Genomic DNA, 72,089 nt, shown 5'->3' with positions numbered 1-72,089 from the left:
AAAAGCAAACACTATATACATATTTGTATAATTTTAGGATTGTTTTAATACTGTGTATAATTTCACAAGTAATTTATGTCTACTCAGTATGTTAGCCGAAAACAAATAAGTGTAAACTACTTTGAACAGGTTGTTGATATGGATTTTATAGAACTTTTAAAATAGCAGCTGTTTAGAATAATTGTCAAGTATTTAATGATCATTTAATAACTGGGGAAAAGAAAACCATGCAGAACAATCTCTCTTCTTTATCTTCATTAGAATCACACTCAGATGGCTGATGTTTTAGTTCAGAAAAACAGTATTTTTTCAGTATTCTCTGCAACTTTTGTAGAAGTCCAGAATTATTTGCTTCCAGTCTTTCCACCCCTCAAACAGAATAGAAAGAAGCATTGCAACAAGGCACATGCAGAGTCAATAGGAGACCTCACTTGCTTGGAAAGGCATAAATCTACAGGTGTCACTCCCATTCTGCTGCACATCATTTAAGCCTTTTATGTACCAGCTCTTGATTTTGTTTTTTGGCTAGCAGGGAAATTTGAAGATTGGGCTTCTTTCATGTATCTCTTTTGGTTCCTCTTGTCTTCTCATACAAGAATTCTTATAGGTCTGACAGTCTCTTTGTATAAGCAGCCTGGCACTAAGTGAATTTAACATCCACTGTAATTTAATTCCAGCTTTGCAGATTCTTCATTTTGGATCTTAAGAACTGAGTACTAGAGACTGAACCTGAGACTTCAGTCATGTGCTGTAGTATGTGAGATTGGAGCATGTATCAAAGTATTTTACTTAGGAAAAGGTATTTGGTAAGGGAAAAGAAAAGATGCTGTAGGGAATAATAGAGTTTTGTGAAAAGAACAGACTAAAGTATTGCCTAGGTTTTCCTTTCACACATTGCTAAAACAATGTGAATACTGAATAACATGAATTCTACTCTCTAGTCTATTTTTTTAATAAACAAGATGATTTAAAAAAAAAGACTAACTGAAAAGGACAGGTATGTGTCACCATAAGGGCACTCTGTGTCACAAAGCAAGTATGCCTTAGTTCCAGCCAAAACAACCACCCACTCAGGGTACTGAAGGGTAGGCATGCTGTTATGACCCAGATTCAAATGGTGAAAGTAGGAGTGAGAAAATGAAAGTGTTAATAATATTTCAAGCACAGAACTAATGAGACAAGAATTTCTGGGATTCCCCTTACATTCCTATTCTCTCTCAAAAGGAAACTGTGGAATTCCCTCAAAAAAATAAGAAAAAAATAAAAAAGTCTCTTTGGCTTATCACCAAATGTTGAATATTTTGACTGAGTAATATGTGGCAGAACTGTGCACCTGTCCTGACTGGAAATATATGTGTGAATACTGAAGAGGAATAGATGAATTGAGAAGCATAAAATATTGGAGGACTTGAAACTTTGACTAGTGCTGAAACATTTTTTGTAAATGGGAAAAGATTTGTCATTTAACATACTGACATACTTCTTTGTTTTGCTGCAGCTGACATAAGTTTGAAAGACAATAAATCTGTTGCAGACATCAACACAAAACCAGCAGCCTACCCCACCAAATAACTTGCACAATGGCATTTTGGAAGGGATGGAACATATGTTTACCATATTGCTGCAAAAACTTCTTTTTCTTACTCCTTGTTGTGCCTAATTCAGTTCATTCTTATTAGAACAAGCATTTTTATGTTGCTGAATTTATGTTGCATATTTTATGTTTTATGGAAATATTAGGAAGCTGTCCAACTCAGATAGGCTTGGTATGATATTAGCACTGAATGTGATTACAGAAGAGTTAACATGAGCAAATTCAATTGTTTTACAGTACTTGCTTTTTTAGATTTAGTTAAGTTTAATAATTGAGAAATCAAAGCTTCATCAGACTCTATCAGCTCCTATGTTGAACAACATTCATAGATACAAGTTACTTGATTTATTGCAAGTGTATTGTAGGGTAGATTCTCTATAATGGAAATAAGGATTGCAGCATCAAGCTTTCTGAAAATTTCTGCTCCTATGGAAGTCCTGTATTCAACCTATTTTCACATAGTAAGTGTAGGACAGTATCCGATAGTCCTCCTTCCTTTAACTTGTTCAAACATAAGTGGGTTATAGGGCTGCCACTCCTTTTTTTCTGTTAATATTTTCTTCCTTTGATGTAGGCAGCTTTTGGGTTGGAAAGAATGAGAATCATTAAGTCATAGAATTAGTTAGGTTGGAAAAGATCATGAAGTTCAACTGCCAACCCAGCACTGCCAAGTCCACCATTAAACCACATCCCCAAGTGCCACATCTGCACATCTTTTAAATACCCCCAGGGATGACAACTCCACCATTTCCTGGGCAGCCTGTTTCAGTGCTTGGGAAACCTTTCAGTAGAGAAATTTTTCCTAATGTCCAATCTAAACTCCCCTGTCACAACTTGAGGACATTTCCTCTTGTTCTATCACTTGCCACCTGGGAGAAGACACTGACCCCCACCCAGCTACACCCTCCTTTCAGGCAGCTGTAGAGAGCAATAAGGCCCTGAGCCTCCTTTCCTCTGGCCTGACCACCCCCAGCTCCCTCAGCTACTCCTCACAGGACTTGTCCTTCAGAACCAGCTTTGTTACCCTTCTCTGGATGCACTCCAGCCCCTCAATATCTTTCTTGTAGTGAGGGGCCCAAAATTGAACACAGGATTTGAGGTGTGGCCTTACCACTAGTACAGGAGGACTAGTGGTAAGGCCACACTCATTGCCATGGTCCTGCTGGCCACACTCCTTCTGATACAAGCCAGGATGTCATTGGCCTTCTTGGCCACCTGGACACACACTGGCTCATGTTCAGCTGGATGTCAAGCAGCATCTCCAGATCCTTTCCCATCAGGCAGGTTTCCAGCTGCTCTTTCCTAAGCCTGCAGTGTTCAGTGGGGTTGTTGTCACCCAGGTGCAGGACCCAGCACTTCACCTTGTTGAACCTCACACAACTGGCCTTTTCCCATCATTCCAGCCTGCCCAGATCCCTCTCTAGAGCTTCCTTTCCCTCCAGCAGATCAGCACTTCTGCCCCACTTAGTGTCATCTGCAAACTGACTGAGGGTGCACTCAATCCCCTCATCCAGATAATTGATTAAGATACTAAACAAGACTGGCCCCAACACTGATCCCTGGGGAACACCACTTATGACCTGCTGCCAACTGGATGCAACTCCATCCACCATCTTGGCCTGGCCATCCAGACAGTTTTCTTTCCCAGCAAAGCATGCACCTGTCCAAGCCACGAGCAGCCAGTTTCTCCAGGAGAATGCTGTGGTAAACAGTGTCAAAGGCATTTCTGAAGTCCAGGTAGACAACATCCTGGACAACAGCTTTTTACTCAGCCATTAGATGGGTCACCATGTCACAGAAAGAGATCAGGTTGGCTAAGCAGGACCTGCCTTTCATAAATGCATCCTGATTGGACCTGATCTCCTGGTTATCCTATACATATGATGGCCGTGTCATGAACCAATGACATTTCCTGTATTTCCCATCACCAAGGTCAGGCTGACAGGCCTGTAGTTCCCCATATCCCTCATCCAGAACATCTTGTAGATGGGCCTTGCATTTGTTAAGGCCCAGTCAATCAGGACCTCCCTGGTTAGCCAGAACTCCTGGGAAATGAGTGGCTTGATGAGCATTTCCATGAGCTCCCTTAGTTTCCTTGGGTGTATCCAATCTAGCCCCATAATTTGTATTTGTCTAAGTAGTGTAGCAGGTCACTAACCATTTCCCATTGGATTATGGGAGTTTCATTCTGCTCCCCATCCCCATCTTCCAGCTCAGAGTACCAAGGGAATAGCTGGTCTTTACTATTAAAAACTGAGACAAAGAAGACATTAAGTACATCAATCTTTTCCTCATCCTTTGTCACTACATTTCCCCCCACATCCAGTGAAGAATGGAGGTTCTCGTTAGTCCTCCTTTTCTTGCTGACATGTTTTTGGAAATATTTTTATGTCCCTTGTGGCAGTAGCTGGACCAAGTTCTAGTTAGGCTTTGGCCCTTCTGATTTTTTCCCTGCATAACATACTTGCAGTCCTCCTGAGTTGTCTGCTCCTTCTTCCAAAGGTCATAAGTTCTCCTTTTTTTCCCCTTATTACCAGCCCTTTGTTCAGCCAGGCCAGTCTTCTCCCCTGCTGGCTCATCTTTTGGCACAGGGGAACAGCCTCCTCCAGCACTTTGAGGATTTACTTCATGAAGAATGTCCAGCTTTCCTGGACTCCTTTGTCCTTCAGGACTGCCTCCTTAGGGGCTCTGTAAACCAGGCTCCTAAACAGGCCACAGTCTGCTCTCTGGAATTCCAAATTAGCAGTTTTGCTGACCCCTTCCTAACTTCTCAGAGAATTTAAACCCACCATTTTGTGATCTCTATGCTCAAGCCAGCCTTCAGCCATCATGTCACCTACAAGTCCTTCTCTGTTCACAAAACAAGAAAAGTCAGTATGTGGTTGGTTGTTTACAATATTTAGAATTACTTCAGTAAATACGACTTTTGTGAAAAAACAGATGATTTATTTACATTCTCAGTAGTGCTTGCAGAGACACTCCCTTAAGATAGAGCATAAATTAATTAGAAGTGGGGCTCAGGGGTGACTCGTTAGCCTGTTTTCCTCTGAAGCTTTTCGGTGTTTGCAGGAGAGGGTGATGGAAGGTTGAGGAGGAGGAGGAGGAGCAAATTATCTCCTTTTGTGATGCCTCTTGTGAAGGCTTTTTCTCCCACTGACTGAGCACAGATATTGAAAGTCTGTTCTATCTCCCAAAAGTCTGATGTCAACATCAGATGTCATCCACAGCAACAGCAGCAGCAGCCGCTGTGACAGCAAAAGGCAAACAGTGCAAGATGTAGCCAAAATGTTAAAGTCCCTGCTTCCCTCCTCAGGGCTAACAAGACACACAGAGACCTATATTCTGAACTTGGGACACAGCTGTTAAAAGCACTTTAGTTTTCCAACCTGTGTTTCTGGAAAACTTTGTGATTGCAAGTGGTTTGGACAAGTCTGGCTTTTGAAGCAAAGCAAAAACTGAATTCTATAAGTTTGAACGTGTAACAACTGAGTAAGAATGGCAGAATTTCACACCTCTTAGTTCAGATTTTCAAAAGAGGCAAAGTAGTGTTCCTGGTATTTTAACTCAGCTTTGTAAAAAATAAAATAAAATTAAAAAAAATACTATATGGATGGAATTAAATGAACCCTATAACACATCCCAGAAACCATTAAAAAATTGCAGCTGCATAGAAATTTTCATTTGAAGGGACAGTTTGAAAATGGTTCAGTTCATGTAAAGGCTATTTATTAGTCTCATCACACTTCCTGGTACAATGGAACTGTTAGTAATATATAGCAGTATTGGAAAACACTTTGAAATGACCCTTATCCAAGGACTGGAGTGAGTTGCCTTACAGTAGGTTGTCATGCTGTTTCTTTTTCTTCTTTTTTTTCAGCTGCCATCTGTGCTCCAGAATTTAGGTTTTCATTAAAGCAAAAATCAGCTGTAAAGGTTTCAGTCTCATTCACATTAAAACCCCTTGGAACAACTGAGAACTCGATCATATAATTACAAAGAAAAACTTAGTAATTCCATTCCCTTCTTTTCCAGTTTATATGTGACCCTCATCAGTTTAAAATCTATCAGTGCTGGAACTGTATAAACCAAATACCAAGCATTGTAATGAAGCTGTTTTGCCCTTCTGCAAGCTTGCAGTTGTATCTCTGAGAAATAGAAATGCCCCATTAATCTCATTGCAGTATCAGCCTGGAGATCTAATGCCATTAACTTGTCAACTTCATTAACCATTTCATTGTTTATTGAAGTGTATGGCATTAGGTGTATAGAGAATGGCACAGGTTGCTTTATGCAGTAAACATGAGTAACTGGAGAGATAAATTACCATCAGTCTGAATTGCTAATTAAGGAAAAATCTAAAATTTCCTGTAATAACTCTAAAAATGTGTTTATTTTAAATTGGTTTGGTTTGTGGGTGGGCTTTTAGGAACATTACTGCATTTTTCCTATCCTTGTGTTTGTATCATTTTGAATTGTTAAAAATTCAAGTGCAAAAAACTCCCAAAACCTTACTAGTAATAATATTACACTGATACCATTATTCAAAATGTTGGGGAAACTTGTTAGTGGGTCAGGTGTTGGTATTGTAATTCACATCAAAGAGGCCACCTGGCTGTGCTGGTATCAGTGTATCTCCAACTTGTTATTGGTGCTCAGAAAGAGATGCCATTGTGAATTGTTACAAGAACAACTGTATCTTGAAAAACAATCCCTGAATTTTCCTCTCAATGTTGGCATGTTTGGGGGGGATGGAGGCGGGGTTTAACCCATTTTAAGCTAAGTTGTTTGCATGCTGTTTGTTGATATTGGTTTCCCATTCAAAACCACAGTCTTCTTACTGTTCCAAAAAGATTTTTTAAATGGCATTGGCAAAACCAGGCTCAGTATAACTCCATGAAAATTAAAGTCTTTTTATTATTCCAAAAGTTTGCATTCTGAAATTGTTTATTCTTTTCTGGATAGCACTCAATTGGATCTCTCAGATATTTCCTTTCCGAGTTTCTGGGATTTGGGGAGGCAGGAGGGAAGGGGTCTATTCAAAATACTAACCAGGAATGACCTGATTTAAATTGTAAAAACTGACACTTACAAAGCTCAACTCATGTTTGCACAGCCCTTGGAAGCAGTATAATTGCTGAGTGAAACATAATTGTTAATTGTTTGGCTTCAGGCAAGATAAAAATAGCAGTGTGCTCACACTCTTCATTGGTAGGAGACACCAGGAATCACAAGATTTTTAAAATACTGTACTGTATAGGCCAGTTAACCAAAAAAAAAAAAAAAAGGTGTGGGGGAGAAATCCTGGGATTCTGAAACATGACTCTGCTAAAGCAGTGTTTTATGGAAAATTTGTGTGATAGTTTAAGGTAAAATGCTCATCAGTAAGCTTCATATTGGCTTGCAAATGGGCAATAGCAGTCCTGCTGGCATTAAAGATTGCAAGGGAGGTTGATGGGTAGGAAACCATTCAGAAGATTGTTTTTCCTTTACTAATACAACACAGAATGATGCAACCAACACTGGTAAAAGGAAAAAACAGCTTTGAGAGCAGAAGCATCAGTCAAAGAGGTGGTGCAGGTCATTCAGTTTCCAAGTAAATCCCTTAGAAACTGGTGAAATTGGTGAATAATATTTTACTGAAATGGTCTCTTTAGAGTTGTCAGTGGAACAAGGTGGGAAATTGTGGTGCCAGCCGCATGCTGCAGGTGCAGTTCTTCCTGAGGCTGTCTAACTTCTTGCCAAATGGAGACTAGAGAAGTAAAAGAGGCTTAAAGCTCCTGAATCTCCTTGCTAACCTGCGACAGATGTTCTGGGGTGAAATGCTGATTCAGTTAAGTCTGTGCCAAAGCTCCAGCTGCCTTCAATGGGAACTGGGTTTCATCCATATTTTTTGCCCTTAGTAAAGGAGACACCATGAGTGCACTTGGGCATCTCTGTGGGAATCACACTTAGTTGTAGCTGGGCAATATCTGATCAACATGGAGCTGTGCTGTTTACCTGGCATCAACACCCATCTTGTGTCAGCTCCATGTGTTGTCTTTCATTTTCCCTGCTCTGCAGCTGTAACAGAGCTCACCTGTCCTGAGAAAGTCAGAGTTTGCTCTCCCGTGGTCTCCTGTGTGGATTCTGATCCACAGAGATGGAAGGGGTTTGTGGATCATACTCACCACTGTGCCACAGAAAATTATTACAGGTTCTGTTTGCTGTGGACGTGGACAGACCTGGAGTTTTGCTACCATAGTTGCTCTGGTCTCCAAAGGGATTTTTAACTTTCAGCCCATGAGTATCTGCAGGGCAGGAAGAGATGATATGAAATGATACCCAGAAAAGATTTAGTTCCTCATCTACACACTCCAGTGCAAAATGAAATAGTGAAGAAAAGCAATTTTCATATAGCTGTTGTAATTGAGAGAGGATATCATTTCACACTATCAAATCCCTATGGAATTGTCAGGCCTTATATTAATTTGGTTTTTATCACACAGAACACTGTGCACCAGTATCAAATAAACAACCTGGTACTTTGAAAGGAATGGTACGTATGACTTATTTGTGGGTTTCATGTTGGAGATATTTTTTTTTTATATTGGAGGTAGTTTCATATGCAAAACTTCACCTGCATCAAATGACTCAGACCTAATACAGCAACCCCAGTGAGAAAGCTGCTTGGTAAATGATGACCTGCCAGAGACATATTGATTCAAAGCAGTTTGAGTACATCTTATGTGACTCATGATTTCAGTCACTGTCTCTCTGCTGAGTCTAGCATGTGTGCAATATAAAAGCATTATTTTGCAAAGCCTTTATAGATCTGAGAGATATTTAGCAGCACAAATTACAAATCTGGTGGAAATCTGGTGGAAATCTCTTAATCTAGTTACTTTTGTTATCATGTAGCTTGTCAAAGATTAACACAAATCCAACACAATGCATGTGTTCAGTTGCTAACATGTAATTTTTTATGGCTGGCCAATATTATACCTTTTGTGGAAGCTTCATGGGGATCTTTCTCTTGGGCACAGTAATTCTAGCTGCTCTCAATTGGTTTCTGTCACAGCCTTGCAGATTACTGCATTTGTCAAAGGAACAAAGGGAAAAGTAGCTAGAACACTGCGTTGCTGATGGGTTTACTGAAGAGGGATATTCAGGGGAGCTTTTGATATTTTTCCTCTCTTTTTCTAATGTACAGTGGGACTCAAAATATTTAACTGTTACTGTAGAGATAGTTATAGTCCAAAAAAACTCCCTCAAATTTAGTTGTCTTTTATATGCAAAAATGTATGTGGATGCTTAAATGTAGGTGGAGTCATAGATTAATCAGATCAAATAGCTATAGACCTTTAAATAGTGCTGAAGTCAAATATGGCCTATATGCCACCTACTAGCCAAGACAGATCAGTAGACATGAAACAAAAATGACTGATTGACCCATTGGATGCAATGTTAAAGGAATTAGAATTTAAGTGATGACTTAACAAGGAAACAAACAAAAATAAACTGAGCTTTAATTGTCCTGATACAGAAAGGCTGTGGAGAATTTTTTGAGAGAAAGATGATTAAGAGCTGCAAGAATAGACATTATTTGAAATTCCTTTGAGAAGTATAAAAAGCAGAGATAATCAAACTCATATCACAGATTTGGAACATACTATCAATTCCAGATGATATTTTGCATCATTTTCAGAGACAAGGGTTTCTAATGTAATGATTAGAAAATTCTATAGGTTCACTCTAGGTTTAGGTGGAAGAACTAATTCCCCAAGTCGATAAATGTATCAGCCAGATAAATACAGCAATGACAATGGGTATTTTAAATGCTAGGAAGAAAAAATGGCTATCTGTATGAAAGGCAAAATGTGTTAAAATAATTTAAAATAGTAGAACCATTCAAAAGTCTTATTTAAACCATGAAGTGTAAGTACTTTTCTATATAATCAAGTATATAGCTATAGAAGTAGACTCCAGTGGGTATGTCTGTTCAGTTATTACCTAAAACATGAAGTTTAAGTGAGTTATTGTGGAAGAAACAGAAGTCCTGCTTCTATGTTGACTCTTTTTACTTCATTCCTTCTGAATTCCCTTGGGATGTGATAGATATAATCTCAGCCACCAGGAAGCAATACCAGCAATAGCACAGTTCTAAGATGACTGAATTATAAGCCAAGAAAAAAAGAAATTCCAGCTGGCCAAATACAGAAAGTATAATTCTGTCAGGTTTTTAGTCTTTATGTCTCTGTTACAAATGAAAGTAGTATAAAGAAAGTCTGTTGTTTCTAGCTCCTGACTATACTAAAATATTGCTCCCATATGAAAATGTTGAAAAGCCTCTCTGCTATATTGGTGGTATTTTCATTTAATTTTGTTCATATTCCACGTGCAGATTCATAGTTCTGTGTTCCAGCTTTGATCACAAAGTATGCCCATCTAGCAGTTAGTTGTCCAGGCCATGTTGCCTTACCTGATTTACAAGAATGTTGCAGAAAATAGTGGCAGAACATAAGTGACATTTAATTATGGCACAGGTACTGCTTCTATCTTTGTCTGTGCTTGTGATAGATGGAAATTAGATTTGTCTGACCTGATTTAATCTTAACAAATGTATCATAGCTGTTGTTTTTCTCTTTATTGGAGCCTGGATTTGTATGTGATTATTAATTGTGCTGAATTAGGCTGGCCAGCTTCTAGGTATGATTGTGTGGTTGTGTTTCCAAAATGAACTTGGGCTGTCTTGTTTTCCTCCTTCAACATTATTTGCTTCTTTTTTTCTTGCATGGCATTGGTGTCTACACAGCCACATGCTAAGTAAAATTAAGGATTTGTTCCCGCAGAACTAATGTAGCTTTGAGGAGTGGAATAAAGAGGGAATGGGAGGAATTTTCAGTTTCAGACAAACTGGTTCCTTGACTTGGCTTACCACACTGCTGAAAATAGTAAAAATAACAGTGCTAACACTAGGGAGGTGGACAGATATGTGGGACAAAGTATTACTGTCCTGTCCGTTGACTGCATACACATATACTGGGTTAAAATGATTATCAGCTCTTCTTTCTGCCTGTACAAGCCAGCATGCTGGTTACTTATTTCCAGACTTTTGGCACCCCTTTTATCCTGAAGGTTGTAAAAAATAATTTCTAATGGGCTTAAATTACTTTATCCAGTTCCCTATGATCTCTAGGCCATAGTGAATTTCACCAGGTATATGTAATTTAGTAACCTCCAATTTATCAAAGTAACCTCTGGCTTGTTCTCTTCCTTCCCTAGCCCGAGTTCTTGCTTTACATCACTGCATCAGCCCTCTGGTCATTGCTAATCCTCTGAGGCTGCAGCTTCATGTTTGTTGGCTAAATAGTATTCCTGTCCCAGTTGCTCTGGCCTTTGTCATAGGACATCACCCTCTGAGTTGTCCTGGTGCAAGTGGCTGTGAGTCAGTTTTGTGCATGAAATCAGGGAGTTGATCCAAGTTGTAAAAGTCATGCTTTATTAATTGTTTTCTTTCAACCCAAATCCCCGAGGGGAGAACATGCCAATGAAAACAAGCCAGGGGTTGGGAATACCTTAAGCCACTGACCACTTTCTATTGTAAAACAAGACCCTGCAAAGACTTCAGCAAAACAGCTTTAGACTTACATGATTACAGCTGAGATTAAAATCTGGCCTTGCTGTATCCAACCATCTGTTTCCATCACAAGAAAAGAGACTCAGCAGGAATATTTGCAGTTTTGAGGACAGGATTCTGGTTTCATTCCTGTAGTTACATATCACAAATAACTCTATTGCTGGTGTTACAGTTATTTTCTTGTTTATTCCAGTGTATATTATTTGGGAACCTACTCTCCAGAAAATTAAAGAATGAAAGTGCTTTGGACAGACCTCAATTTTAGTTTCTCCAGGTTTACACCAATATAACTTCAGTGGACAGCTTTGGATTCGTACAAATCTACCTCAGAATACGGTGTTTTTTAAAGTCGTATGAAATGTATATAATTTTGTCTCAACAGCTTTGGAGGAGTGTACTTTACTGCTATCTTCATAGTCCTAATTAAATGTGACATTTTTTCACTCCTTGAATTTTGCTCATCTCTGAAGTGACCTGAATAGGTAATGTATTAAATCTATGAAGGAAAAAACACACAGATGCTGATACTTTTCTTTTCTTCAAATCCATGTAAAAACATATAAAATAGAATTGAAAATGCATACAGTGAGATTAATTTCAACCAAATTTATCAACCCTCGGAGATATCATCTTGCTGACCATTGTTTGTTAGCAGTTACAGAAAAAGTTTTATTCTCAAAAACATGGATAAGAATTTTGACTAAGTTTCTACATTTTCTGCTATTCCTTTTTATCTGCTCCTACTACTTATGTCTGGTGCACAGTGTCACCCACAGATTAATGTCACCACCAGTATGATGAAGTACACACTTCAGCTTCTTGATAAGAATTAAAATAGCTGGGGACCAGTGTTTATAACACATGATGGAGGAAAATGTTACTTATCTCTTGATTTAATAGCTAAAAGAATATAGCAAAAGATCAATGATAAAATTCCCTATTCCTTTTTATACATCTGTGGGCTCATGTTTACATTAAAGGTGATGTACAATTTGGAATGGCTTGGCAAAGTTTTGTCTTTTTGTCTGATTTGCATACCTCTTTGAACTTGCTAACTATCCTATATATAGGATATATTTATTCAGTATATGTTTGTTTTAATAGTGTCATCTTTTTCACCACGTCATTCCTCCTCACCTCATACCACAGTTCTGATTTTGCCTCCATTTTCATTTTGTATCTTCCTCCTGCTGTTGAGTAGATTTGCATATAAAATAATTCATAAATACATCAGAGAAAGAATATCAGTTTTTTGCCAGTCTCTGCTCTGGAAGCCAAATATTGGGAATATTTACAGATGTTCCTCTCTCTCTTTACATGTTCTCCTCCTTCATCATCAACCATTCTCACTACCTTCTTCTGACCACACAGGAACCATCTGTCTTCCTTGCAGGCTTAGCTTCAGTCTCTCTGCTTCTGCAACTTCAGCATCCTTCTCAAGGCCTGATTCTCTTTTCCTAAAATTTCCCAGAAGGCACCATCAGCAGAGCTGGCTTCTTCCTTCTTTATAGACCAAGGCAGATTCTACACTGAATCTCTGCATGCCTCTCAAAGAGTGATACTGCCTAGATCTCATTCTGAAGGAGAATGCTAATTTCACGTGGATGCACATATAACATGACAGAGTGCTGAAAGAAGATACCACTTATTAGACTGTTAATCCACAGACAATTTGTGTGGTTATTTTTTTTCTCTAATACATCCTAATACCTTCTAAAGCACTGCTGTTTTCAGGATCTTTTTTTTTTTTTCAGAATTTGTTGTGGGTCATGATTGTAATTGGTGCAGGTCATCACTGTAATCCAAAGAATGTAAAAACTATAAGTATTGTATTTGGTATTCATCAGAATGTATGATCTGTACAAATTTTTCCCATGTGCTATAGTTCTTTTTTTAATAGCTCCAGGGAAATTCCCAGTAGATGTGTGTGGGTTAATGGGAAGATTTTGGTATTTAGGTTATGAGTGTCTGAGTGGTTGTGTATAGAAATGTTGATACAGCATTCGGATCCTTAACCATGAGTCAACAGTGTCCTGCTTAAGGCTAGCTCCATACTGCATTAGTAAAACAGGGCAGCAGGCTGAGGGAAATGACTGTCCCCCACTACTTGGTACCTTCAAAATCCCTTGTGCCAGCTGGTTTCCATTCTGAGGCACTGGGTACAAGAAAAATATGGACATATTGGGGGTCTATACTTTGTTATAGTATTCATGTTATCCATGTATATGGGGAATCTTGCCAATGCGTACAAAAACCTGAAAGGAAGGTGCAGAGAAAACAGAGCCAGGCTCTTTCCAGTGGTACTCTGTGACAGCACAATTGGGGCAATGGATTCCCACAGAAACACAGGAAGGTTCCTTTGAACATAAAGAATAATTTTTTCACTGAGAGGGGGACTGAGCATTGACATTGGCATCTGCTTCTCAGAGAAGTCGTGGTGTCTCCATCCTTGAAGATATTAAAAAGTTATCTGGACACAGCCTTGGGCAACTAACTCTAGGTGGCTTTGCTTGAGCAGTGGACAAAGTGGCTTTTAGATGTCACTTCCTAACTCAGCCATGCTGTGATTCTATGACATGCAGGAGCAAATCTATTGAAGAGTCAGCAAGACGATTAGAGAAGCCTCTGTTGTAGAAGGCTGTTGAAAATAACATAGTGAGGAGGAAGGAACAGTGGAAATAGGACTCAGACCAATCATGGAATCTCCATCCTTGGTGACATTCAGAACATGATTCATCAAAGGCCGGAGCAACTTGGTCTAACTTCCAAGTCAGGTCTCAGTGTTGATCTTTTAGGCAACCTTTAGGTTGGCCCTTCAGAAACTTAAATTATTCTGATTCTGATTGATTTTGTGTAAAATTTAAGCAAGACTTCCAGCTCTTTGCAGGAAGGTCTTAATGAATGCAAAGATATTTAAAGCAAGACACAATATAAAACCCAAGCTGCTGGCAAAGATTAGTAGTATGAATATATTTTGAGATCTCTGCTATTATTATTAGTTTGCATGGCATTTGTGGAGCAAGAACCACAGCTGTTGAATGTACTACATTGGCATATATGATATGAACAATATCCATTGTTGTTTCACAGAGGAGTCCTCTGGAGATGTGACTACAGGAAGCTGAGCTATAGGATATGCTGTACAACACGCTGTTTTGGTTAAGTGTTAACACTTCAGACTTTAAAGACATGACATGAACACAATTTTCAGGAGAAGACTTGGACACTTCTGCAAAAAAAAGATTATGGTAGAGCCACCCCCTCCTGCCATTTCAGCTGCTCTTTTCTACTCTGGCTTATATCCACACTTTAATAATACATGTGGAGGCAGCAAGCTCCCCTGTAAAAGAATTAGCTTTGGTGGACAGAAATGTCTTTGCACTGCTTCTACTCATAAGCCTTGGCACTAAAAACTCAAGGCAGGATTGATTGAATCAATACTTTCTCATTAGCCTGTGTTAACTCTGGTAGCTAACTATCTACAAGCCAAGGAGGGGAAAAGTAGGTGCTGAGAAAGCAGTTAGTGAAAGTTTGCTCAGGATAAGATCTGGAGACAAGTAGTCATGTTGAATTTGCAACATCCAGTAAACTCAGGACACCTTGATTCTGCTGAATTGATACAAGGCTACTTGAACATGCTGGCACTAACAGTGGGCTGTATAACTTGGACCACGTCCTGGGAGACAGTGGCAGCTGGATGAAAAGAATACAGGATTGTATGCCCACCTCAGGAAACAGAAGGACTCTCTGAAGGACTCCCTGAATTACTACCTGGAAGCCATTGATGCTTCAGCATGGTCCTTAGCTTCCAAGTGTACAGTGGGATTGTTGTCCCTACTATTGCTCTGACTGGTAACTGTGAGTGAAAGCATGAGTAGTGAATGTGTAACATAAATAGCTACCTGCTGTCAATAGTAGCAACTTAATGATCAAAGAAATATTGTGCATCTCCCCCACTCAAACCCCTATCAGAGAAAAGGGAATTTACAACACTTCTACAACAAATTAGAAATATAATGAGACAGGGAAGGGTTCAATGCTGCTGGTTTCCTTGCTTTTTATTTACAGTTTAAAATAGGTGGTGCCTTAATTTCAGATGGGATGGAGTTAATTTTCTTCCTGGTAGCTGGTACAATGTTGTGGTTTTGATTTAGTATGAGAATAATGTTGATATCACACTGATGTTTTAGTTGTTGCTAAGTAATGTTTACCTTAATTCAAGGGCTTTTCAGTTTACCATCCTCTGTCAGCAATGATCTGCGCAACAAATAGGGAAGGACAATACCCAGGACAGCTGACCTGCACTGGACAAAGGGATATTCTATAATACCAGTATTCCATACCCAGTATATAAACTGTGAGGAAATGGCCAGGAGGTGCCAGTTTCTGCTTAGGGACAAGCTGGGGATTGATCAGTGGATGGTGAGCAATTGTAGTGTGCAGAAGTTATCTTGTGGTTTATTCCTCTTTTTTCCCCCTTTCTTCATTATTATTATTGTTGTAGTTGCTATTATATTTTACTTTATGTTCTTATTAAACTTTTCTTAACCTGTGGGTTTTTCCACTTCGGTGGGGCTTGTGAGTGAGCAGCTGCATAGCACTTAGTTGCCAGGTGGGTTTGAAACCACAACAGTGGAAACAGATCAAGCAGCAAAGTTTTGAAATAAAGTAATTCAACTGATAGCTTTAATGTCAATATGGACTATATACAATACTAATCATTTTTATTTGAGTAATTACTCATAGTAGTGTCCAGAGTAAATCAGATCTAAAGTGTATCATCCCAGCTTGAGCAGTAGCTAGTACTAGATATGTCACAGAAACTGCAGGAGGTCTGGCAGTATATTGCCAGAGAGTTGGGTGACTGTGTAGAAGGGTGTGCTTCCAAAAGCTGTAATTGCTGGCTGTTGAAATTATCTGTTGTGTAATATTTAACATTATAATTATAATTATATATAATTTTGCTTTGTGTGAAAGATTTTCCTATTGCTGCTCTGAAATTGCCACTAAATTTCCATTTCAGTGGATGCTCCCTTGTACTGAGAACGTGTTATTTGTTATTGTGATTCTTTTTGTGTGCTCCCACTTAATTGCCTTCTGTCTAAGGCAAACATAGGAGAGTCTGTCAGTGTCTTTTTACTATTTTTTTATCTCAGTTAATTCTTCTGTCACCTTTTTGATAGGGGTAATTAAAATTGTGCAGTGTTCCGGATGACAAGAGATTTCTTAGTTAACTAAATTGCAATACGTAGACATACATAATTTTATTTCTGTTCTATTGCCATTGTATTTTATGCATAGCCCACTAACTGCTTGATTTTTCCACTACTGTTTCTTCATGAATAATCGTCTTCTTTGATCTAGTACAGTGTTTGTTGAGTCTTTTTCTGAGGTACAGTCAGTTCAGAACCCAGTAAAGTGAGCAGTTCGAGTGATTTCCTTTAAAGTGTTCCAACGAGACTTGCCAGCATTTGGTTTCATCTGCCATCATGTTTTATATTCACTCTACTTGCTTAAGACATTCAAAGTTTTTCACAGTTTCTCTGGTCTGCATCTACTTGAATAGTTTTGGAATGTCAGCAGAACACTTTCCAGATAGTTGATAAACAACAGATGCCCTGGGATGGAACCTTGTGGCACAACCACAGATAACCTCACGCCACAGCAACCATCTTTCTTTTTCTTTCTTATTACTTCACCATTTTTGATCTGTGCAACTACTTTGTCTCCTCTGCCTTCTCCACTTTGCCCACTTAGCTTCTGTAGCTAAGGACCAAAGGACCAGAGAACTTCATAATTTATGTCAGTCCTCTCTTTTACCTGCTAAACTACTGACTCGTTTAAATAAATTTTACAAATTAGCTCCTTTGTAGAACTCACAATCTATAGATTTCATTTTGTATTAAGTATCTTAAAGGTACCAATGGAAATAATTTACCAGTTATTGAAAGGAAACTATTGGTCTGGAAGTGACTGGATAACTGCTCACTCTTTCTTGTAACTGCTTGTGCAACACTGACCGTCCCTCAAGTATGGCAGTCAATCCTGCTCTCCCACTCAGTAAAAATTGTGTGTATAAATGTCCTGTCTTTCAGTACTGAATGTTAGCATAAGCACATGGTACTATCACATTTCATGCAATGAACACAACTGACCACTGAGACACCGGGTTATGCTGGTGTGATTGCATGTGTTAGCACTCACCTTTTACTCTCTTGATTTGAATCTCACAGTTTACTCCCTTTCTTCCCATATTATCTTCATAACAACTTTATGCTTTTCTGAACTACCTGTACAAATGGTAACATGTCTTAAGTTACGACAGGCAGGAATTTACACACACCGATTTGCAGCTGGGTCCAATACATTCAGCCCTTTTCTTTCCCAAAATTCTTAATCCCGACAAATCTATCTGTGATTCGCTTCCTACTCTCTTCTCTTTCTGAAGGCCTGTTGCCAGCTTGTCTCTTGCAGCTTGTCAGTGTTTGCTTCTCTAGTGCAGATAACGTAATGTCCAGTCTCTCCTGAGTACGGGGACGGGGACTAATCTGTCTGTAAGGGAGCCTTATGTACTGTATACCAACCAGGCTGTATTGACTTCATTGCTTTTAGATTAGTCTATAGCACCAGATGGCCTTCTGTCTTTTTGGCACTCTCACAAAATGGCCAGTCTTACTCTGCTGCTCCTGGGATGGTGAGTATTTGCACGTGGGGGATGATGGCTGCATTCAGAAGTCTTCCCTCCTCTGCTAGATTGTTTTGGATTTAGAGCAGAGACTCCTGGATGCTCAGGTAGCATATCCTGACCCAGTCTGCCCCTTTTAGATAAAACAAATATGCTTCTTATTGCAGTGGAAAACTAACTTGACATCTGGAAACAAGCGCATCGAGCTTTCTTTTTTCTCTGGACACATACCTAGATATACTGGAGCTCAGAATGACCAAGGGAGTTGGAATGTGCAGTTAGCAAAACAAGGAGTAAAACTAGGAAGAATTTGTTGCAGACAGTTTGGGGTCATTTGTATGATTTGATCTGATGGTTAATTATGAGCAGAGACAAATCTGTTGTCGAGAAGTGATTCTAGAATAAGTAGATTCATCCTCCTGGAGAGCCTGTTGGAGAGGCCACTCCTATGACAGCTCCCACAGAACTCTAATTGCAACTTCTGTCTAGGAACATAGAAGTACAGCTCATGACATTGTCCCTATGGCTGTCCAGCTGCAGCAGCAGCTCTTTGCTTTGCAGCTGTTAGCAGTTACAGCAGCAGGTTACAGCAACTTTGGGCATCTCTGTTCCACAGAAGAAAGTGAACTTAGCTCTGAAGAGGATGCTGTAATTATATGTGGCAATTATATGTGACAGTTATGGGCCATAATGGCGACGTGTTCTACCTATGATTCTCTAATCACAATTGCATGTTCTTTTGCAAATGTTGAACATTCCTCCCTACCCACCAAACTCTAGCAAACTGAACTCTAGCAAAGAAGATAAATGGGCTAAAAAGGCGGAGATATTAAATTTATGACAAGGAATTTGTAAAAATGTAGAAATCAGAGTGCAAACTTCAGTTTTCCCAGGAGGCAAGATCCTGAACTCTTGCACCTTGCCTCTTCAATGACCCTTACCTCAGCAGTCCTCCTTTTTCCAAAATGACCTCACACTCGTTGTCTGGTCACCTTCTTTAGAATCAAAGTGAGAAAATGAGATGGCATTAGCTCTATTAACACATTTGGCCAAGTGAAACAGAGAGATGAGGAGTCAAGGCCTTGTCATCTTCTGAGCTGAGCTGACGCAACAGGCTCTGCTGGGGTGCTCAGGTCTGGAGCAGGTACCTGGCTAGGAACAGTTAAAACTTTGTTTCCCTGTTTTCATGCTAATATGTATCATTTTTTGGCTTCTACAGTATATGACAAGACAAATTATTTGCAGTGAGCTCCTCCTGTACAAGTGGTCAACACACATTTCATTACAGAGCCAACAACTAGCATATCAAAAGTGAAGACCTGGTACTTCATTAATTCACTTTCCTTCAAGGTGTTTTTTTTTCCTGGCTGTTCTTTTGTCAATGTTTAGTCAAATAAATCTCTTTGCTGATTTTATGGAGAGATAACTAACAAGGGATTCTTGGTCTTAGTGCTCAGTATATTAGCAGATAGCTCATCTTTGGTTCCAAGGTTACAGTGTTAGTGGATGACTGTCCTTGTGAGTTTCCCCTCTCCATTTCTGAATGATCTTGAGGAGTTTATACCAGAAAATCAACTAAACCTAACTTGTGGATTTCCTTCTTTACGCTTTCTAGGGAAAAGTCATAAAAATAAATTTGTAGTTTTAGAAACATTTTCATATCACACAAGAGGCAATAGTCGATTTCTCAGTTGAGTTGTCTGAGATAATTCAAATGCTTTTAGAAGGAAAACAATCCAGAAGACTGTCTAGCTGAATTCATCCATCATCATGCATGAGAATTTCAAAGTGCCCATGGGGTACACAACACCCAAGCAGGGGGAAGTAACTGTTTCAATCACTCTTAGGGCTTTCTTAAAAACTGCAGTCTACACACAGTCAATGTCATCAGAACATTTTTTCCTTGAGGGAAAGAGCTTAGCAGAGACTGATGTTCTAATGTTCTGAAAAGTTCACTGAGTTATTTTCCCTCTGTAGGGGCAAAGGTGCTGAAATGACTTTAATTTTACGTCTGTGTTTTCAAGTTCATTTGAACATAAATATTGCTTTTCTTTTCTTTTCTTTTCTTTTCTTTTCTTTTCTTTTCTTTTCTTTTCTTTTCTTTTCTTTTCTTTTCTTTTCTTTTCTTTTCTTTTCTTTTCTTTTCTTTTCTTTTCTTTTCTTTTCTTTTCTTTTCTTTTCTTGTGGTATATGTAACTTTTCTACAACCTGGAAATTCTTCTCTTTCTAATGTGCAAATGCAGCTGTTTGCAACTCATTATAACATGGCTTCAGTTTAGGTAGTGTTCCTGAAGAGCATACAAAAATAATTTGGAGCACTCTTCTGACTATGTGATCTTCAAAAATGACCAAAACCCTCTCAAGCTATGAAGGGAGAGCAGCTCATCCACAAATGAAACTCCAGGCTCCACAGGAAGGTAACCCTAATTCTCTTGATTATATGTTTGAGTGTGCTCTAAACCAAGTCTCTTCCTTCAACTGTCTGTAGAAATAAAAGCTACAGCAATCTCAAAACCAAAAATCAAACAAACTTATCAAAAATACCCATCTTTTGCAAAGATTATTAGCACAATTCAGCATATGCTTAACCCGAGTGTGGAAGGTAACTTCCCCCCTTGTAAGCAAGTGAGGATGTTGGTGCTTATGAGACATTTTGGTAGGGAGAGATAAGGGTTGGTACTGAGAGTCAGGGATGTCATGTGAAACTGATGTCCTACACTATTACTGTGAAAGTTTACTCTCAGCAAGCTACACGAGAAATTCAGCAAAGACTCCTAAAGAGTTTACACTAAAAATCAGTGGAATAAATAAATGGTTAATTTTTCTGTCTATCTGGTTCTTCCCAGTGAAGGCTGTTCCTCTTGACTGACTGAGAGAAAAAGGGGACACGTTACCACAGCCTCCAAATCCCTGTTGTTTAGCTAAAGTACAGCACTGGGTTGAGATGACAATGTTGGCATGTTGTAAGATTATGGGAGCTGTGTGCAGTGGAAGGCTGGATGTTAGCTGGGTGAGTGAGTAGGCTCTGAGCACTAAAACATTGGTGTATGATAGTAGAACACAACACTGAAGGGATATCATATCACATGGGCTTCTCTAGACCTGAAAGGCAATGTAGGTTAGATAAAGTCAAACAGACAATGTTCTTTTGCTTGTTGTAGCCTCAGAGGGAAGATGCTGGTTGAAGAGATTTTTCTGATATACTCACAAGCTGAGTTATTGATTAATGCTAGGAATACACCTCTTCAGATTAAGCACAGGGGTTTTTGCCTAGTAGTAAGGAAAAATTCAATAAAAAGACATTTTTCTCAAATCTATCTAAACAGATTTTTTTTTAAGTATATTAATAGTGTTCCTATGCCAAAATTTCCCTTGTTTTTTGAGCATTCTGGCCAGCCAAGGATCACCATCAATAAGACAACCATCCCTATTTAGATCGACTGGCAAACATAGAACCCATCTGTGTGTTGTTTAACAGGTGCCATTTTAGATCCATGGGGAGCAAAGCAAGCTTTGTACAGATGGACAGTTATTCATTGGACCCATGCTAGCAGTATTATATTTATTCAGCCACTGCCTGCCTACAAGCTCAATATTTGAAAGAGCCAGTGAAAAATGTTTCTGGTGGAATATTTTCCTGAGAGGGAAATAGGAGAGGAAGTAAAAGAAATTCCATTAAAAATTGTTGGCTTACACTCACCAACAGTCTCATTTTGATCAAGAGATGCAAGTTCTGGCAAGTGTTCTGGGAATCACTTGCTGCAACCCAAAGGCTTTAATTATTAATAGAAATACTATTAAACAGTTTACTTTTTGTGGAAAGGAAGTGAGTTCCTTTGACTGACAGCAGTTGTATAAATTGAAATGGAAACTGGCAACTCACATCCACTATGCCAGGTAATGAAGGATCCTTTTCTCCACTTATGTAATCCTTTCCTTTTGTGTTTTTTTTAATTTTACAGATGACCTTAAGAATGGGGAGAAAGGTATATTAATATTTTCATTTATATGAATAATGAAAAAATTAGGAAAGAAGATTTCAAAACACATTTTGCTAAGTCTAGTGAAAAACAGATGGTTGGGCTGACTTGTACTGAAGAGGAATATCTTTTGCTGTGAAAAAGACTGCAGAGATTCTGTGGGTTACTGTAAGTCTTCTGTGCATGTAGTAAAGTGATCCTCTTGACTGCGGCCTCACTGAAATGCCTAAGGGACTAATGTAGTTTTCAATAACAGCCTGCTACTTGTTCTGTAGTCTATGCAGGAGCATGGGCATACAGACATTTTATGCTGCTTAAGCTTAGTAAAGGCATCTCCATACAAATGACAGTAAGTCTCCAGCATGGCAAGGCAAGCAGTAAGCTCCTGGAGTGAGCCAGCTGAAGCTGTTCTTAGCACTGCCTGCAGTTAGGTGAATAGTGATTCAACCAATAAGAAACAATCATTGTGGTTTGGATGTTAAACATAGCACCCTCATGTTGAAGAGGGGATAGACTCACAAAACCCAATATTATTTGTTGCAAGACTTGCAGACCTGCCAATTCTCAAGCATTGTGTACAGCTTTGTGACTGTAGCCACCTTTTCTCTCAACACAGTTTCTAACTCAGGTGAAAAAAGTGAGTGCAGTATTAAGCATTACATATTTGATGTTAAAAACTGGCTTATGAGACCTTGGTGACAGGGGACATAAGATTTTTATGTTATCTATTATTGCTTCAGGTTGATTAAATTTTAAGATATTATTAAAAAAAAACATGATGACAGCAATTAAACTTGAACATAAAGCCAATTGCACTGGACAAAATTACCATTTCTGTTACTACTATTAAAGTATAAATACTACCAAAAAAAAAGTTTTAAGTACTGAGATAAGATGAAAGGAGCAACTTTTGCTAATTTTATATTATTTCTCTAGAATCAAAGAATGATTGAGTTGGAAGAAGCCTTTAAAGATCATCTAATCCAACTCCCTGCCGTGGGCAAGGGACATTTTTCACTAGATCAAATGCTTTAAAGCCCAGTTCAGCCTGACCTTGAATACTTGCAAGCATGGAGCATCCATAGTTTCTATCATCAACCTGCTCCAACATCTTGCCACCCTCATTGTAAAATATTTATTCCTTATGGCCAATCTAAACCTAGCTTCTTTAAACTATTGCCCTTTGACCTAGCGCTACATGCCTTGGTAAAAAATTCCTGTCCATCTTTCTTACAAGCCCCCCTTTATATATTGAAAGACCACGATAAGGTCTCTCCAGAGCCACCTCTTCTCCAGCTGGAACAAACTCAGCTCTGTGAGCCTTTCCTCACAGCCCTCTGGCCATTTCCATGGCCGTGCTCTGGGACTCTCTCCAACAGGTCAGTGACATTCCTGTGCTGGGGACCCCAGAGCTGGATGCAAGTGAGATCTCATGAGAGCAGAGCAGAGAGGGAAAATCACCTCTCTAGACTTCTTGGCCACCTTTGGATGCAGCTCAGGATACAATTGGTTTTCTAGGCTGTAGGTGCACATTATCATCTCATGTCCAGTTTCTCAGAATTTTTTGTTGTGCAAATATAGCATTCTGGTGATTTGGAAAAGAAATATTCTGCATCTACATCAGGTTGTATATAGTTTATAGGACATGGTGTATACAGGTAAAGAAAGAGGAAGAAAACCCCACCCTGATAACAATCTCAAAACCCTACTTTCTGGTTGTTTCCAAGAAAAAAAAAAAGAAAAAAAAAAGAAAGAAAAGAGTAGAACATCGAACTACAGTAGAAAAGAAATGGCATAATATTCATTCCCAGAAGAAAGCACTCAGGATTAAGTTGTGAAAATGTCCAAGAAAACACAGTTCTCATTATACCATGAAGAGTTGCCTTTAATAGAGTCATCATCCAGCCCAGTCACTGGTGTGCATGGAGAGGGTAAACTCTTAGCATGGATGGGCAAATATTGCCTATGCTTTATTCCAGAGTTTTAAAGAAGAACTTGATCAGAATTACAGCTATTTGTATAGATGGGACTGTTAAGAAAAGAATGCAAATCACTTTTTCTTATAGGCCAGTGAGTCAGAACAAGAAGTGGAAAATCAGGGCCAACCAGAGGCATTCATGTGATGTTTTAGAAAAATAATTTCTGAAAGTATCTGTAAAAGTCTTGGTTGCTGCTGTCAAGTTTCTGAAATGACCCTACTGGACTTTTCTAAAATATATGCATTTATTGATCAGAGACAGAATACTGGACAGCACTTAAACAACATTGTAACTACAATAGTTCCGTTTCAATGATCTTGGTCATTGCTTTCACTTAAAGGCTTCTCTGTGGAATTCTGAACTGAATTCTGAATTGTAGGATCATACCTACAATGCAGATAAAAGATAAAAGATGAATAGATATGAGAATATATTTTCAGGTAGTTCTGTCTTCCTTAGAACGAGGAAGATTGTTGCTTCACATCAGCATCAGCACCATAGCTTGGCTCTGCTCTCACCTGCTTTTACTGGCTGCCTCTGCTGCTCACAGTTCTCTCCTGTTTCCTGGTGAACATCACCCACACAGTCCTATTTCTTTGTTGTTCATCAGTCAGACATATCCTTCTGTGCAAGTGTTGGGGGAGTCCTTTCTCCTGCTCCCCCTCCTGGAAGGTGTGAGAGAGCCCTGATACGCTGAATGCTCCTCTTAAACTTCCTTTTTCCAGGACCTACTCAGCTTCCTTTTCCTGTGGAGACCATATGAGGTTTTCCTCAATATGTTCCATTGTATTTTATATCTAAGTTCACTTCTTATTTTGTATTATGAGATCATTTGTTTTCTTTGAGTTTGCTAAGTGCAGCCAGTCTGTGCATGGCTCATTACGTTACTTCTAAACAGCCATAGCCAAACCACTGCCAGAAGCCCCTGTTGAAGAAGTGGTGTTTTTCTTGCTGGTTCTCTTGCTCAAGGAAAGTAATTGAGTTTGTATAATTCATATTTTAAATTCATCCAATAAAAAAGGAGATTCTTCAACCTTGTTTTTTTATCCCTCAAGTGTGAAAATTAGATTTATCAGTTATTAACTTGTTTATTTTTTTAAGGTATCTAGCTTTGTGTCACTGTTGATTTCACTATTTGCAAACTGGCTTTGTCATTTTATTGATAGCACTTGAGTGAAGAACTCTCTGATAATATATGCAAACTCACAGCTCTCAACAAGCTTTACAGCTCCGTTAATGAGGGGATTAACAAGAGCACTGCAATGTATTTAACCTGCGGCACTAGCTCTGTTTCAATAAGACTTCAACAGCCTATTAAATGGAGTGGGGGCTCAATTAACCCAGACAAAGGCCACTCTACAGAACATGGCAGGGAGGACCACAGTTAGCATCTGCCTAAGCAGCTTGTTCCGAGCTGGAAATAAAGAGGGTGACATGTTCTCGCCCCGAGCTATGATATAACTGAAATGGTGATTCTAGTTCATCTGCGCTGACTGAATAGGTGCCGGCATTGAAACCCACCACTATCTCGCCATATGACAGTTTGTAAAATCCGAGTGCACTCAACGGTCACCCAGAGCCTCCTGCCTGCGAGCACCGAGGTATTGTTCCCAGGGAGCTTTCCCCAGCACAAGGGTGCAGGCCTGGCGTGCTGTTACGTTTGGACGGTCAGGGGACATCACGTCAGTAGATCTTTCAGGGAATGTTTTAACAATCTCCTGCCAGAGAGGGATTCGGCACGGAGGTGTTACTGGTCTTTGTGTAATCTGATTATTTCATTGGAGGTTGAAATAAGAACGGGAAAATGACACATAAGCAGGGTGGGAGAGAAACAAAATTTTTCAGAAATGCACACCTACGTTTCCCAGTACTTGGTTGAATTTCAAGCATTTTTTTAAAAAAGATGTTACTCATGGTTAAACTTGTGTTGACAATGCTTTACTGGGTGAAGTTCTAATTCTTCCCTTGGTTTTGGGATGAGAAGTAAGTTCTTCCCTAGGAATAGCAAAAATACTATCTGCAGAAATTAGCTATTATTTTATTTGGTAATCTGGGTTTAGGTTTCTTAATATATATTGTTACAGAGTACAGGTCTTTATCAAGAAAGTCACTGATGGAAGAATGGCATAAGGTGGTGGTATGTGCCCTGGTGTAGGAATCTAGAGATCATGTTGCAATGATTTGCAAGATAATTGTAAATACGAGAAAACAGATTTTTTCCTATGTTAAAAAGTAGAAAATAACAAAGTTTTTTGCTAACAACCAATCAAAAAATACAAGAATAATAACATCTACTGCAAAATTTGTTAGATAGACAAAAAAGAATAGGGGATATGGATTCATACCTAGATTAATTGTAAACCTTTTCAGAAAACACAGCTCTGCTCAAAAGGGTGTGACAGTTTTATTTTCTGTTTTCCTTGAAGAATGCTATGTGTTCATTAGTAAAACATGTGCTCATGAGTTTATACCAAGCAGCAATCTTGGTATATTGCACATGCCATAATCTGGTGGCAAGGGCTAATAAATAAACTTGCATTGTTAGCAGGATAGATGGAGGAGCTAGATCTACCAAAATAATGTGGAAGAAGTGTATGGGCTCTGTCAAGTGCATAAGTGAGTGGTAAGTCCATGGCTTACCTGAAAATAAATATATATAAATAATTTCCAGGTTAAAGAATCCAAATTGCATCTGTTTCTTTATAGATATCAAGTATGTGGATTCATCTGCCTTGTTTTCAGGGATAAACATGCATAATGCTTTTTCTTAGGGCCATTTAGTCTAGTGCTCTGTCCATTTGTCTTTACATGACATTCAAGGTCAAAAAAACATAAGAATTCTTCCCTTCTATGCAAGTCACTTCCAGGTTTGTGTGAAGTCTTAGATCTCAAGACTTCCAAGGCAAAAAACATCTGCATTTCTAATGCAGAAAACAAACAAAAGACAATTTTTTTTGTATCCCCTCCAGAGATAATTAAGAGAGACAAAAGAGCAGAAACCCAATTACTTTTGCTTTGAGGTCAACTTTAAGTATTTCTGATTATCATAGTAAGGACACGTGCTGCTAATTTTATACTTTTATGTAGAGGCTAATTTTCTTTCCTTGGATCTGTATGTTATTATGGTTTGAGGATAAAATAGGTGAATTACCATAGCAATATATTGATTTCCAGCAGGGAAAAATAAAGGGAAGTTCTTAAATGAACACTGGTTTTCTGATGAGATGTATTTGCTTTACCTTTGTAAGTCTAACTTGAGGTTAATAGGGCATTATTGCCTCTAATCACATCTAACTAGACATGCCTCATTGGTAGAATACATGCATTATTAAAGTTCTAGAGGCAATGTTGTTTTTTAAAAGAGGAGGGGAAATTGGAACAAATTATGTTGTCAAATAACTAGGAACTGCATCAGGACTTCAGCAAACATGTTAGGTAGTTTCTCTAGACTTGGGTGTATTTTCTTAAAGTTTATTTTGATTCCTTGAGCCTTTGGCACAGAGAGGTTGATCTTGTGCTGGAAATGGCACAAGCATGTAGAAATCAGAGTACAGGATCAGCATAGAGGATGTGATGCTGGTGTTAGCAATGGCCTAATCCAACAGGGCAATTTTTGATTTGCTTTTACCTATCCAGTGTATTCTCCCAACAGTGACAACAGCAGATGCCATTTGGGAACAACATGCAACCCTAGCTACTCTCTGCAGTCCTTTTCTCTTGCGTTTTCCCACCCTCCACAACTGCTGGATAAGGAATGTTTGAGAATGCATCATGCCTGTTAATGTTAGTGTGTGCTTATGGATCTGTTGTCCATGTATTTATTCAGACCTCTTTTAATCTGATGATATCATCTATGACTGCCTGTGGCAGTGTATTCCAGAGGTTCATTCCTGTTGGTTAAAACCAAACTAACTACTTAAAAAATGATTTCTAGGTGGGTCACCTATTTGTTCTGTGACTCCTTTAAAATAGTTTGGAACTTGCTGCACAACCATTCACCTTGTCCATTGCCATCATAAGCTTCTAAACCTGTCCTCTCAGCCATCTGCTGTCCAGCTTGGAGTCCCATCCAGTTTAGTCTCTCACAAAGGAGGAGCTCTCTCTACTTTTTTATTTTATTTGTTGTTCTCCATACTTTCTTAGCTTTGCTCTGCCATTTTTTTAGGTATGGAACTGCAAATAGTACTTAAATAAGTTCTTGTTTATCATGTACGTCATTCTCTACTCATTCTTTTCTTTTAAATCATGGTCATTGAATGATAATAACAATTTAACCATAAGACAATAACACATTAGGCAAAATGATATATAATAGGAGAAAAAATTGCTTTGCACACATTGCTACTACTCCTCTTCCAAACAACTTTTTGGCATTAGGAAAAGCATACACAATACATAGGCAGCAGATAGATCTTTGCTCCCTGTCAGTCCTTACCAGATATGCTGGCTTTCAGCCAAGCCAAGTTAACTGGAATTCAATTAGCATCTTTGACACTTTTAAGCAGTTCTTTTTCTACTTTTATTGGCAACTGATTCCCTGTGAGTTTAATTCTACAAGAATGAAGACGTCTGTTAATTTTTCAACTTAATGAATGGCTTTCAAGAGAGGACAAAAATCAGTGTAGTATTGGAGGTTGAAGTGTGAACAGGAAATGAATGAGTTTGTATATTACAAATAACAATATTTCAGAATATAAATAATATACAAATAATATAAAATGTAAATCATAGGCATAGCCATTAGGAAATCCATCTAGTTCTCTGCTAGGGAAAAATATCAACAATGTATGTCTTAAATTCTTACTGAGTGTCAGAGAATGCATTGCAGTATGGACATTTGGATGAGGCAAAAAAACAGAAAGAGGATGAAAGCAAAATTATAAAGGGTAGTTGAAAGAAAGTACACAAAAAATCCCCATTATATCCATAAAGATATATCTCACAGGCAATTTATCCATACAATTAAGAATTCTGGTTTGTGGAATCAAACCCACATTCTCTTGTTTCTAGATCCTCAGGTGAAAATTGTTTCCTTCAAAGGATCACCAAACCTGGTGAGAGGTTATATTGTGCAGCTTTTGACTGTCAAAATAAACCAGGAGTTCAGGAAGAGACTGAGAAGCATCTGAGCAAAGAAAATGAACATCTTTCTGGGATACTTGGATAGCTGCCAGCTCACACATTAAGCTCTGTTTTCCAAACCAATTGTTCTGTTGTTTCAAGTGAGAATAATCTTCATCCTCTGCCTGGACTTCTTGTTTTTCACAAAATGAATTTACCAGCCTAAATGTGGGGGTTTTTTTCCCATAAGTTCCTGACATATCAGCATTTACCATGGTGTATGCACTGATATAATTTATATAAGCAGGAGAAGATGGTGCTAGGTAAGCATTACAGAGCTCCTGGAAGATACTCAGGAAATGTAGTTTGATAATGCTTTTTGCTTTTTTTTGTTGTTGTTTTTGTTTATTAAATGCTAGTTTGCAATAATCAAAACAGCTATTAATTATTAGCAAATATTTATAATGCTGGACTCTGTTTCAAGGCTAAATACTGTTAAATGCTGCTAAACCTATAATATAAATGACTGCCCAGAATTAAAGATATTAGCCAGTATGAAAGCTGTAATTATACCATTAATTGTTCATGTCCTGAAAAATATTTTCTAACAGATGCCAAACATGGGATTAGGTACATGCTAATAAAAGCCTCACTTATGGATGGTTTTCAAATGCTGTAAATTACTTTATGGTTATCAAAATGATACATATATGAGAAATGTGTGAATAAGCTTAAGTTTTTCAGCCAAATCAGAAATATGGAAATTGCTTTACTAGATTAGACCTGCAGTTAGAGTACAACATCCAGTGCCTGGCAGTGAATGACACTAAGATGTGTATTATCCTCTAATAATTAAGTTCTAATGAACCAGGTTTAGCATCCCTTCAGGAATTTTGTGGTTGGTTATGATATATATGGATTCTCTTGATATCTGTATAATGAAGTCCAATCCACTATTTCATCTTCTGGTGTTCTTGGTTTCTTGGCTTCTCATGAGAGTTCTACAGTCCAGGGAGAACTTGTGTGGAAAAAAAATCCTCAAATTTTTTAAGTATCTTCCAATGTAAATGAATGTTCAGCTTATCCTTGCAGAGTGGAACTCTCCTGTACTGTGCATTTTTTAAATAGACTTCCACTTTAATTCTCTCTTTTCCTGGTTTCTCCAGTAACAAGGACCTGAATGATGATCACTGACCTTTGCTTTTGTGCTTTTATTGGAGCTGAAAGAACTGAGATGGAAGAGGAGCAAGAAATATGTTTTTTCAGCCTCATCAAACTACTTATGATCTTTTTTTTATCCATTTTTTGTTCAGAAAGTTTTTTGAGTGTTTAGAAACATGCCAGTTCTGAATGTTTATGAGAAGTGAGATCTGTTGTACTCATGATCACAGAAATTATTTTCATTCTTTTAGCCAATTGAATATGAGAATGGTGCTAGCCTATTCAAGTTAGTACCTTAAAGAACTTGGGGGCATTGGACACACTAACAATAAAAATTAGTAACTCACAGCCAGCAATTATCTCAGGTAACCTGATGGAGTGGTGGTAAGTTAATCCACTTCCATTGATTTTAATGTTTTCTACACATGTGTAGACATGGAAATACCTGTGTTTCTTAAACCTGTAGGTGGTAATGGTCATTGTGTAAGTTTTGTACAAAACAATAGCCCCAATCTTTTGGTTCCCTCTTCTTTTGTGGGTGCCATGTCATGGCCCAAGTGTTACTTGCTGGAACAGGCTCTGACTCCTCTAGGCTAAGCCAAAATTCTCCACTGTTTTTGGGTTCACACATTACAACTTGGCATTAGGGAAAAGATGAGATAAGCAACTACAGGAGGGAAAGTGAGAGGAGAAAATATCTGTGATGGAACTGCTCATCTCAGATTGTTTGTGGAGGGCAATTTGCTCAGATTTGGTACATTTTACTTAGTTTTGGCTTAACTGGTTTGCACTGTTGCAATGTATATTGCTACATTATCTGGCTTTCTGTGTTGCCTGCACCGCTGGGGAGAAGTGGAATCTTATTTTTTCAAAAAGCTGTCCTGTGGATCGAATCTGTGCACAGGCTTTTAGGAGCAAAAGCTTAGCAATTGGATTTGAACTGAAAAAATACAGCTGCTATTTATTTCATTTTAGATAAATTTTCTTCACTCCTATAGAAAAAGTGAAGAAAATTTATAAGAGTTAAGAAGTTAAGAGTTAAGAAGTGAAGAAAATTTATAAGAGTTACCACAACTTGAGGTTGTGGTAACTTTTATAAATGTAGTTGTATATATAATGCTACCTCAAATTATTTATTTCTGGGGAAGATGGATTTGTCCATCCATCCTGGCCCCAGATACCCTACTTAGTCCACCTGGAGCTGCTCACTGCTAGTGTAATTTTAAGTGAGATGTCAGAAAGTTAGTTTGCAAGTTCTTGGATTTGCATAGTTGAAGGCAGGGGGAGTGGGTGATGTTGTTTGGTTGTTTGGTTTTTTTTGGAGGGGGGTGTTTGTGGCTTTGTTTGTTTGTTTTGGGGTTTTTTTGTAGGGGGAGTTATTTTGGTTTTGTTTTGTGTGTGTTTTTGTTTTACTTTGGTTTTTGCTTATCTATATATTCACTCTTCTTTACCAAGGAATATCTGTGGCTATAAAGATCTCAGCAAGGCAGGGGTATCAATGATGCTGGGAAAAAGATCAGTAGTGGCTTTAATAGAGTGTGGTTAAAGATCTGTGTGTGGAATGTTGTAATAGGCTTCAGCTCATGTTAATATAGGGGTGTTATTATTTTTTTCAAGACATTAAATTCATCCCTGTGGACAGCACTTTAGAACCTGAAACAATAAAGGAGGCTTGTACTGGGTACAGCCTCTACATCATGCCCAAGCTTTTAGCTGAACACAGATCTCTGAAGACAAAAAGCTGCTTTTCTCTGTCTGCCTTTTGCTATGCTCAGTCCTTTCAGTCAGTTGTAAACAGAGGAAGAAAGGACTTTTCTAGATATTAATTTAATCAAAAGTGTTAACTATAGCATTCTTTCTGCTAAAGGGAAATTGTAGTATTTATTTGACACAACAGGGAATGATAAAGGTAAAAATATAAAGTAAACAGAATTAGGTTTGGGTTTTTTTCTTTTGTGTTTGTGACAAGAGATGTGATTAGACCATCATGATCTTGAGAACACTGAAATACTGACCATAACACTAGTTTTCATGCCCTTTTAGCCTTTCTGGGTGGGGAAATGCAGATGTTATTTCTCTGTCATCAAGGGAAAAGAGACTGACACTTCATAATGTTAAGACAAGACTGTCAGATTCCACTGGAAATAACAAAGTTTGACAGTTCCTGGGTTAATACTGCAAGTACCAATCCTGTAAATTTCAATTAGCCCTGACAGGAGTAGGGCTTAACGTGATGTTTATGTGAAGTGGTATGTTGGTAGCTTTCCTTCACACTTATGAGGAAAAGGATCTCTCTCTCCTCCATTCTCTCTCCCTCTCCCTCCCTCCCTGCCCCCTCTCTCTCTGACACACACACACACACACACACACACACACACACAGAGTAGGGTTCAGCCTTCACTCATTTAATCCTAATTATTTCTTGGGATGTCATGAAGATACTTTAAGTGTCCCAGACTGTCTTTGTGAGGACAGACTTAGGAACCCAGCTATTCAGAGCATAGGTATTAAGAATGAGTACCTAAAACTTGCTACAACATATTCAAACTTTAGCATTTGAAATTTTCACAAACACTTCACTACCTGAGCTCTGTGGAGTCCTGGTAAAGGCAAGACACCAAACCTGATGCACACTTCCCTGCCTAAAGCTGGTTCTGGTTCTGGTGTAGTCCTATTGTTGTCTTCCCCTCTGGAAAATGCAGCTTTGACCGGGAGCAGCTTTGCCAGCTAGCAATAACCTTGTGGTATGTACCAGTGAAGAGGTACTTCTCTGATACAGTGTCATCACAGCTGTGCATCCACTTGCTTTAGATCATTGTTGATGTCCACCCCAACTTCTATCAGCAAAACACCTCTTTTTTCTGCATCTTGTGTCAGTTCCCTGAATGAAATAAGCTTTTACAGGCAAGAAGGAGTTTTTTAACTGTGTTTGTGCTAGCGCTCTGGCTGATGTTAGTGATGCTGCACGAAAATCACACCTCTAACCAGCTCTGTGCTACACACTGCTTTACCAGCAAAAGTTTCTAATGCCATCCTGCTGTCATGTAGTCCTCCATGTCAATTTGGTGCTAAATATAGGTGTTATGTGTGAAAATTTTGGCCTACCTGCTGTTCTTAAGAGAAGTCAACAATAAGCCTCGGTTGGGCAGAGGTTCCTCTAGCAAAGTGCAAACATGTTACCAACAAAAAGCCATCATATCTATGCTTGAGATGACCACAGGTATTATTTTTTTAAACAAGTAAATGTGACATATAAAAGTGCAGGACAAATAGCATGTGGATGGGCTTAGAAGGCACTGAGCAGTGAAGTTCTGTCAGTGGCTTCCTTGGTAGCTGTCAGGACAGACATTTTGTGCGGGTCTGACTTCCCTCTGCTCCCACTGAGACTAGCGGGAGTTGGTTTTCAGTACACTGGACAAAAGAAAAACAGCTCTAGGGCTGAGTTCTCTCTTAGCAATTAAAGATAACAAAAGTATGTGTTAAAGACACATGTTAAAGATATGTTTTTAATCATATATTTTTTAATCAAATATTTTTTAATCACTCTTCCATGTTTGTGCTTTAGCTTCTGTCTATGGAGTGGCATAATGTAACACATGGCAAAACAACTGTAGGTTCCTGACTTTGCTTTCACCATGTTAAAGATAGTAAGAGCCTGAAAAAGACACCAAATTTTTAAGTTCTATAATAACACTGAAGCTGATCTATTGGCACCCTTTCCACCCTGCACCACCTCTGGTTCTCTCCTGATCCCATACTGCTGAACTTGCTGACCAACAGGTCATTATGCAGCAAAAGTATGAACAGTTTAGTGCTGAATTTGCTCCAGAGCTGCTTCCGTGGAGTCTTCCACTCCATGTAAGGCTGGAAGAAGTGATAATGGCATTGAAATGTACCTTGGAATGTACCAGTAGGAGTAGAGCAACAGGAAAGCAGATCTCTCCTTTCAGCTGATGGCAAGTCATTAGAGCATCTCAGATATGAGGTTTGCCCATATTTTCAAAATTCTTGTATTTAATTCTGCTCAAATCTTATTTCAGCATGCAATCTTATCAGTCACAAACTCAGGAAGTTATGCTTAAAATTTTATGATAATACAATAAATCTAGGCTATGTTATGTTTTTCATAGGTGTTGGGCACCAAATGCAGCTGTCAGAGGAAAGATAGATATTTGAGTTGTTCAGCAAGTTGAATTTTTGTCTAGCTAAAAATCTTGCCATACTAGAATGATTTCTGTGTGGACCTAAGATAATCAGAAAGAGATAGTGTTAAGAAACAAATTCTGAAAACTCACAGATTAGAGTAAGTGGGAAATATAAAAATTTTGGATTTAAAATGAAGCTATCTCATGTTGAAAACAATGAATTGTAAGGCTAACATGGAGCATTTTCTCATTTTAATCTACTGAGTTGGAAAGGTGGAAAAATTAATGAAATCACTGCTTGCCTTTGAAAACTGTGAAAGAAATGCATTCTTCTAATGGGAAAAAAAATCAAATAACTTAAATATTGTTGTACACATTCATTGTGGCATTCTGTGTATGCTTTGATTTATCCTATAGTCTGTCTGTCTTGTATCCTTCCGTTCTTCCTCTTCCCACCTCCCTTGTTACTTGTTAGGTGATTTACTTAACACTTTGCAAGTGCCTCCTCTGTGCTATGCATATTCAATTTATCAGAGCTTCTTAGAACAGGTGTCCTCAGGAGAGGAAGTCATTTTCCTTCCTGACCACACTTTCTCTATACAAACATCAAACTGCAGTAATTGTCTCAAGAATTTAGAGTCAGACAGCAAAGGCAAAGGTCCTCTTTTTCCCTTGTCTAGCAAGTGTGCTGATTCACTCAGAGAGCTAGTTCCTTTTCAGAAGTAAGAAAATTAAAGTTCCTCACTGGAAATAAGGAAAGAGGTTGTTTTTCCTTGCTTTTTGATTGGGGACTCCTACTGTCCTGGAAGTCTTTCAGTTGCATTTCTTTTAAGAATCAAATTTTTGGAAGGACACAGTCCTGTTACAGCTTTGCTCTGCTGAATTATTGAAGGTTGTATAATAGCTTCAGTGGGATCAAACCAACAATGGATACAGTGCAAAATCTCTTTTGTGTTTTCACTGTTATTTTCATGTGTCTCACATCCCATCCCCATTTTCACAGACTGCTTTCAGGAAGAGACAAACATCAGACAGTAAAGTCATGTTAAAGTATGAGGGAAGTATTCAAGTCAGAAAGAAATTTCCCTCTCTTTGCTTTCACCAGTTCAAAGGTTTTTGAGCCTTTTGCATCAGCACTATGTTGCTTTGCAGTGCCAATGTTTTTTAATCACTCTTCCATGTTTGTGCTTTAGCTTCTGTCTATGGCGTGGCATAATGTAACACATGGCAAAACAACTGTAGGTTCCTGACTTAGTGAAGCTTAATCTTTTACTGTTTGGTTCCAAAGAGTCCAGTGAGTAATCTTGTGTGAAAGTGAAACTCTCTGTTGTTTTCTTAGGAGTTTTTAACATAGTTGAACTTTAGATTCCACTGTGGTGTCATCCAATTCAAAGCTCTTATTCTTGTAGATATTTACATAGTACAAGAATTCATTTTTCCTCTCCTTTCCCTTTCTTTTTTTCCTTCCATAATTCCTTTTCATTAAAAGCTTGCATGATGGAAATCAGTTGCAGGTTTTACACTGCATCATTGGCTTGCTTTTCATGCAAGAATACTTTTGTACAAAATAAATCTTACAGGAGGAGGACAAGCCTGGAATATCTTATATTGGGTCATTTTATAAGAAATCTCTGGTAGCTCTCAAACCCCATTTATCCCCTCTTTCAAAATAATTTCAGGTACTTGTTAATGCCCCATAGTTAGTCTCATGAGCTGTTCTTTGTTTTGTTCAACTCCGAGTGTCCCCTCAGCTTAGGCGCTGAAAAAGCAGACACTTCACAGTGCTGCTTTGAGAACACACTGCAGTGCAAATGGTGTGTGTGTGTGTGTGTGTGCTTAGCTTAGTACAGCACAAGTTTGATTCAGCAAAGCAATGAATGCTGCTGCTGACCCAAGTAGCCTTGTCCTCAATCATTTGTGTTAATAACATACTTGCTATACACGAGTAGGCTGAGGGGTCCATTCTGGGTGGATGTCTGGACTAAAAGTGGGACCTGGCAGACTACAGGATTTGTGTACCTCATGGTTCTTCTTGTAGCTATAGTGTATAAATAGCTTGGAGAATGAGAAATCAATCTCCATTTCCATGCAAAAGTTCAGTCATTAAACATTAGAGCTCACTTGTGAAATCATGAACCTTGTCAATGCTGTGGTTTTCAGTGTGCTATCAGAGACCAGTAGAAAACCACATTTTACATACTGAAGAAGAAATCAGATGTTTTCAAACTCACAGAAACTACTAAAGGGATTTATTTATCATAACCAGGCAAGCATTTAAAGTAAAAATTGGTTTCATTTTCTGTTACTGGTGACCTTAATTAAGAAACACAAATTGAAAGTAGCATAATTGAAGATTATGAAGCTGTTAAGAAAAAAGAAGATATGGCAAAAGTTTGAGACCTTTTGAGAGGGAGGCTCTAATAGATTTATTTACAGTGTTTTAAGACACTATTGAGCCAAACAACTATTTTACTCTTTGGCTGAAGTTTCAAATATCTTCATTTGTTAGTGACAGATAGAAGTCCCTTCCTTGTACATCAGCTTCTGTGGATCTCATTTCAGTTTATGAGTGTGAGCCCACTGCTTCTGGTAAGAGAGTAAATGGGAAAGAATAGGGGAAGACTGAGAACTAGGTGAGAGGTATGAAGGAAAGTAATTGAAGTCAGTACTGCCCTACATGTGTCAAAAAGAAATAGAACAATTACATGCTGTGAAGATGAAGAAAAATGTGTACTCAGTAATTTTCTTTCAGCATTCAGGGTCAATATTCTTCAAAGTGCAAATGAGCAGTTTAATGGAGAGAATTAAATGAAAGACCAAGTCCTGTTGCACAGCATTATTCTTTCACTTTACTCCAACCTGGTTTTAAATGTAGCTGAGTCTATCTGACACAGATCTGCTGGACTTGTACCAGCCTTTTCTGGTAAGGAACGAGCTTGGTGGTTTCTGTTGCATTCAGTCACTGCCAGCCTTACAGCAAGGAGAAACTGGTGTGATTGGGAATCAGGGCAATTGCTGCAGTGACTGCCAGCCCCAGTTCTGGCCTGTATGGGTGTAGAAGCCCAGCAAGAATCTCACCAGGACTGTAAATTGTCATGGGAATGTTTTTGCATGAGCAGCACCCAAAACCAAGTCAAGTGGCATGAGCTTTATTTTCTCCTAAAGCATATGGTTCGCTATATGTTCACTGAGTTTTGGTGAAGATTTTACTGGAACTGGGATGGTGGAAAATGGTATCTTGAGCCCAGTCCTGGTTTGGGGAACACATCTAACTTCACACCACTGGAAAAATCCCAATATGCTTTGGTTGACCCTGATGATATCTGTCAGATGGGAAACTTGCAGAATTAATGACAGTAATTTTTTTTTTAACTAAGACTTGTCTGTCTTTACTTGGAGTTCTGTTTTACTGCAATACAAGCCATGATGAAGTGACAGGGCTGTGAAGCTTTCACCTTGATTTTGTGGTGGAAGGGAGTAACAGAGAAGGGGACAAAGAGGGCACTTGTGTCAAGGGACATTGTCTGGGACAAAGTACTTGTACTAAGTGAGGTTCCCTAGTTATATATTTGCTTTTTTTTCTTTTTTTTTTCTTTTTTTTTTTTTTTCCAGTAAGTCTTTGGTACAAAGATTACAAGTCAGGTGTTGCCACCACCTTCTGTGTTGTAACTTTAAAATATGCTGATTGTTTCTGAACTGGCTACATATGCTTTTATGTTAGCTTTCAGTATGATACTGAAACAACAGACAACTGCCATGACAGAGTAACTATCCTCTTCTGCTCTTCCCTCACTACTTCCATGCCTCTTCCCTTATTTCAGCTGTAGCAGTCCTTGGGCTCTCCCATGAGCCAATTTAATTCACTGTAACAATAGAAAAAGAAAACTGTCATGGGTTTTCCTATTTCTTTTCTTTTTTAGTGAATTAGACTGGCACAGATCAGGCTGGATCTGATTTGTGGAATAGCTGGTACAAAGTCATACCCATGTTTCAAATCAACCTCTAGGAGTGTGCCTCCTATAGATATTAATGAATTTTGTGCACTATTTTAAATGGTGGGGTGGGGTTTTTTTCCAAGTGTCTTAGGGTTGACCCTAATTATATCATGTCAGCCTTGCTACCCACATCTCAAGAGGCTCCAAATAAACATTCTGTCTCCTGAGATCTCCTGACATTAGAGAGACTTTGTGCTAAGAAAAAAGAAAGGCAAAGGGACTTATACTGATGTTTCTAATGCCCAAATGGCAACATTAACCATCTTGTAGAGAGCCTGGTGCCCACTTTTGGCAGTAATCAATTGCCAGTTGGCCAGACAAGTGATCACTGCATACATGCAGAGAAGCATCTGTGGCTTTTCAACATGTCTCAGACACTGGGGATTCATGGCACATGTGGAACAGTGGGATCAAGCATGGAGAGCATGTGTGAGAGTGAGTCTGTGCATACATGCAGAAAAGCTGATTCATGGAAAGACAAGTAAATCCAGAAGCATGTTAGTCCTGCTGAGCTAGTCAACAGAACTTGCCTAGTAGGCCTCTGCTGGATGTGGTCAGATTCTCATCACTCTGCTCATGATGGATGTTGGGTGAGTTCCTTCAGTCAATGCAAGCTCCAGTCTGATTATATTTACCTGTACCCATTATCAACATTCAGGATTAGGGTTACTCTGGAGTGTAAGCAAAGTCTTAGTTATCCTCTTACCTCAAGAGATTGTTAGTGAGCAAGGTGGGAATTAACTAGAACATGTTTTCCTGCCATTAGAACAGCTTGATAATTTGGCTTGTTGGTAGTAATGATAAAATATTCTTTTAAAATATTCTTTAAAGAGTGCATGGAGGTTTCCAGGGCAGGAGTACATCCAGTTCATTTGTTCACTGAGAAACAATAAGATGCCGTAGTGTGCCTATTTTGTTGATCATGACAAAAATTCAGGAATTATTCCTCTGACAGTATTATGTAGAGACAGGCTGGAGGAGGAAGAGCTGAGAATGGGTGGGAAAGTGAGTGACTTGAAATTTCCCATTACTGTGAAAGCCAACCTTCACTTTATTCTGTACAAAAGAAGACCAGAGAAAAAGAAGCACTTAAGTTAATATAGGTAATCATCCAGAGAGGATCAGGAGTGTTAAAAAGCTTATAACCCCTTCTCTGAATCACTGTCTCAAAACCCAGTACTTGAGACTTTGCAAGCCTTGAAAACAGGCAATCGTTGGTGCTTTCTCATTTTGAGATTTTTTTTAAACATAGAATCATAGAATTTTAAGGTTGGAAAAGACATCCAAGATCAACCTTCTCCCTTTAACTTGTTCAAACTTAAGTGGGTTACAGGGCTACCACTGCTTTTTTTCTGTTAATGTTTTCTTCCTTTGATGTAGGCAGCTTTTGGGTTGGAAAGAATGAGAATCATTAAGTCATAGAATTAGTTAGGTTGGAAAAGATCATGAAGTTCAACTGCCAACCCAGCACTGCCAAGTCCACCATTAAACCACATCCCCAAGTGCCACATCTGCACATCTTTTAAATACCCCCAGGGATGACAACTCCACCATTTCCTGGGCAGCCTGTTTCAGTGCTTGGGAAACCTTTCAGTAGAGAAATTTTTCCTGATATCCAATCTAAACTCCCCTGTCACAACTTGAGGACATTTCCTCTTGTTCTATTGTTTCTTACCTGGGAGAAGACACTGACCCCCACCCAGCTACTCCCTCCTCTCAGGCAGCTGTAGAGAGCAATAAGGCCCTGAGCCTCCTTTCCTCTGGGCTGAGTCTCCTTTCCTCTGGGCCAAGCACCCCCGACTCTAGTTGCTCCTCATCACATTTGTGCTCCAGACCCTTCACCAGCTTTGTTGTCCCTCTCTGGACACACTCCAGACCCTCAACTTCATTTTTGTAGTGAGGGGCCCAAAACTGAGCACAGGATTTGAGGTGTGGCAATTTATTTTTTTCTTAAAATAGTAGGACTTTTCTTAAAATAGTAGGATCTTTATGCAGTGAAATAAAAAACCTTTGAGCTTTAGTTCAAAACCCCCTTTAAATCAGCTCATATGGTGGGAATGGAAACCTTCATATCACCCTTTGGCACCTTTGATGCCACTTAGGTTTAGATCAACATGTGGCATAGAGACCTTTGGAGCTGTGATATGTAACTCAATCTTTGCCTTGGGCTCCTTCATTTTTCCTTCTGCTCCTTTGATAAGGTTGTCATAGAGATGACACCTTTATATAAAAATTGTGCAAGTCTCTCTGAGCAGGTAACTGAAGGCAAATTATTTGCTTATAGAAGTTAAATAAAATACCCTCTCCTTTGGCAGTATGTTCATCCCATCCACAAATGCCTGTCACTTTATGTCCTGATCTGTGAGCCTTGTTTCTACGCTGCAAACATGTTGATACAAAAGTTCCTCCTTACAGTATTCAGTCCCGCTTGTTTCAGTCTGTGCTGCATGAAAGAGACATTTTCCAGCACCTGTGTTCTCACTGGTGCCTTCAGCAAAGCCCTGCAGTTGAACCATTAGAAATACATGCTGACCTTAACAAAGAAGGAGCCGACATACTTCACTCATAAGAACCAGAGAGCAATCAGACAGCATCCCAGTGACATTCATCACAGCTGCTGGCAACAGCCTTTAATTCATCTGGTATTTAACCAGGGTGAAATACCCTGTAGCTATATCATGTTTGTTGGTGTTAGATGAACCCAGCTCATCACCCACTCACTAAAGTTCAGGATTTAACACCAATCTGGTCTGCAGGCAGTTCATATCCTGAACAAAATACTTGTCTCCTCTTTGTCCTTTATTATATTTTTTTATTCACCACAACCTATTTTCTAAACTCCACTCTGCTCACCTCCAACATGTAACTGAATTCTGTTTTCCTGAATTTGAAAGCTATGCTACATTCTGGTACAAGTCAGAGATGCAGCCCATCAATGACACAATTAAGCCCAGTGATTACAGGCAAATTTTCCAGTTTTTATTGTTAAAAGTCAAGAATATTCAAGCAGTGAAAACTGTGAATGTGTTTTCAATGTTTGAGCACTGAAGTGATGTGGCTGCAGCATCCTTTTAAAAAGATGGATGGGAATGGGAGATAATTAGGAACAATAGCTCAGATAATGAATAGCTATGTGTCTCATATGCATTCACTGCTGAGTCTTTAAAGGAATTAATTGGACTTCTTTCTGTGTGATTCTGATCAAGAGAAGTCAATGAAAACAAATCAGTCATTGGGGGCTAGAGCAAATTTAGTGGGTATTAGACATGGCCTGGTGCAGTCCTATAGGATAGCCTCTCCTGATTTAATGATACTTACATCCTTCTGCATACAGGATGTGTTTTAATTGAATGCTCTAATGCTGTAAAGTTGGAGAAGTAAAACCTTCTGGATTTAATTCTGGTTCCATTGAAGTCTAGAGGCTCCTACTGATTTTAATAGGGCTGGTTTCATGCCCTGTGTAAGTCTAGGCACAAACCACATTATTGTTTGGATAAACTTCTAGGGGGAAAAAAAGCATGTAGCCTACCTTTGAACACTTCGCTTACACAGTTCCATGTGCTTTGAATCTAATTTAGCTTTCAATCTATCTAAAAGATTTTGACAAATATTTTTTTCTTAAAATTAACCATCTGTATAAAAAAAATCTCTTAAGACTTCTTCCTCCAAAGGCCAGTTTCACCAACTTCATTAGGCAACTGGAAGCCCTAGCGCAAGTAATCTTCTTGATCTTGGAAACAAGAATAAGGGCACTATCACTGTATAGAAAACACAAGGAATGATTTGTGAATCTTACATGAATGATGCTAGAGGCAGAAAAAAATCTACATTGCTGATTGAGATGGATCAGTTATTCCAGGCTATCTAAAAAGTTAAAAACAGTAAAGTACATTTTTATGGTTCCCAACATTCAAAAAAGAATGACTGAAGGTCCCCAAAAACTAGATTTAAACAGTAAGTGTTGACTACTTTTTAGGGCAATGGTTAGACTTGGTTTCAGTTTCCAAGTTTTTCATCTCAGTGTCAAAGGGTGGAAATGTTGTCTTCCTTTTATTTTTTCTCCTAAATTAAAGAATATTGAGGTTCCTGGATGATCATTTGACCCTGGTAATTCAGTAAATAGACAGAACACCAGGTACAGTGGGATTTTTTATTAAAACCATAACAGGTAGCAAAAAATAAAATTGTTAAAACAGTGGAATTAAATTTGGCAAAGTACCAGAATTGGTACAAGGGGTTTAATTCTGTGTTCATCAACACTGAACAATCACCTGACTGTGCTGAAACAGGCATTCTTCCTCTTGGGCTGAATTAACTGGAGTGCAAGATACAGACTTCAAGCTGTTCATGGACATGCAAGACTTAATACTGGTGCCCTGAAATCCCATGTATTGCTTTCTGGCCACTCACTTGGACTGTGTTGATGGGAGGGGATCTCCAGCAGTTAGTTGACCTTAGAATACTGTAAATAACCAAGGCCAGAAGAAGCAATTTATGAAGTCCTACTCCTGCAGGTGAGATACTTACCTGAATATACTGTCATTATCAGTAAAACTTTTGTGGTACAAATGGCCCTTTACATAGTGCTAAAGGCCCTGAGTCGGTTGTCCTGGGTGAAAGTGTTGTTACCTTTCCCTTCCTGTCAGCTGGAGAGATGACTAGAGCAGGAATAGCACAACAAGGCTTGCTCCTCATCCAAATTCACAGCCTGGGAGTTAACCTAAAGCAAAACTGAGGGTGCATTATATAAATACTGCAGCACCTGTTCCTAAGGTGCTGTAATCACTGACAAGGGATTACAAATTACTTTTTCTAAGGTGCAAATCACTGACATCCATAGGAAGGGGGCTGTGACCTCTGACAGCAGGGGCATGTGGGCAATGGGGTGCAGTAACTGCTGTAGCTGATCCCCCAGAGATGGAGCAAAACCCTTTGGGCCTCTGCCCTTTAGTGGGAGCACACTCTCTCCCCCTACACTCAGCAAACACAGATCATTCAACACATCTATAAGAAGGAAAGATGCTGTTGTTGCAGGCAAAATCTTTGCGTTTATGGATTGGTGTATTCAAATAGTCCTGTGTGTGACGCCTACACAGACAAATTCAAGCTGATTTGAGTCAACAGATTATTTAACACAGTGTACATAGAACAGATAAAGCAGTTCTTTTCTAGTATTATTTCTCCACTGTCTGTGTGTTAACACTTCCCACACTCCAGGATCAATGTTTTATTACTGTGATTTCTTCTCAGTCTTGGTGTTCTGAAATGACCCTTTTAAACCTGATTGGTGCTGCATAAAACAGTATGGAAAGTATTGTGAGTTTGAAACACACACACACTTATTCTATGTGTGTCTGATAGGTAAACTCAGGATGAGAGTGAAGGACCTTCTTAAAATACCTTTAAGAGAAAAGTATGTCTAGAACATGTATTTAGGTCCTGTGGTGTTTCCTAGGCATTTGACAACATATATAAATATTCTGAAGGCATCACTCACATAAATGAGTGGGATATGATTGCAGTGAAAGATGCAGTTTTCATGGGTATTTGGTGTAGCAAAGTGTTGAGTGAAACAATGGAAAAACCCTAAAATGTCATGGGACCTGTCTGGAATTTCTGAAGTTGTATTTGACATTTAAACCAGAATTGGTGCTGGAGTTTCATTTTTAAGAATGAGAATACAGAATATTAGAAGGAGTTTGTGTGGGTGGTTCATTGGAAGTTAGCATTAAGATCAGCTTCACATCTATCCTGCTTTTTCTTTGTATTGAAATGTCAATTGTGTGGTTTTGCAATACCAAGAATTATGGATGATTAGGAGTTTGAAGGGCATTACAAGGGATACAACAGAAGACATAATCATTACACTAGTCATTCCTATTGTGTTTATAGCCATAACATTTATACCATGTTATGATGGATTGACACATAACATTTGCCATTAATTGCTTCTATTTCACCATTTGCCAGCTTTACTGCTGTAGTTGCTTTGAGTTTTCTCCCATATAGATCAGTCTGTAGATCTAGTCATTGCAAAGATGCAGAAAAGCCTCCAGTCCCCACTCCCATCATACACACAGAGATCCAGTTGAATTTAGTGCTGGTCAGGGATGTTTCCCCTCTGTCTGTCTGCTCTGGTGTAAAACACTGAATGATGCCAGCCCCCATTTCTGCGTGCAGCCACGGAGTCCAGCTTGGCAGTGCGCATCCCGCTGTGGCTGGCCCTGAGCAGGCAGCGCTGTCACTGCTGCCACATCAGCTCTGATCTAGTCTGATTCAGCCTGCTGCTACAGAGTCACTTGAGGGGATCCTTGTGGGGATACCAAAGCAAAAACACTTTTTGCTTCTAGGATGAATATTTCTATTTTGGACACAAGGATCTCTCTTTTCCTCTTGTGGGATTTGGAGCAAAGACCACTGGCAGTTGTACCACCTGCTGGATGGAGCTGCTGGAGAGTGTCATCTCCCCAAATCCCCTTTTGTGCAGTTCTACTCACAATCTGGTATAATATATATATATAATATATATATATATACACCAGATGTGTTCTCACAAAACAACAAAATACTAGGCCTAATTACAGAAAAGCTACATTTCATGCAAAGAAGGTTTGCCAGGTCATTCCATTACTGAGGAAGCACTCTTTTTAACTCAGATGCAACACATGGATAAATTTTGCCCAAATGCCAGACACATGATGCTTCCTACATTCTTGCAAGATATGTACATTTCTTCCCCCTCTACTGGAACAGCAGCAGCATGAAGCTACGAAGGCAAAAATGACCCAGCAAAGCTGAAGCTAACACCCCACAGCTGCTTCCCAATATCTAAACTTAGGTATCTATGGATTAAATTGATAGTTGCCTAAGTTTCCTAATTTTTGATGCTGAGTTCTCCCCTGGGACTACATTAGTTGTTGTGCATTTTAAAATAGCAGAAAAAATGGTGGGAACATGCTACTTCAAAAATTAGTAATTTCTAAGGTTAAACTTTAGGCATTCTCCTTTAAATTGTGATCCTGTTAAAATATCAGGGCAAGGGAATTGGATTTGATCATTCTGTTACCTTTTTGTTTGGTGGTAAAGAAGTTGGTATGAGTGAGTTAGCTGTTCAAAGTTTGTTTTTCCCAGATGGATGTGCCTCCAAGGCTGGACATTGCCTTTGAATTAGATTTCGCAATTGTCATTGGCTGCATCCTTGATTACTGAAATTAAGGATGGCTCAGACTCTTATCTAAGAGCAGGGTGGAGAGCTAGGTAAATGTTTCTTCCCCTAGCCTGTCTCCACGGCCGGGACAGGGAGGGGTTTGTTTGCCTAATCAGCCTGTGATCTGAGGGTTTGTTTTTCAAAGGAGCATGTGGGGCTGATGTCCTTGGGTTCCCGAGCCTGAGGCAGTAGTGCTGGGAAAAATGTAATTGGGGCCCATCCTTAATATTTATAAAGAGGACATAGAACTTTTCTTTTTATAACCAAAGCCAGCCATGCAGCAAAGCAAAAGTAAGTCAGAAATAAGTATTTTATTTATAACTCAGTGCACTAAAATCCAACCAAACAACCCCAAATATAGTCCAGTTCAACTTTTTTTTTTTATGTCACCATGTTGTACTTGTTCTTTCTCATCTCAAAATGACAGTTCTGGGATCTTGATGTCAACCTGTGGAAGAGTGATTCCCAGACAGAGCATCTGGCTCCTTGTGCGAGTCCTGAGGCAGTTGGTTGTGTTGGGGGCCATGGAGTTGCCTCTGGCTCTGACATGTGGTTGTGTGACTTGCTTGATGGGGCTCAGTGGCAGCTCTGCCCTGCTGAATGCTGCCTTGTTTTGACTTTCTCAAGAAGTCAGTTTGCACTTCTTAATTATTTTTGTAGCGACCATTCCCTTTAGGAAGTATTGCCCTTCCCTCTCAGGCTTCTCTACTCCTACAGCTGGGTGCCGTAAGAGCAATGCTGTAAACAGCATCCTCAGCCTGCTGAGGGGCACAGCCTTCCCCTGTGCTACATCTGATAGAATTACTTTGTTTTGCCTTCACCTTGCAACTTAAAGCACAATACTTATGGCTCGTTTTTGAATTTTGAGAAACTATACACAGGAGTAAGGATATGGATGTAGAAGGCATGAAGGGGGTTTTTTTGTTCAAGTAATGCAAGGAGGATTTAAGGATTTGACTCCTGAAGAGGCTTTAATTGCTAGCAAGGCCGGAGGAGGAAAACAGTGTGTCATGACTTCTGCTGATCTGCTGTGGGAGTTACCACTCAGCACTGTGCAGAGCTGAGCCCCTCTGGTCTCAGGGCTGGATACTGCACATACATCCACACTGGCAGAGAACTAAACATAGTCCTTCCCTTTAGTAGCTGAAGTACAACAGTTTTACATGCTAATTAGATTCATGTCATGACCTGTCTTTCACTTATAGACAAGTCCTAGACACAAGAACAGGTCCAAGAACAGAAATTTTAATCCCCTTCCCCATCCAGCCTGAGACATTTCCCTAAATCAGAACCATTAAAGCTGCAAGTGCACAAATTGGATATGTAGCTCAATTACAGGAGAGAAAACTACCCAGCTGCAACTGATGTGGAAATTGGGTATGGCTACTGCAAATCACTGTGGAATTATATGAGCTGGCATTAAACAAACAGCAGGGCAAATTAGCCCTGTACTGTGCTGCATGCTGCTGTGCTTACACAGCTCCTGAGTTAACATGTTTAAATGCAGCTATCTCTACATATTGCTGCATTTTGCTAAATCCAGTGGGAACCAAAGAATAGGAATTGCTTAAAATATCTGGTCTTCCTTTCTGCAAGTTTAGCATCTTCTCTCATCTCAAAGCTCAAGAGACCATTCTGAAGCCGGGGAAAATCCTGTGTGTAATTAACCAGCCCTGGCTTGTGTCCCCAAGACCACTTTTCTGCAGGCTAATTCCCTGGAGCTAGAGCCAAAGAGTGCTGCATTTGTGCTTTGAGATGGTGCATGCTGTGGTTGCAAATCCTGTGGTTTTAATTGCTAGAGGCCATGCAGCACTGCCCCATGAGCAGCAGCATAGGACCCAGAAAGAGGCAAGAATTTCTTGGCCTGGATTCAATTCCATGCAGCGAGACTTGCAGAGAGCACAAAAGGTATGCAAGAGGCAGCTGGAGAAAGGTTAGGGATACGGAAGAGAAAAAAGGTTTACAGGCAAAAGCACCTTTATAAAAATAAGCAAAGTGCCTAAATAAAACAGTGTAATAAGTGCTTTAAACAAGATGTACATAAACTAAGAGGGCACCCATTTTCCTTGAGAGAATACCTATCTTTTCAAAATGCATAGCCTTGATGACTCTTTTTGGCAGTGCAACAGAGATGTACTGAATATTTTTTAGAAATTATACCCAAAACACTAAAAGCTGGATCTTCCAATTAGGTGTAGACCAGCACAGCCTGTTAGGTAGAAATCACAACATTAAAAGTCTGTTAATAGCAAAGCTTCTTGCCCTGCTGTAATTAGCACTGTGTGATTTTCCCTTTTGCTCCTTTCCAAAAAATCAGTTATTTCAGAAGTAGTCATAAAGGTCCAAATTTCAAAGAAGAGCTAATGGTCTTTCTGTATGATAATAATTGTTGACAAGTGGCTTGAAACTTAGATATACAAAGACTTTTTCAGGCAGCTACTCTGGGGTGGGCTTTAAAAATGTATTTTGCAAAAACTCACAGCTTCTTTGTCAAATGCTTCATTTTCATACAATTTTTGACTGAGCAGAGAAAGACCATCTTTAAGGGGCTGGATTGCCCATCTGGGGTCAGTGCAAAAGGATGGAACAGATTTTTTTATAATTATTTATAAGATGTCTGCTTTCATAACGCTGTTCCTTGAGTGTCAGACAACCTCGGGGGCCCTTGGCCACCCCCCTCCATGTGTTGGTCATCAGTAATGATTCATTCCTTGAAAAGCATGGAGCAACTCTTAAATCCATCTATCTTCCCCTCCCTCCCCATGTTGTCCATCTTCTGTTGTATGGAATTTAAGATTTGAGGGTATCAGGAGCACATTTCTTCAGGTCCCTCTTCAACTCAGATACCATTTTCAATGGAAACATCATTGGCAATGTATTTGTAATGTTTCTTTTGATCCCACAGCCCCACCCTGGCAAAAAGCTCCTCAGAGGTGCACTCTGGGCATTGATATTACCTCACAGTATAGTCACTGCTCCCTTCTGCCATAATTCTTATTCATAGTTTGGTAACTCTAGTGGCCCCAATCATTGTGCAAGCTTCTGCACAAATCCTTAGGGTTTATCTAGAAAACATTTTACATTCCTAGTTTAAATGGCTTGGCTGATTGACTGATAGTGTAACAATATACTAGGCTGGACAGACCATTGATCCTCATTCCAGGACTCAAATGTTATTGTCTCTCTTTACATTTACTGTAAATGCTCCAGAAATGTTTGTGCTCTGGGAAAAAAAAAAAAAAAAAAAAAAAAAAAAAAAAACCAACAAAGCCAGTGTCTACCTCTTTCAAATATATTGGGAACAACAATCTCAGCTAAAAATGTAATCTAAACTGCCAACCTAGCTCTCTCTTCCAAGGCCTGATAAGGTTTATAGTCTAAGATCACAGTGGAAGGTTCTCTTGCAAGACAACCTAAAGCAGTTTAAGCATCACCACCCCATCTCTTCATTCAGACACTGAATTTGAACAAGCAGCTGCACCAGCACTCCTGTTTCACAGTGCCAGCAGAACCAGGTTCATTTGAAGAGCCTCTGTCCTCAGTAACTTCTGGAATTCCTACAGCTATACTTGCAAGAGAACATCTCACTATGGCTGGGATAGACAACACAGGACCAGAAACAGCCACAAAATGACTGGTGTGGTTTTTTTTTGGCTTTTGACCGTGACTCCTAAAACTAGTAAATAGGATGTTGGTTTCTAAAACTAGTAATTAAGATGTTCCAAGAATCTGAAGCAGTTTCCCTGTAAGGGAGGGAAGAGCTCCTTGCTAGACATGTCCCAGTGAATGGCACCTGCCTACAATAGGTGAACAAAGGTGTAGTTTTTCTCATTTTGTCCACTATCCTGAAGTGGTAGCGAGTTAAACACCAATGAATGTGTCAGACTGGTTTATATATGCCTTTGCAGCTAGAATTGTAAATACTTTAAACTGCAGTCTGCTCTCTACTGCTTGGAGTGGATAAATGCAAAATGGATAAACCATTTTCCAGCTGATCTACAGAAAAACAGGGACAGACAATCCCCCCCCAGGGGCTGACCTGTAACAAGGAACTGTTGAAAATTTTCCATCAAGTTCCCAACTTTTTCGTTAAGGGTGTTTTGGCTTGTTGGTATTGTCTGAAGATTTCTCAAAACCTGTCTTTTTCAGAGCAGAAAGGCTTGCTCACAATTCTTGGCAAAGTCAGCACATGTTGTCAGCTAATTGTTGGAGAGTGCTTCTTATGGAGTTCCCCTCTCTGGGGATAGAGGTCAGTGTTGGAAGGGAATGGGTAGACAAAGAGGGTGAGTGCTTGTCAAGGAAGACTGAGATTGACAGGAAAATGCATTCTTTTCTGAAACCCGGAGATGATATCACATGTGGTCAAGTTGGAGGTGCTTTTTTTTATCAGGAGGCCTACTGATTGGAAAGGTCAGCAAGTCTGGAACAGGGCTGTTCTGATTCAGTCTCATGCCACAACCTTCCTTTACCCAGAATTGAGGTTATACAAGCTATCTTCTCTTTTTTCTGCCTGCTCTGTGCTTTGGCTCCCTTCTGCAGAGCACTGTGGAGGAAGGCACATGGAGCTCCATGGGGAAGCACGTTCGGGGCACAGCAGCAGAAATTTGAAATAAATGCACCACTAGAGGGCATCTGCTCATTCTCACAGCTGGAATGGAATCCTGTTCACCCCTGCAGAATGTCAGCCCGGTATTTACAGCTAAAGGTAAAAAAAGGTCCTGGACCTCAATGCCTCCAGCATTTTTTTCTTTAATGAACACATCCTTGTGCTTTGTGTCCTCAAAAGAAGAATACACTGAAATGTGTTAATAAGCCAAGTTTAAGATGGTATATCATTCTCTGCAGGTTACCAAAGTTTGACAAAGATCATCCTGAATGAACAGAAATTGATGTTTGCTTATTTTCCTGCATGTTCAGAGAGAGCAAATGGGCTTTGAGAGAAAGAGGGAGGAACTCAGTTTGCCTACTGCCACGATGAATACACTTGGAATTAATCTACGTAGAGATGCTGAAGGAAGTCAGGAGAATGTTCTCAGTATCTAATACAATGGCCTTTTTTTGCTATGCTTTAGTTCTTCCTGAGAACAAAAGAATTACATATATTTATAAAATTTAATTTAGGTGTGCTCTCTTCACAGGTTTGGTTGATTGCCTTTGTTTTTCTAAGTACTGCATGTGGCTGTGGCTTCACCATGGTACACTAGGTTTTTTATGAACCCTGGGGAGCTCATGTGGTAGCTGCAGAGCAGTCTCTGAGCCACACCGCAGCAGGAAGATCTGCACACAACTGGCTGGAGGCTGGTTGGACACAGCCCACAAGACATCAGTGTGGCTATTGGTCAGTTGTTTTCTTTTGTGTGTAGACTTTCCCTCCTCCTCTCTCAAAGAGGTCCCAGCACAAGGTACCTCAGTCCTTCTCTTCAACACCACCATCTCCAGATAGGAGGGAGAAGAATTTTGTTTCAGCTCTAAAATAAAACTCCAATGGTCTCCACTTGACAGATCTGATTCCAGGTTAAAGATAATCCAAACCTTCCTGTCCAGTGCTCTCCAGGCTTGCTTTCTGCAGCTGAGGGATGATAGTCCTACACTAGTGCAGGCTAAGCCTCATCCCTTCCTTCACCCTTTCGGAGCAGAAATCCTCAGATGTGCCATACTGTGCCAAATCCTTTACAGTGGTTTTGTGATGTGAGTTAGTATCTGCTGGAGATGCTGAGCTGAGATGTGAACTCATTTCACAGAGGGCTTGACCTGAATTCCCTGAAGTGAGAGTCTTGTCCTTTTACTCACTGAGCTCCCTCTTTTTGTACTTAATCAAATCCTAAATCCTCTGAAGTGAAAAAATGCACATTTTGTTTTCAATGACTTGCTGAAGCTGAATGCTTCTCACAACCAGCAAGGCCTATGAAGCTGGTATTTATTAAGGATGAGTGATTTCTCACACTTATTCTGTTTCTATCCAAGGCTGCCGACTTGGTCCACCTGGGTTTCAGAACTGAGATATCACATTTCCCATGTCTCATGCCTTCTCTGTACTTGCCCTGCATTATTTATTAAGGCACTGAGTGCTCCTGGGGTTTGCTGTCAGGCAGGGTCAGGCTCCTTTGGGCTCACCTCTGCTGCTGCAGTGTTGGAAGACTGATGCACCAGCCAGTTTATTGAGCAGATTGGACCTGCAGCTGGTGCTGCAAATGGAGATTATATATATTATATTGAGGTTATATATTGTATAACCTCAATGCTGGAACTTAGAAGCTACTCAGTGGAGAAACACAGAGGAAACTGGGAATCAAAGCAGAAGGGAGGACCTGGGGTTTCTGACTCTGCAGGAAGATAAGTAGATTAATTGGTATCTCCCTCAGAGCTGTTTTGGCTATCAATTCTTTCAGGTCAGGCAAGGTTGCAATATCCCTGCTGGCAGTAACACTCTTAATGACTGAGTTGATCAAATCAGTGTCATCCATTTGGACCTTTCTTGCCAGGTTGGGCTTGTAAAAGAGTTTCAGCAACTTTTTCATCAAGAATCTTACCAAAGTGGCTGGGGGGGAGCAGGGGGAGCAAAATGCTCTTTAGTATTAAAGATCTGTTGCTATTTTTAAACTGCTAATTGGATCTCCCCTCTGAATCATTCCAGATCAAACATGTATATGGTTAACTAAGGCTCTAATTTGGAAATTTGTTGTGCTACCTTTTGTGCCAGTGAAAAAAGAGTTGTAGCAGCATGGCCTGCATGGACACTTTATTTTCCCTACAACTGTGATATTTCTGTAGCTTAGGAGGAACAGTGGCTGATTGCAATAGGAGGAAAGCATAAACAGGCATTAGTGACTTGGGGAAACAAAAGTTCTATGAAAGATTACAGAGCTGTTAATTTTCATGGTGTTTCTTTATTTTCCAAGAGATAGGCAGTGTGGCCCAAATCTCCCTCTGAGATGGTGAGGAGTGTGAGTGCTCCATTAAAGCTGGTGTTTGGATAGACCATATACTACTACTAACAGCAAAAGAAGATGCATATACATGTGGTTCATCCTTGGACTCCAGAAGAGGGGCAGACGCTTCCCAGATCTTGCAAGTCAAGTTTCACATTTTAAAATTCTGGGTCACTTCATTAATTAAAAAGTTGTGTTTTTAAAATGTTTCTAATCAAATGCATTGTGGCACTGGGAGCTGGAGTGTTTTTTTGTCTGAAGCCTATATCATCCATCAAAACATGCTTCATGCAAACAGCTGGATCTCATGTTTGAGTCTTCATAACTGAACTGAATGTTTAGACTGTCTTTTTCCATCAAATGTGTGATTTAACAGTGCAGCAGTGGAAGAATCTAGGACAGTTTCTGAATTGCAGATTTCTGTACTCACTGTTTGCGAAGCAGGAAGAAAAAGAAAAGACAGACTGCTGGCAGAAAAGTAAAATACTACTACAATAAGCATACACCCCATTCTATTTGATGGACAGCAGTGCCTATTCCCATAGAAAAGGGCTGGGATTCATGTGGATTAGCTCCTTGTGAAATGTGTGTAGAAATCCAAATATTCTCTTCCCAAACACGTTGGTTGCCATTCTCTTCTTCTAGTCACTTACTAATATTAGAAGCCGCAAACTGTGAAACCAAAGTTGCAGGAAAGGCATTGTGTGTTTGCAAAAAAAACCCAACAAAATTAGGCCTGTGTGGGTCCATCCTGCAGTCTTTCCTCCTGCAAAGCTTCCCATAGCCCTGTGTGTGTCCGTGTCTATGCCCATGCACGTGGGTTCCCATTTGCTACAAATGGCTCTGTCCCTTTTCTTCAGGATCTGTCAGAACGAGCATCTGTACAATGTTCAGCTCTGCGCTTGACTGAAAGCTTGAGAAGTTAAAAGCTTTTAGAATAGTCTCAAAAAAAAAAATCAACAACACGCACATATAACTAAAAACACATGAGAGATGAGAAAAAAGAGAAATAATGTAGCATGCAGTAACATTTGGAACCTTTCTCTCTTTTTAGCGGTATCAGAGAGGCTCAGCAAGAAAGGGACCCCTGGAATCCACAGGGTTGCTCTCAGAAACACAGCAACAGCTGAACAGTGCATGAGAGCTGAGGCTTCAGGGAAAACCTCCATGAAAAATAAAAGGAAAGGAAAGAAAAGAGGAAAAAAACTCAGTTTTTTTTTAAAGCTCTGTACAGATGCAGTGACAATTTGATCAGTCTTTCTGCTTTTTTTGCTTTCATGCAAATTGATAGCCTGCTCTTGGGAAAGGTCTACAGTGGTTGTGAGCATCCTATTATCTGCTTGAAGTTACAAGCTGACTGGATAAGCTAAGAAAAGAAGCGTTGTGGAAAAGTGAAAAGATGTTTGACAATGTCAGGAATTCTGTGTTGCTCGTGGACACACACTCAGAGCTAAGGCTCATAGGCAAATTTACAACATTAAGAAAATTGCAGTGGAACCAATGTAATGCCAGTGCCAAACACTCAAAAAGACACTAAGTTCTCCCTCACAGGGTCATGAAAGTATTATAATACTGTATGGCTTTTTCAGGCAACAATGTGCTGTTTTGATATGCTTTCTGGTTTTTTAACTGCTGTGGGTTGTGTTCTCACGGTTTGCCCTGCAACCACAGGGATACTTTTTATATTCTTTAGATGAAAGCTGTTCCTTCAGCTTCTTCAAGAAGAAAATTGAGAGTGTGGCCTTTAAGAAAATGATCAAATGTGACAAGTGTTGCAGTAAAGTCACAAACAGTGAACCAATTTTTATTATGATGATTTGGCTTCTTACGGATAAGAACACAGTTGCACTTCTGTTTTGCTTGCTCTCTAAAGCCTTGTGTGTATAAACCTTGCCTTCCCCTGTCGTACCAGCTTTTCTCTGACCCCAAAGAGGACAGCTAGACTTCTCAGGCATCGTTAGCTAGTGTGGCCTCTCTTGCCTTACTGCCTGTCAATATGGGAGTAGATTCACTGCAGCATAAATGTGGATGAACATCTGAGCTTAAGCTGTTGTAGAGGGTGAGCAGTCACAGTGCAGAACCAGTTACAGGCACTGCAAGGGCGTATGAGGATTTGTCCCCTGAAATTTATGAGTGTGGTAAGCTGAAGTGCTCTGTGATCCTTTCCTAGTCTCTTGTGAAAGGGTTTCTCTTCCTTCCCGTCTCATCACAGAATATTACGGAAGATGTTGGAGGACTGGTGACTACAAGGAACAGTTTTGTGTTCATTGCAAAGCAAGAGAGTTAAGAGACCCCTTACAGAAAGTTTTTCTTGGGAGTTCACCCCCTAAGGCAGGACAGAGAGTTAATCACCCTGAATTACCCCAGGTGTAATCTGGTAGTAGCTTTCTTGGCAAGGGAACATGCAAAGTTAGAGAGTGTGAGTTAATTCTGCAGCTAATATGTGCACCTGTGAAAAAGTGGTGGTGACCATATTTTACACTTTTTTTATGTGGCTTCTCTGTTGGGGAATTACTGTATTGGTAGCAGAATGGTGAGAAATTCATAGGGAAATACCTTGGTTGGTTGGACTTGAGTACTTTGAACCTGGCTGTATATCAAAGTACTTTCATCTGCATGTTTTGGTCCAGAGCATGTTGGGTATGAATTTCCATTGTCCTGAAACAAAACCAGTTTTTTACTCCTATGACAAGTAAATAAAAGATGGTGCAAGACAGGACTGCTTTCACGTGGTAGCATTTAACAGCCACAGGTGTGGCAGTATAAGTGACCATACAAGATGCAGGACTAGGGAAAACCAGGCTGGTTATTATTAAGTCAAAGCTACAACCCATGTCAAGGCCCTAAGCTTGTCTCCCCTTGAAAACAATAACTCCTAGAAGTGTACATTAATACCTCAGTGGAAACTCAGCTTATATAAGCAAAAGAGTTCCATTATAAAACACCCTCTTTGCAGGAGTTCAGCTTTACACATAAAAAAGTAAGAATGAGTTTGGTTTGGGCACCTGGAGAGATGGCCCATCCTGATCTAGTAAAATCATTTGAGGCCATGAATTAATCTGCTACTCGGTTTCTCCTATGAGCTCTCTAGGGGTTGAGAGTGCAGTATGACTGGCAGTTTTCTAGTAGAGAAGTACAGAAGATAGGTGAAGTGTAGATAATGTTTGCAAGAGAGTTCCTTTGGGATTGTAGATGCCCACATTAAATTAAATAAGCTAGGATGGCAAAAGGTTGGAAGTTCTGCCCTTTTATTTTCTAGCTTTTTGCCAGCATGGGTTTTTCAACTCTGAGCCAGCACAGCTACACTAGGAAAGCCTTTCAGAGGAACCCAGACACATTTTCTTAGCCTGTGTAGATAAGAAATCAGAGTAAGGCTTGCAATATTTTGATTGCAGTACAGCAATCTGAAAGTTCACAAGGTGAGGAGCACTTCTCACCAAGAATATACACTGCAAACTGTATTTAGAAATAACATTTTTAATTAAAAACAGCATTTCTGATCCTGTTGGCAGTAGCTATGGGGCATAAGTGAAGATATATAATCTGACAGGAGATGTTTGGAATCTTGATGCAAGAGACTGCAAACCAGTCTCAAGCCTGCTTGAATAATCAAATTAAGAACTTCCCTTCTTAGGCCTACATTTCTGAAGTGGCACGTGCAGGTCTGGCACAGAGCACTCACTCATTATTGCCAATGATAGCTGACATCAAAGGCTTTCCTGTTAAAAAAATTTGTAAAGATGCAAGGACAGACCCTTTGTATAGATCCTGGCTATAGTTTCACAATATACCATTTTTGGTGGCACAATCATCTTTAAAAGTTCTGGTTCCTTCAATTCCCAGAGCTTGTTCTTGTCTTTGTGCTGCAGTTATCTCTCTACTGTGTTGCTATACTGCTTTAGGATCCAGGAGAAAAACAAACCAAACACTTTTATTTTTTGTTGAGATTATTTTACTGATTTACTTTGCAGCACAGCCCCCTACACAGTGATAAGATGTGTGGTAAACTGTGACATGAAGTTAATAAGTCATTGAGACACATATTAGGAGCGGGATTGGATGTGGGTGGGATTACCTGCCCAGCTTTGTGATGGAGGCAGGGTCTTGTGGTACTGTGCAGTACTGGGCAAAGTCTGTTATTGCAAGTCCCACCATAATCTCCCTGGCTCTAGGGCCTGCAACCCCAGCCCTGGAAACCACTGCATAGGAGTGCCTTGCTTGGCCATCCCCAGCTGCAACACCTTTCTATCCAATCTAAAAAATGGACCTTGGATCCACTGTTTTTTCATGCTCTTTCTGTGAATTCAAGGGCCCATGGGCTGCCAGGCCCTTCCCAGTAGAGCTCCTGCTCCTGTTGGTCTCACAGCATCACCTCCAATGGAAGCAATGACATTCCTGCTATGGGCACTGCACAGTCATCACTGCCTTGTGGCCTAGCTCAGGGCACTGCATGGAACTTGCTGCACAGAGCCTTAGTCGGTAAAAAACAGAGGACCTGTGTGGGATTTGAGGTAGAGACTCATGCAATGTAGGAGTGGAGCAGCCCATGGCCGGGGCTTGTGTCTCTTGTAGTGACCAATAGAAGGTAAGGGATCAGAACAAAATCTCTGCCCCATTCACTGAGGCATGTGGCTCATCATCTTCCTGTGTTCCAGGGAGGTTTCAACAGGATGAAGAGCAGAATCTCTCTGGTGTGATGCAACACCACAGGGAGTGACAATTCTTGGCCAAAGGGCTTGTCCACTCTCAGTCATTTATCCCACATGCCCCAGCCAGTGCAGGGGGCAGGGAGACATCAGGATCAGGCTGCTCCTCCAGTGCCACTGAGCTAACACATGTGATACATCCTCAGCCCTTGCTCCCCCCCGACAGCCCCTTTGATAAAAGGACCTTTGTCTGCTCACCCTCCAAAGCCCTGGACGCTCACTTGGTGACTTTGCTGCCCTGGTACCCAAATACCTGGCAGCAGGCTTGGCCTCTTTGGCCAGTGTCCCAAGAAAGGGCCATCCAGACCTCCCTGTGCATCACGCAGGCAGCTCCAGAAGGAAGAGACACTACACATCTTTGACAATGTGACTGCAGCTTATTTTAACACTGCTGGTTTGTCTCATCACTTGTCACTGACCATGTAGCACAGTAAAAACTAGAAAGCAAACTGAGTGCAGTAAAGGCAGTAAAGCAGGGTCTTGCACATTGAGCTTGCTTCCCCATTGATCTTAGTTCATCTTGCCTTGCCAAAACTAAAGCAAAATACAATGCTAAGTGGCTCTGAATGAGCTACCTGTGTTTTGCTTCTACAGAGATTTTAATCTCTGATCCTAATGCTGACATGCAGTATTAGGAAGGGCTAATGTAAATGACTCCCAGTTTAAAGGCATTTTTGTTTCTTTTTTCATCCCTTGCTCCAGCAGTGTTCACCAGTGGAACAACTGGGACTGCTGCTCTCATTCAGTGTCACCATTTTTACTGAGTATTCAGCTCACTCCTGTCGCTGTAAATTAGAGGCAGGTTTATTCCATTCAGTTTCCTATGCCTGATTCAGAAAAGCTTCAAGAGTCACAGAGAAATCTGAAGCTCTCTTAGCTCCTTTGGAGTGTGTCACCATAAATCATCCCAGCCAAAAGGCCATATGCCACTTTGTGCTACACTCTCTCAGTTAATAAAATGCGTTAGATCTTAATGCCTTGGGGCAAAAGGATGAGTCTAATGGGTCATGCTTTATCTATTTCAAGACACCAGGTAAACTGAGAGTTCTGCATTAATGATGATTCCTTTAACTTACTTCACACTAAAGAGACACTGAAGAAATAGTTACAATATTTTTCATGGCTGTTCAATGCCTTCAGCCAGTGCCTCAAAATACATAAGAAAGGAGGATAGTAAGTTAAAAATCACAACATTTTGCAAATGCATAAGCATATTTACAAACCTCAGAGGAGTGTTTCCTTTGGTTTTTGAAGCCTTTTGCATTCACCTTTTCTAGCAATCCTTGCCCAAGGTAGAAAAGTTATTCCACTGAGAAGATCAAAAGAGGACCAAAATTTCCACTTAATCACAAGAATTGAAAAATCAGTACTAACAGGTAACTTCTAAACTCATCAATTAATACCAGAGATAAAAATTGCAAGGTTTGGCAAAACTGATAATACAAATAATTTTTACATTTTCATTCTGAAAGGCTACCAGGGCAGACCTCTTTTGTGTTGAATACTATAAAAAAATAAAAGAAGGTTCTTGACAATTTGAAAGATTCTCCTAAAAGTGGTAAAAAAAGTTATTTTTGGCATCATTTAAAGAGCTCTCTATTAGCTCAAGAAAGGCAGTCTAGTGTACAGAAGTGTTCACAGATAAGATTTCTCTTTTTAGATTTTATGCACATTTTATACTTTGCACATAAGGCAAAGTGAAAATTAATGTAGGTTCTCCTGACAGGTTTAAACAATTATCTTTCTTACAGCAATAAGCTCATTTTATCTCTGAACTGTTAACCAAAATAAGTGACAAAGAACAATTAAACCATTCATCTCAATTTAGGATCCTAATGCATACCCATGGTCAGAAGAGCCCAAGTCCTTAATTTTCGTCAGAACCCATTTTTAAATGGTTTAATGCTGCCTCTGATTGTCAAGTGCTAAAATATGAATCTTCACACTTGTGAGTCACTGGTGTAACTAAACTGTGACTTTGGCATCAGAGAGTTTCCTGGGAGTAATGCTAGCTGGGGCCATGAAAACATCTGAGTCACGATTTCCAGGGTAATTCTAGCCCACCTTTGTCAAAACTTAACAAACTCCCACGTTCTCCCTCTTTGCCTCACCAGCAACCCCCAGCAACTCCCCTTGGTTGTGACTGGGTGGTTGACAGCCTGATTTTGGGCTTTTTGTCTCAGTGAAAATTACTCACTGCTCCTGCCTCTTCTGACAGCATCAACGCTGGCTTCCATAAAAGTGTTAAAACACAGGTCTTCCTCAGATAGGCAAATTCCTCTTGACACTGGTTGACATCCTCAACCAGTGGATGTACAGGTGAGTGGAAATAGGAACAGGTACAGTTTTGCTTCAGGTCTTAGGCCTGATAGCTGTGAACACCTTGTGTCTCACACTCCCCCAGCTAGATGTGTGATGAAAGCGCTGTAGCTACAGCCATAGCTGGACATTTTTAGAAGCAAATGTCTGTCGGTAAATAAGAAAATATGGAAGATGTAAATCAGTAAACAAAAAATATTGTCTCTGGTGTCAGTGTAATGAGCTAACTACTCCTTTTCTCCCAGTAACAGGGAAGAAAATGAGGTAATATTTTCTCACATTGAAAAAAACAATAAAACATCTTTCTTCCATGCTCTGCAAATTTAGGGGAAAAAATCATCAGTAAAGTTGAAGGAAATGGCTTTCCTTTCTTTTGATTTTCTCAAGTTTTAGCTTCTGGAGTCTTCTTGGATTACCTTGGTTAGAGAGAGAGCTATCTAGGCTTTGTGATAGGTTTTTCTTTGCCTTAGAGGTGTGGAAAATGAACCACAAGGAGGAAGGAGATAGGAAGTCTTGGTGCAACAAGGTGGATATTGTTCTCATAATGGCCTGTTAAACATCACAACTGAGATGCAGTACATGCTTAGCTGTGCACAGTTTCTCCAGAAAATCTTTTTTCTGGAACAACTGCTGTTAGCAGCAACTGGAACTGAAGCTCTGAGGCCCTGCCGGGCAGCAGAAAAAACTGCACTCCACAACCTCCTTGGGAGCCATGGCTCTTCTGGCCCCGGAGGCGTTACCAAGAGCAGTCAGCAGCACCCCATTTCCCCACTCCTCCCAGCAAACCACAGGTCCTTCAAGGGGTTACTCACCCAGATGCTTTCACTAGCTCTTGCTGGAAGTTTTACCTTTGGAAAGGTGGATTTGATATGTTCACTCTCTGACTGGCACTCTTGTGTTCAGGCTCTGTTTCTTGGCAGGGCTATGGCTGCAGCCTGGCAAATTAACGTTCCTATTAAGTATGAAAATTAGGGAGGAAAATGCCTTTGAAATACCTTCTCCCCTCAACTGGGTTTTGTAATTGTCATTAGCAACTGTAGAACTAGTCACTGTCTGTGTTACAAAATGTTAATGAGTCTAGTCTCTCCCACTTTCTGTCCAGCAAGTCAGGCATAGTACAATTATGTTTAAAAATTATGTTAGTACCAAATCTATTAAAAAAATGTGCAGTTCTGGTTATCACTAATAGTGTTTTCACCAGATCCTGAAAATTAATTATGCTGCTTTCAGGAATGAACCAGTACTTCAACTCTCCTGGAGGCCCTTCTGAGGGATTCAGCCCCAGTGCTGTTATTTTGGTTTGGGTTTTGCAGAATGGGTGGCTAAAGACATCAATCTAAAATTAGGGTCAGACAAGAGAGTTCACTATGAAAATAGTTCACAGAGTTATCTGCATCTGACAAAGAGTTATGTACAGTCTTGATGACTTCAATTACACCATGTATGGGTACAGAGATCTGGTTTTGCAATACTAAAGATAAGGACCATAGGGTAGAACAAAACTTTCTTCAAGAGCAATTTTTGAAGGACACAGGTAAGCCTGTTAGTTTCTTGCTTGCACTGAGGTCTTCGGTGGTCTAAATAAATATTTTTCTTCCTTTCTAGGGATAGCACTTAATTTTTTTGTTTTGAGATTTTTTTTGGTGTTGTTTTTTGGGAGTTTTTTGTTTGGTTGGGGTGTTTTTTTGTTGTTTTTTTTTTTTTGGTAATCAACTGCTTGCTTTAGGTCAGTCAATTAATTAATTTAAAAAGCACACAACAAGCAAACCCACACAAACAGCAGAATATATAAAGGGAGCAATTATTCTTGGAGACACCCTTAACATTTTCCATAGTCTGACATCTACACACTGAATGAGCAAAGTACACAAGTAAATATTTTTTATTAATGCTGAACAAAATTTATTTCTTTGCAAGGGCTAGCCATACACCAGAACTGTACTTAGTGTTTTGATTGATGACAAATTCTACAACAAATAGCTTAATAACACAATAAAATTGATTGCACAACTAAAACAACGCCAAAAGTTGATTCTCTATAGGTTGCAAATGAAGTTAATCAGAATCTCCTGTGGACTTCAGGTGGGACCCCGAATTTGCTAGAGTTAAAAATCTCGGCTGGAGATGTTGGCATTTGGCTACAATCAAAAGTGGTGTAGGGCACCTGGAGACCAGTGGCAGCAGCTTTACCTTACACGGGGTTTCAGACTAGGATGAGGTGTATCAAAGAAAATTAAGAGGGAGTATTTATTCCTCTGAACCTTTCTCTGTGTTTAGCACTGAGATCTGCATGAAAAAATAAGCCTGCTTCCAGTACTATTGGTAAAATATAAATTATGTACGGTGTCTTGGCTGATGCTTGTATACAAAAGTGCTTTCGTGTGTGACTGTACCATTGGTCCCTGGGCAGCCTCCTTGGAGAGTTACTTGCATTTAAATGGTCCTAACTTGGCTTTGAAAATAATACTTCTCTAAGGAGAATGAAGAGATGTACTTATGTCTTCAGTTGTTTGTTTGCTGGCACTTGTTTGCAAGGCTAGCTTAGTAAGGAAGTGGAATTCGGGTAGTTTTACTTGGGCAGTAATAACCCGCAGGACTTCTACCAGCTTTCTCTGTCTTCAAAGTCAGGTGCAAATACAGGCTGATTAATCACACTGATGAGCACCCGAAGCTTGTTGGAAAAAAGGCGTCTTGTTCTGTAAGGGGAAAAAGAAAAAAAAAAGAAAAAACAAGGTAATGAGCCATTAAAAACACAATATCGATTTACTCCCCCACTGTCAAAATAGACTGAAGTTTCAAATAACTTATAGGCACACCCAAATCTGCATACATTGGTGATTCAAGGAGTTTTGTTCCTTCTCCCGGTGCTTTCAATCTCAGTTAATTTTTCTCATTGTCCTTACATTTCCTAGCATCTGAAAACTTCAAGGGCGTAGAGAAAAAAAAAAAAACAGCTGAGGAATTCAACTTCTTTTCTACCTGGCTGTTAAGGTAATCACCGCGCTGTTGTTTCGAGAGGAGAGCCAGACGGGCTGGAACAATAGCAGCGTGTCTAAACTTTCCCCATTCACCTCAAAGGGGCTTCAGTTCTAACACCTCATTAAGATGGTTTAAATGCAAAAGCTGCCGTTTTGTTGTTGATTATCATATCAGAAACCTTCACCGTAACGAACTTAATTAGTATAGCTGCAAGCCCTGGCATGTCTTCATGGAGGAGTAGGTTTCAAGTTTAAGCTATCTAAAGACTGGAATCGCAAGTCAAGTTCTCCTAAAGGCTGGTGATCCACAGCTGGCTTTGTCAATGCTTGTAGTCTTTCTCTCTTTTCTACTTTTATTTTTCATTATTGTTCCATAGACATAGTGTTGTTTTAGCCCATGTTGAATTTGTACTCACATAACACTTATGATTAAGATCACAGCTGAATCCCTGCACGAGGTAGTAGTTGATATTTTCCTGCAATTTGGTGTGATATATAATTCTGAAGAGTGAATTTCTTCCTCTGTTTTTCCTTCCAAAGACTCATTATAATAGGCGCTGCTAACTTCCTCCTCTGCATCTTGTTAGTGCGATTCGAGTTCAGTTAAAATGAGGCTTTATTGGCATGGCAAGCTACCAAGTGTCACCAATGTGTTGGGGAGAAAAGAATCATGCTGCTCAGAGCACGAACCAATGGCAATTATGTTACTTCATAACACAACCATCAAAATAATACAAACATATCAATATACAACCATCAATCAAAAAAAGGAGGGATGACAAAGGAAAAGCCCTAGTTGGTCCCAGCTCTGTGGATTTACTGGGAACCAACCTGAGGCAGCTCCTCGTGAGTGCTGAACTGTGCCTGGATGTGCTGAACTGCTGGGATGTCAGGTGGCAAGAGAAGAGAGGTGTCCGATCAAGGAAAATGCCAGACCTGAAACACCTGTACTGTAGTTTGTGAATTCCCTAAATTGCAGTCAAATGCCATCGGTGTCAATGTGTTACAAATACCTAGCTAAGGCAGTTTAGGAGACTGAAATTCATTAGCTGTCTTTAAATAAGCAGATGGACAGATAAGATCTTTACCACACTCAATTTGCCTGTCCTATAGGCACTTTCTTTCTGGATACTCTGATCATCTGCATTTTTACAAACCAGCACATCTAAGGTAGCATCTGGATGCTGTCTGAGAGAAACTATATTCCAGATTTTTACCACAATAGCTTGCCCTTTTGGCCCCTTGCATCCCCAAATGGTTTAGTTTGCATTTAAATATGCATAGCATGCTACCTCTGCCTGCCAATGGCATTTAACTGAAATTCAAACAAAGCTCCTCTAGCTTAGAGAGTCCCTGCACTTCTCATTGCTGAAAAAAGGATGGATGTTTTGAGATGCTTTGCTGCCAGTATTGGAGGAGGATGGGTGGGCTCCGTGGACTTACGTTTGAGCAAGACCATTCTTAGACTTTGTGTCACAGTGACAGGCACAGGTGAGCAGTCATTTCCTGCTCCAACCCTGTGACTGGGTTCATTCACGTTTGCCTAATCCCAGTTTGACCGTACCAGCTCCTCCCTAGGCTGCAGCTTGAAACAATGGTTTAGCACAGCTTCTTGGGGTTGTGCTCCAGCAGAAGGTTCTCCTCATCTACAGGTACTGCAACCACCTGTTGTTAGCATTGACCAGTTTATCTAGTGTAAACAGAAAGTAATTCTATTCATTCTAATTGTCAGCTTGTCTGTTGCCTCTGCTAACAAACAAAATGGTGTAAGTTACCAAGAATATTTTTAGGGGGGAGAAGTGGAAGGGGGAGGAACGAAGCAGATTTATGAGGTTCTGCAGAGGGATCAGAAATCCCTCTGACACTGTACACAACCAGAGCTTGAAATACAAATGATCTTGTATGTAGCTGCTTTCTTACAGTGGAAGACTTCTTAGTGACTAGGTTATTTCATCTTTCTCTTCCCACAGGGACCATGTCAACCAACCCAAAAGAAATAACCTAGCTGTTGTCATGGTCTTACAGTGATCTTTTCCATTTTTCTGCCTCACAATGACAGACTCTGGGCTGGAGTTTAAGCAATGAAGCACAGATTGATTTCACATGGCTGTGAAAGCTTATAGCATGTGACACTGACATGACTCTCCTTTGAATTGAGTAATGTGGTGGCTGCAGTGCTGAAACAAGCTCTGCTGAACTTTTTATTTTCCTCCTTGAAAATGTTCCTTGAAGCTCCCCCTTATCTACATTCTAGTTTTCTCTGCACTGTATTTTTACCTACTGGACTTGAGAAGTAAAAGAGTTCAGTGGGGGAAGCTTACTGCAATCATAAAACAAATTCAGAAAAGGCCAGACAAACCAAGAAATTTGGTTTGTTTGCTCATCTGTTGTCATACATGTGTTCACCTATGACAGCAGTTGTTGAAGAATAACCCAGAAGGATTTTTCTTAAGACTGTATATGTTTTCACTTCAACTGCCACAGATGTTGAAAGAGAGTTAAAAAGGAATTAGCCCATTGAAATAGGAGTTTCATCATGAATTTTTCTAGGACAGACCCCAGGTATGGTAAAAACTTGCTTAGGCTCGTTCTTAGCCATTAACATATTAGGTACAAATTTCTAGTCCTCACTCGTGTTGGGGACCATCTGTGTGAGTAATAATACCTTGTTTGACTAGAAGCGATCCTTGGGTGACTCAGTATTCAGCAGTATGACTAAGAGTTAGAGTCAGGTCCCCAAACACCGAGGAAAGAATTTGGTATTCTTACATGTCAGTTGCGTGCAGAACCATCGTTGAATTAAAGATGATCAACTGCTACTCCTGCAACAAGAAGTTTTGACTGTTTAGCTGGTTTTTAAGGAATTGCTTCTCTCATGGGGAGTTGCCATTTCCCCATGCACTAACATATGGTTTTCTAATCTAAGAAAAGCTGCTCCAGAAAGATTCAGACTACCACATTAGTTTATAACCTAAGAACAAAGCAGGAAGTAGAGACCCACATAAAGCATAGAAAAGGGATTTAAGGTACATCTTTTATGGTATAGAATGTAATTAAGTAGTTACTTGTATCGATATGGTTTGTTAAGGGAAGGAGTAAATCGAGGGAGGAGAAAGATCTTTACATCTCACATTTTTTAAGTAATGGTTTCTTGTAAAAGAGAGAAGAGGACTAAATTTACGAAGAAACAAAAGAGAAACTAGAGTGAGCAACAAGATGGGGAGGAAGGAGAACTTTGTGGTTGTAACACTCAACAAGGACCAGCTCAGTAGATTTGGGTTCACTTTCTTGGTCTCCCAGAGGTTTCTCATCTTTGAGCAAATCACATCTTTGTACTTCAGTTCTCTCTGTGCAAAACAGTGGAACACTTCGTTTTGGCTGAAGTCTCTCCTGGGCTGGGCTTCTTCTTCACCTATGTGTACCTGTTGCACATAGCTGTTATTTTAAAAATAATACATCCTAATATTCTTAAAGAGTTTTGATGAACCTGGCACATGCTTTTGAGAATTCTTGTAATAGACTGGCTTTTGATAATCCAGTAACAACCTGATGGTGTCATTTTTCCCAAGCCCTCAGTACAAAGTCTCTCATGAAAGTGAAGAACTTCTGCAGAAGCAGATAAGGAAATACAGGAGGAAGCACAATTACAAACATATCAGCAAATATATCCAGTTTTTGCAAGGTAGGGGTAATTTATTCTTCTCCTGTACCTTCTAAGTACCAATCAAGTCTTATCATTATAAGAGCTGCAGCCTAGCCTTACACCTGTCAAGGTGTAGAAAGAGAAAGCAACACCTTTCATTAGTGAACAGGTGGAACTGAAGCACGGGCTGAATTCAAACTCAGATTGCTGGGAATTTAGCAAAAAGCCCAGGAATAAGCTTAACTCCCATCAGTCTGTGCATTACTTTACTCCATAAAAGTTTACTTCAGCTTACCTAACTTTAGATGAAAAAAAACAGATGCAGTAGAAAATCCCAGTTAATGGTGAAAGAAGTAACTTACACTAACATCTAAATCACCATCATCTAAATGAAACATCTGTTTTTCCACTGAATATGCAAAGAAACTCAATGGGATGTTCAAAATTATGTAAGTAATTTGCTATACCATTTAATTTTTTTGTTGTATAATTCTTTCTTCCTCATAAACAATCTTTGCTACAGAGCAGTGGTGTTCATTGCCACAATTTTGACTTAGACATTGATGGTATTAATTCTCTTTTGATAATTGAAATAGATGTTATAATTAGATAATTTGTCAAATCCCAGCCAAGAGATATTCTGAACTCAGGATAGTGAGGGAAAGTGAAGGAAAAGACCTTGAAATACTTGATTTTTCCCCCTATGAATCCTAAAATACTCTCTTATGTCAGTTGGAAATTTTAAACATGTTGCTGATTGTGTGAAACTGCTTTAAAATTCATTATTCATTAACAAAAATAGGGTGGCAGGAAAAACATAAGAGTGAGAGAGACAAGAGTTGACCTGATGTTACCAATATCAGGGGAAAAAACCCCAGAAATTTAGCTGTGTGCCATGCACTGTCTCAAACATCCACTGTGTTCTATAAACCTGTGTTGGTTTTAAGATAGTCTAGTGTTGATAATTCCCATTTTCTGTTTATTTATTTGTTTTTCTTACAATTATTTATCTAAGCTGCAGTACCCCTGCTATCAGAAGCATTTACTTTCATTTTCACTTCATGGCATTTTGAACTAGGCATTTAAAGTGTCTGAATCACTGCAGGTACATGTGGATTGCTTTCAGTAGTGTGTAGCTGCTCCATTAAAAGAAAAAAAAAAAAGGTGCTATAGTTTTGTATCTTGGTGTATCCCTTGATGCAGTTTTTCATCTTTCACCAGACCGGTTTCACTGTTGTTGATATCCCTATGCAAAATATAAGAAGAAATAAGCTCACTGTGGAAATAATGGCATTAAATAGAAAAGTTTCTTGTAAATGGAGAAAATTCCTGATAAGGGAGACCTGAAATATTTTGTTTCTTGAAACAGAAAACTGATTAAAAAAAAAAAAAAAAGTAAGGAAAAGCAGAAAGTAAAAACTGGGGGGAGGAAGAAGGATGAAAATTGGGCAGCACTCTATATACTTACATGTATAATATATTTCCAATGAGTGTAACTTTAGGTGTTAGTTAAGACAAGAGTTAACAAAGTAGCACAACTCCATTTTATGTTTGATACAGAGAATTTTATGCTTTATTCAACAGAGATTTTTCTAATAAATGCTGATGATTAAAGCAGTAGCCAGTAAGACAGCACATTAATCTCTATATTGATACTACCAAACAAGATGTAACCTAAAACATTTTAGCTTCAATGACTTTTTGGCTACCCTCAATCCCTTTAGGCAACAGCACTTTCTGCAGCCTGTGTTTGTGTTTCAGCACAGCCTGGAAAGAAATAGCCCTTCGTATGCATTTCTGAGAGTGCATCTCTTAGTGCATCTCTAACATGATGCATTTACTGCTACTTCTAAATGAAAAACCCTTCTCCAGATTCTATATAATGTTTATAAACAACATGCCTTTCATTTTTTAGTAACCAGTCTCTCACTTGTTCCAAGTGTAGCTTCATAGTGCAGCTAACCATGTGCAGCTGTGACCTTGCTCTGGGCACTGAACTCAGTGCTGCTCATGTAGGAATAGTCACACATAAAAACCCCAGACAAACGAGTTGCTCTTCCTTGGTATTGTTTGCTCCTGTGGGGCTTATCCCATGTTTCCCAGCCCTGCAGGAATGTGGTCTGCTCCGGGAGGCTGTGCTACCAAACTGGTGTAAAACATGCCTGGTGTTGGCCCAAGGGGAAAGTCATGGACAGGTGCTGGAGAACTGTTGGCATTCTAGTGGGTTGGCAGGCAGTTTTGCTGCAAAGTGAGCAGGTTAACTTGAGTGAGAAAAATGAAAGCAAACTTTAAGTTCTTCAGTGGCATTGTTAGCTGAAAACTCCAAAAGCATAGCTAAGATCAGGTCACAGGTTTCTGTGTGTTAATGGGGCTGCATGGGGGACAACTGTGGAGCACTGGACTCGTTTAACTCTGCAACCAAAACATGTAAATAGTGGCCAGCAAAACTCCTGAATTGTGATCTTAAAGAATTTTCTGTCCCCCAGAACACTACCACAACAAAACCAGCAAATCCACATGGCTATACTAAAGACATGAGGAAGATAAAAGGGGAACAAAATTACTCTACAAGCACTGCCACATAATTGTTCTAGAGAAAACACTGTGTCAGTGCTTTGCTTATTTTAAAAGACAAAAGACCAGACAAAAACCTTTGGACTCTGGATCATGTAATCCAATGCTTTGCATTCTCTGTTGCTAAAGTTGACTTATCTTGGTTTATGTCTAAACATGTTTCGGATACAGTTTCTCTAACAAGCATGAACCTGATTTCAGGTTGGTTTTTGTTCTTTTTTTTTTTTTTTTGAGACTGTGTTAATCAAAGGCTATTAATGAGTCTGTCTTTGTTAGACTCTGATTCCAAAGGACAATAAATCCAATCACAGGGTTTCTTGTACAAGTGTTGTACTCACTCTGCCAGGTTTAATTTTTTTCAAAGAAGTGGTGAAGGTAACTTCATCCTGGCAGGCTCTACATAAGATCAGTTATTGTCTGTCATTTCGTAGGAATCACAGCCAGCACTTAGAGCAATGTACCTTATATCCTGGCATCCTCGAATTTGAATGGAGTAAGGATATGGATGTGTACAACTGGGGGGGACTAGCTGGTGATTTTTAAGACCACACTATATTATGGACTTATTTCATTTATCCATGTCCTGTATGTCACAACATGTTGTTTATGTGCCAATATCAAAGGTTTGTACTCAGTGGGAACTATTCTGGTTTAAGCCAAGATATGAATTTTAACAGATGTGGTTAAAAACATTTGAATTATATAGATCCTGCCTTAAGGAAGGGATATTTTAGATTGATAGAAAATGATTAGAAGCAAATTTGTCTCCAAATACAGCATAAGCATACCCCCTACTTGAATATTGTACAACATTCTTCTGCCTGCATGGGGATAATGCGAAGGAGGCTGGAGAAAGCACCTTCCAGTGAAGCACTTGTAAATCAATTCTTTAACACAAGAAAAATCAAGAGCTACTTTGTTGTCTTGTGTATAGGTATCAAGTCTTTAACCTAACAAGCAAACAAAAAGTTTCAGTGACTGAAAAGGAAAGCTAAGTAAATTCATGCTAGAAATAAGATGTACTGCTGAGTTGGTTAAATTGTGAGGAGAATAAATGATTGGTGGAAACCACGGGCAGCAGTTGTAGAATTTCATCTTCTTGGTGTTTTTATAACAAGACAAGATGTTTCTTTAGAAGATTTGCTTAATCACATAAGTGTTCCTGGGGTCAATTTAGGTGCAACTCTGTGAGACAGTGAGTGATATATAAAAATATTACATAGCATCTGGTCAGCTGGATGAATAACCTCATACTAACTTTTGCATAGTATGGGACTGTGTGCAGACAGGGTTTTAGCCAGTTTGGTTGCATTGCTGTGAAAAGACCTCATGACATTTACTTCAGTGAGGGATTTGACCCATGCCCCTCTGCAGTTCTGCCACAACTGAATCCAAATTCTTATCTACAGCACGGAAACTTAAACTGCTGGATCAAGTCTGGCTGGCAAGACAGATATTTAGTATGGTCCTGTTTGTGTAGCTGTGACTGTTTGAAGACCCTGTGAATAGTAGGGTAAAAGTGGGAATAACATCTAATCTTTTTGATTGACAGATGCATCACAACTTGCTGTGACATTGTCCAGGCCCATTCCTGTTCATTTTGCTCTCAGTGGTGCCTTGGAGTTGCCTTCTGCTTTGACAGGAACATGCCATTATAACCTGGGCCATCCCAGTGTACACAGCCTATGTGGAGCTGCATCCCCATAGGCACTGTATTGGCCAGGATACTGACTGTGCCTCACCTCTGGCCTGAGCCATACAGACAGATTAGGGCCTATAGTTTGTCTCTGGGACAGAAATATTTTGACTTCATCTGCATCAAGGTCTTACCCACTGTGTTGGTGTATTGATCAACACAAAATATTATGTAATGAGGAACAAGGGTCAGATGTTTGAGCTCAGCAGTGAAAAGGGGGCAAACTTTGTTTCCAGGGAGTAGCTCAAAATAGATGTGAGACTATGCTGCTTATCTTGGCTGTGTCACTGCCCACTGCTGTGCCTTGAGCTGCTGAAGGTACAGGTCCTTAATGCAAGCTGAGGACTTCTCTTCATCGCTTCTCAATCACCTTATTCTTTCTGTTCCGTATAAGACAAAGTGAGCATTATTCTTATTTTATGATACTTCTTGTGCCTTGACAAAGCAAACTCCTGGAAAAGGCCATGGAGAAAGAAAATTACAATAATCGTGCCTGGAGAAGACAAAAGTGTGAATAAGACTTTCAGCAGAAGTGTGACTGAGACAGTGTTGAATATAGGGCAATATAGTGGAACTGTTAATAAGCAGATTTACAAAGACAGAAAATGTGAGAAACAAAGGTAAGCTCAGGATCAAAAAGAACAGATGGATTTCTTTCTTCAGACACAAAATGGCATCAAACTCTTAAAATTGCCAACACACAAGTTAATGACTTTTCCACAGTGGCCACCACTAGAGTGAAAAGGAAAAGGTAAGTGAGATTAATAATAAGATTGATCCTTGCAACAAGGCAAGCAGAATCTTCTTAACTTAAATTAATATACAGTTAATAGATGCATACCTGTATGTAATAGATATTAACAATGACTTCTGAGCAATGAGAGAGTAGAAAGTTTCATTAACCCAGCAGAGGACCTCCATGGAGAGTTTGGTGTCCTGAGACAAGAGGTATTTTCTAAAAGCTTCCTGCTTAGCTCTGTTTCCTGGATTTTAAAATATCATTGTATTTTCTGATCACTTTGCACTGCTTCAGGTCACAGTGAAGCTGCTGTAGTGTCTAGTGGTGCTGGCAAGGGCAGCCTGCACCTTCAGCAGCAGAGACATCAAATCCCTGTGCTTGGAATTATGCCAGGATGGCTTGGTGCACTGGAGGCAGTTGCCTGCATAAGGTCCCAATACAACCAGTACAGCATTTTTTCTGTAGGATCAGTTTCTCAGTTTCATGGCCTTGCCTTAGAAACAGTATGTCGGCTCAGGTGGTTGAGGAAAGTTGTGGAGCAGTATTTCTGAGTTTTTAGTCTTCGCTGAAGCAATTGCTTCTCCCAACCTCCTTACATTTCTAGTGGATGTTTGTTATAAGGCCTTTGATGTGGTCCCCTAAAACACCCTTCTCTCTAAATTGGAGAGAGATGGATTTGGTGGGTGGACTGTTTTGTGCACGAGGAATTGGTTGGATTGTCTCATCCAGAGGGCAATAGTCAACATCTCAGTGTCCAGATGGAGATGAGTGGGTCCAAATGGTGTCTGTACTGGAACCAGTGTGGTTTAATATCTTCATCAATGACACAGACAGTGGAATCAAGTGCTCCCTCAACAAGTTAGCCCACAGCATCAAAGTGAGTGGTGCTTTTGACATGCCTGAGGGGCAGAGTGCCTTCCAGAGGGACCTGAAAAAGCATGAGAAGCAGGCCTATGTGAATCTTACAAGGTTCAAGGCTGAGTGCAGGATCCTGCACCTAGGTCAAGGCAGGCTCTGGTATCAACACAGGCTGGAGAATGAAAACATTGAGAGCAGCCCTGCTGAGGACTTGGGGGATGAAG

The sequence above is a fragment of the Molothrus ater genome, chromosome 1 (genome assembly GCF_012460135.2).
Source record: "Molothrus ater isolate BHLD 08-10-18 breed brown headed cowbird chromosome 1, BPBGC_Mater_1.1, whole genome shotgun sequence".
Lineage (NCBI taxonomy): Eukaryota > Metazoa > Chordata > Aves > Passeriformes > Icteridae > Molothrus > Molothrus ater.
The sequence above is the reverse complement of the archived record's forward strand: the minus strand, read 5'-3'. Positions refer to the sequence as shown.